Source organism: Pleuronectes platessa, chromosome 4 (assembly GCF_947347685.1).
Source record: "Pleuronectes platessa chromosome 4, fPlePla1.1, whole genome shotgun sequence".
In the NCBI taxonomy this organism is placed as follows: domain Eukaryota; kingdom Metazoa; phylum Chordata; class Actinopteri; order Pleuronectiformes; family Pleuronectidae; genus Pleuronectes; species Pleuronectes platessa.
Window position 1 is genome coordinate 14,185,987 of NC_070629.1, and position 72,089 is coordinate 14,258,075.

The window sequence follows — 72,089 nt, forward strand, 5'->3', positions numbered from 1 at the left end:
GCAGTTTCCTCCTCGTCCTTGATGCCAAGACTTTCACCGAGCTGGGCAGAGCCGAGGTCCCCGTCAATATCCCATACGGGACCCATGGCGTGTTTAACGAGTTGGGCTAGAGAAGATACTGTTTGCAACTCTGGGGCAAATTGCTGAAACTGAGGCAGTGACCGACCACTTTATCCACAGAATAGAAAATATCTCTGTTGAAGCCACTGCCTGTAAAAAACCCCTGAACTGTAAAAAGCAGAAAAGAGCTGGGAAGGAAAAAAACTGCAGATTCATGCTACTTGTTTGTGCCTCCCTGATAGGACGAGCTGCATGATCCTCACTGTGCTGCCATTACAGTTGGCAATCTTCTGGAGACTAACAAGCCAGAAAGTCCAGCATGGCATCTACAGTCATCTTACGTGTACGATTTTGGAACAGCCTTTAGACGATGGCCAGAGACCCAAATGGTGCTTCAAAGGACCAGTGCTTAATGTGGAAAACATTTAGAGAAACATGAAAAATCAATACACACATTAAAATAAAACCCATTTCTCTCTTTCTTTCCTCTTTAAACCCAAAGTGTTTTTGCATCATCACGCCGCTGGAAACGCTATACTCCCAGCGAGGACAGAGCAGCACTTAGGATACATAAAAATGCATCAGAGGAAATTCAATTTCTGTCAAAGTAATGTGATAGAAATGGGCAACGTCTGTAATGCCTGGAAAACAAATGGATCTGCTGGTCGATAGCCACCAGCAAGTCTGGCAGAGGTCACATCAGAAATGTGGTGTTGTGTTTTTTTTTTGTGTGAATCCGCTCAAAACAACCCAAAACAAAGTGGACACACACACATAAGTAATGACACATCGGAGCTGGTCTGTGAAGGGGAACAACTTGTTTCTTTGTGTTTAAAGTGTGAGCTAAAACAGAGCAGTGCTGAATATGACACACAGGCCTCACCCAGAATGCGGAGTGGCCTCCAGCTGCACTTGTCACCCCATCGCCTCCACAATTGACTTCATCGATGCTTTTCTAATCGGCTGATTTCCTTCTCACATTGGATTTTTACTGATTCTGAGCCCTGCCCCTGATACACACACTAAAGCTCTGAGGTTTCCAATATATTATGATCCATATACTTCCTTGCCCCTCTTCAATGATTAAAATTTGACTTTTAAACAAGAGTTACAGTGAGGGAAAGTTTTGCAGATGTTTCGCAGACTCCCAGCCTTAAATAATTTATGAGACACAGGCCGGGGTTTTATCATTAGCTCCTCTTATTAGGCTGAACTGAATTAACAAGGAGGTAATGGAGCTCTCCTAGTGTACAGTTTACATTAATCTTATACCGGGAATTAGCAACACTTGTGTTTTTGTCATGTTCTCTGCTCATCTGAGGCTGTGTGTCTTATTAAGCATGCTGCACAGGTCTCCCAAGATACACATTAATTAGCCCATAATTCCTAATCTAATCATTCACGCTTAACCTCTCTGTGAGTGTGTGTGGTTTTATGTCTCTGCATGCAAATATTGTATGTGCAAGTTCATTAGCACATTCTCGAACGGGCATGACCAGCAGAGAAAGATCCAGCGACCTTTGCCCTCAAGAAAATCTCGTGATAAATTGTATGTTTGCAGAGCAGAGGCTTATCAGTGTTGGCCTGCTCCCTTTTAAATCCAAAGTGCTCCTGGAAGCATTAGGATCAAGGTGCTTCCTCAGATAGTTCCCACTCTGGTGACTCGTATTCCTGCATTCACCTGAGACGAGTTTGACTGATGGCCAAACCCAGTAGCTGCAGGAATCTATCTGTACACACTGTAACACAAATAAACTTGAGTGCGTCACAGCATTTGTATGCGGGTTTGTCTGCCCTGCTTTCAAGGTGACAGTTTCAGACAGTCTCCGCTCTTATTCGACACCTGAGAGTAAGCATGAGCTCACTTTCCAACCCCCCCGCTGGCTTAATAAGAACAAGTTATTGTGCCGAGCCTTAACTCTGACTGTTGTATCATTATTTCATATCCCATGAATTCATAATGATATCATCTATATTCACCATATTAGACACACTTCTAAGAGGCAAGCGCTGATTTCCCTCAATAGTGGGAACAATGTCTCTCATACCCAGATTTGTCACTCCCTATCTTCACGGTCTTGAGCCATCTTGTGGGAGCACAGTTATCTGACATACAGATTATGTGCATCTGCATGAGCGTGTCCGCGAGCGCTTCCCCCTCCCCTGTGCACATAAGTATATGTTGATTTATGTGAGCAGTGTGTGAGTGGGGAGCCGTGCCCGTGCGTTCAGCTCTCTGTGGGCCTCTCTCTTAATTGTACATGCAAAACACTGCAAATGCTTCATGAAGTCAGAATGGAGCAATTAAAAGACCCTTGGAGGGGGTGAATCGTGCAATGTCAACAAGAATAAACTCCCACCGTGGACCACACAGCCGGGCTCAAGCTAAACTAATGCCAAGAGAGGATTTACCCACAATGCGCTATTAGAGCTAGAAAAAAAAATCACAATGCAAATTTAGCTGCTTTATTATCCGAATTTGAAGCTTCTGTTTCTGTCTTGATTTAATTCCTTCTGGTGTTATTACAAATTCCTTCCTCCTGAGCCTGCTGCTCAGGTGGTTGTAAAACACATAAAGTTTATGCAACAGCTCTTCAGTGAATGATTACTTTGAATCCCTTAACGCCTTCATTGTTACGTCCTAAAATAAAAGAAGAAAATTAGTCTGGTATTGAAAATGATTGCTTGAAAAGGCAAAAGGATGTAATTCTGCGTCGGAATACGCACTTGTGTTTAAAGACTGGGATGTATCTGCCACTGCCGCATTAATGCTGGACAAATACATTCGCGGTGGATGATGCATTTCCGTGTCCTTATAATGACAGAGGCTTCAAACTCTGGGGGGAGACGAGAATAAGCCCGGGCCAATATAGGCAGAATGAGGCTGATTTTTGCCATTATAAGAGCGAGCGCTTCTCCCTCTTGGATGGAAGCCTGGGCTGACAGTCAAACATCATTATGAGCCAGTGGACTCGCAGTTTGTCACTGTCACAGCCTCTAAATAGAGACTTTGTTTTCAAGATTTGTGAAGATTTATGACATTCCGGGCCCTTTTTAAGCAGCGATGCACAACAAAGTCATTTTGTTTAATGTGAAGCCACTTTGAAAAATGGCAGATTCTGTGGGTTGTGGGCCGATTTCCTGCAAACGCAAATATAATGTGAGACATTGTGTCCATTTCTTTTTCTTTTTTTTTAATCTTTCTTTCAATCAGAGGAAACAGATGTGGTGTGAGGCGGCTGGGATATCGCTGAAATGAACGATGACATTTTCCTCATCATTGTTGAGGCCACCTTTGAACCCTGCCCCTTTAAAAAACACATTTCTATGGGTTGTTGGAATGAAGTCAGCCAAAAATGAATTGGTCCAGGGGCCTTTCAAAAATACTTGATGAGAGGATCCATTATTTGCTGGATGACTGGATATTCATGCGACGAGTGCAAGTAGCCAACACACTTATTATTTCTTCTCGTGCCGTGTTGAGTTTGTGGCATGCTCGTTCCTACACGTGCATTCTGAGGCAGACCACCTTATGAAAGAAGGAGTGATGATGTGTGGAGGATATATTCAACATGAAGCACAGAAATTGTTTAGGCTTTCACGCGAAGGCCTACTTAGCAATGGAAGGAGGAAATAAAGGTCACCACAATTTCATTCCTCAGCACCACAGGTTCCCTCCCTGTCCCCCAACAGGGAAATGACATGTCTATGGAGGTAATCTCTATACAGCAGCATTTATCATAGAGCCATGGCTCTCCAATGAGAAGCCCCCACCTGCAGCAGCGCCCTCTGCTGGCTCCCACAAACTCCTCTTTATAAAGTGCTGCGATGCCTCGACACGCTTGCAGTCAGTGCGTAAGAAGCGTTCACTCCCTCCAGAAAGGAGCGCACCGCACAGCTTCTTCTTTCTCCGTCTTTGAGGGAGCCAGAGCGAAGAGTCCGTGGGTTTTTCGCACTTCCAGATGAGTTCCTCCAGATTCCTGCGTCGCTGAGACACCGTTTCGCGCCAGTTCGAGGGATGTTTTACGCACAGATCGTCTCCACAGGGCAGCCGGAGCGCGCAGATGATGCGGAGAGATCAAGTCTCAGTAGTTTGGCGTAATGACCGGAGCGCAGACGGACCCCGAGAAGCTGCTCTCATGGATTGATTGGCTGTAGATTGATAGATCCCCCCCCACCCCCCGCGTCAAAACCAGCAGGATTTTGTGTGCGTCGTGTTACTAAAAAAAGAAAAAGAAAAAAAATAATTGTGGATTATTATTATTATTGGAGGAGGCGAGGATTTTTTTTTCTGGAGGTCTTTAATTTGAAGTTGCACGAGGATACTGTTTCTCCCCCCCTCCCATTTAATCCTACATTCGGGTGAAGGAGCTGAAGAGTGGAATTAACCTTCTCACAAGGTGGAAATATTTGTCTGCCATATTTGGAGCCCAACTCCTCTTTGCTGCCGATATGAAGTCTGTCCCTGTGTGGATGTGCGTCTACATCTCCCTGCTGCTCTTAGGTGAGAAGTGAGAATTAACACGTCGCTTATACAACCGCGTGCAATTCTGTGGCTCATAGATCTCAATTCTAGCAGCAGTAATTATTCCCAGGGAGCATTTTTGTGGTGTGTTTGCACTTGTCAAGCTGGAGTTGTTTGAGGACACAAGGTTATTCCGTGTGTCGTTTAGAAAAAAAAGAAAAGAAGAGTCTTTTACGCGCAGAAAAATGCTGATGGGTGTTCATGTTATCCTCGGATGGTTTAATTAGATTATGAGTAATTGTCACCCATAGCTGCACCCTGAACTTGGTCTGTGTGATCACTTCTGCTGGATCTGTTAAAACAGTCACAGTTTACATAACAGAAATAGTCTTTTTTTTTTATCTAAAAAAACAGCATAGAACAGCTTTAAATAAATGGAAAATATCTTTGGAATTTTAATTTAGACAGTTGTGATTGAATATAAGAAAAACCATCATCGCCATTATCACCATCATCGCGATTATCAGGATCAATTTCCTCCTTCACGAACGCCAGCCCTCCCATAATAAATCACCTGACTGATAAAATAAATCCGCTGTTAACTTCATGTCACTCTTCTCTCACTCGTTGCTGTCAGATACTGATGCAGTATCGCCTCCTCTCCTCCGAGCTCAATGCTAAACATCACCACGAGGGGTCTCTCTTGTCATTCCACCAGAGCCCTCTGTACTTAGGTGTTTTTTTTTTTTGCAAAGGTGCGTTTTGAATCTTGACTCGTGTCAAACACCAGCATCCGTGTCTGTGCTCTGTGGATCCCTGTCTGCTCGGTGTGAATTAAGGGTCTTTAGATAATGACTGAATCCTTCTCATACCAATGTGCAAGGTGCAGTGTAATCGGATCAGAGGCTTTAAAGTGAGTAGGTTACAGGTAGACACAGGTCAGTCACTGAATATAACATAGACAAGATATAACAAGAACCCACGTTGAGGTTTCTAAGACTAATGGGAATCTGCAAGAATGTAACTGGATGTCAGAGACGCTCGGGCATGCACAGGCCATCAAACCTATTTAAAGGCCCCTCATCCAACCTGTTTTATGAATGAAATCAAGTTCATGATATAGGATATGTTACAGTGAATCACCCAAAATCCCTCTCGCATTCATTTCCAGATTCTGAGCCCCCTTTCTCTTGTCCCCCCTGCTTTTCTCTCCCTGTCTCCACCTAGACGAGGCGGCGAGTTCGTGGGAAGGCCCCTCAGCTCTGTCCGTGTCCCTGGGCACCAGTGCTCCAGGGTCTGCAGGCCCCGGCTCTGGGCCCGGCGCTCAGCCAGAATGGGTGGACTGCATCCAGGCCAGTGACATGTGCAACCAGAACCCATACTGCAGCTCCCGCTATCGGGTGATGCGCCAGTGCCTCGTGGGCAAGGAGAAGGAAGCCATGCTGGACAACAACAGGGAGTGCCAGGCCGCCTTGGAAGTGCTGCTGGTCAGTCCTCTGTACGACTGCCGCTGCAAAAGGGGCATGAAGAAGGAGCTGCAGTGTCTGCAGAACTACTGGACCATCCACATGGGACTCACCGAAGGTAGGAGGACTTTGCGATTCTGTGTGCCTCACAAAATTCACACCACAATGAGCTGTGTGGAAATGCCAGGGCCTGTTTTATAACGACACCTCTTTCAAGTGACAGGATTTCTTCTTTTCTGTATTCATATGAAATTAGCAGCTGCTTATTCAACTCTTTTTTTTTTTTTTTCTTTTACCAGACAGCTGATTGTGAAGGCTGCAGGTCTTTGGTGTCGTTTCCATTAAAGTGCGTTCCCTCTTTGTGAATTCAGCTCACGTCACGTTCACTGGTGTTATAACTGCGTATGCATTGCAGAGCCCTACCTGAGCCTCATGGTCACGTACAACATGACGTGTGCGATGAGAGGCGTGTTCACTGGTGCAGGAAATGTTATGTGGCTGTACAAGTGCAACACACCTCCGTTGATATTAATGGCTCAATCTGCCACGTTATAGAAATCTATTCTAAAGGACTCCTCTAATCTCAAGTACCAGAGCACATACGGAGCATAGACGAGAAAGACACACGCACAACACCCACTGGTGAGGACTTATTCCCTGATGCCTTCTTATAGTGATGCCCAGAAGCCCCTGATGAAAAATATATGCTTTCCCACTTTGCTCAGCCTCTTGAAGGTAATGGAGCTATAATGGGATTACATTAGGTAGACCTGTTATGGTAGACTTATTGGTTTTCACCTAAAGTGTTCCATATTACCATGTAATTAGGTTATAATCGTATAGCTCAGTGCCCTTTATGTGTCCACTTACACAGGACATAAAATAGCACTCTTGTTGTAACGTTGGAACCTTCTGGTTTTTACGCGGCGCTACCTTCAGAAAGCATAAAGCGGCCGGCTGGACCGCCATTACTTTTGTTCGCATCCTTAAGGGTGAAAAGCAACACAGTGTTTCGTGTTAAGACAAATCTTACCGGATCAGAGCTCTCGGAGATGCTGCGCCCTTTGAGATCAGGTTAAAAGAGGGACCTTAACCCCAGAGCGACGTTTCTCAATGCCGGCCAAACCCTCCGTGACTCCGGTGTCACGCCGTGTAAACATGGAGGACATAATGTACTCAGCTGTTTTGACACGTGGGGCGGTGGTGGGAGCGTTGCAAAGTCTCTGAGCTCTGAGCGTTCTGGGCTTTTGTGTTGTGATCCATGAAGTGATTTGCCGGGCCGACTGCTCATAGCACCAGCTACGCTTCATCAGACTGATGGCAGCAGAGGGTCCCTGACATGAGTTCAAGGGAGATGTAATGACATGGATGCTCCGCGGGCCTGGCGTCTCCCCTCCTGTCTTCCTCTCCTTTACTGACTTTCTTCCTTTGTAATGATCCGTCTGTTCTCCGTCTAAGCCTCTCCCTCACCTTTCCTTCTCACATCGCCGCATCACTCTCTGTGTTTTCTTTATTTGGATTTGTCGTGTTAGTTGTCCGGCCATTAAGGATGGAGACCTCCGGTGCCTGCAGTGTGCCCTTCACAGAGCTTGTGTTACGTTGCAAAGAATGCATCTCAGCAGTGTCCCGTATTTGGCTCTGTCACCCTCAGAGATAAAACCCACTTTAACACAAACGAAAAGCTCTTACAGTGCAGCTTTAATCTAATCACGATCCATTGTGCAGTCAAGCAGGCTTTTGTTAACTGGAAACAATCTATGTACAACATCCATCTCGGGAAACAAACACAGGGGGCTGACTCCCAGCAGACCCTCTCGAAACGGTGCTAAACCACTTTGAAAATCATTTGTTGACAAAACAGGAAGGTCTCTATGTAGTTGTTAAGTTGTAACGTAACTTGAGAGTTTCATTTTACTGACGTTAGTGAGGATAGATGAAGGACGCAGGTTTGTGCGATGGAGAAATATGAAAACTGCTACAAGCCTGTAGACTTTGTGATTCCTATATGTGTCTGGAGTGGGTTCTGTGGGCCTGATGGCTGAAGACAAACATATTCAGTCACTTTGCACATATCGCTGCAACCTAAGACCAATATAAAGCCAAGAGGGAAATTTCAACCCGGCTCGAACTTGGTATGTTCCCTGTGACCCTTGTTGGCCAGGGGCAGGGAGTTGGCCGGCAAGCTCGAGGGCTAAACCGCCGCGTCTGTGAGGTGAAAGCTGATGCCGATCAGAGGTGGACTGGGATTGAAACAATGCCCTGCTCCCAGACCAGCCCTGCACTAACCGCACACTGATACACTGCCTCAGGCAAGGTTATTACAATATCTTAGTTAGTGGGTATATTCACATCTTTTATAAGTTAATGTTCTGGCTGAGGTTGAGTAAATGTTTTATCTTTGAAGGTGGAGTAAGAAATTCCGCAGTGTATATATGAAATCAACTGCAGAGCAAACACACCCATGTATTCAGTGCTTCCTCAGATGCTCTGACCCCAAAACTCATGAATGTGCATTGCAGTGACACATTGGAGGAAACTAGGGCATCTTCCACACTGGGAAAGAGGCTTCTTGCAATCTCACAGCTTATCATGTAAAAATTCCATTCACACAAACACATCTGTCGAAACAAACCAGAGTAAAAATTGGCAAGAATCAGTTGCTTTTACAAAACTGTTTGGACAGAAGACGGGAGGAGGGCTCGACTGATATGTTTATTTCATGTAATTTTTCTTAGTAATCAAGGCGACTGTTAACCAATTTTTGGAACGGATATGTTTATATTCCAAATGTAAGTGCTGGCGTAAAAATGTGGAATAAAATATACTCCATTTACATACAATCTATGGACACCTGCTGTGGTGTCCAGGTGTCCCTGTTCACTTGTCCCCCGCCCCCCCCCCCCCCCCCCATTTGTATCGACGAGAGACGGCTGAATACGCATCATGTGTTCGTGCTGCTGGATCTAACAGCTGTCTAAAACAGCTTTTAATAAAAGGTGAACATTTTCAGTGTGAGCTGACATTCAAACTGGGTACATGCATTCAAATACCAATACAAAAATGCCTGGTAACCTAAATATGTTCTTCAATTTACATTAATATGTTTATCATATATTATTTTTATTATCACCATATAATATTCCTGTCCCCCTTTTTGAAAATATTGTATTTTAAGATTTACAATTTTTTGTAAATCAGTCATTTCACTTACTCAAGTCATTTCACTTACTCAAAAAGATGTGAGAAACTCTTCATGGACATGTGTTGCGAATCGTCTCATTTACAGTTTCTGGTTTCTGCTGGTTGTGTGTTTTGTTGCTTCAGGTCGACTCACTGTGTTGGGCCAACAAATGACTTGTAAATAACCTTGTGTTGTTTATTGCAACTTTACTGCAAATGCTTCCCTCTGTGCCTTTCTGTGTACACAGTAGCTTTCAGTGTCGATACGGCTATCACTTACTCTGTGTCCCCACTCAGATTGTGTCATGGGCAGGACGTTGCTTTTAAACCGAATAAGATATAAAGGGAAATATGAATAATAAAAATGTATTCAGGCTCAGCGTTAATAAGTGTCAAATTAGACTTTTAATAATTAGGAAAACACATTATTTAAAGTGTGAGTCGAAGCGGGGACACTTCCAGAACATCACACAAAGCCTGAGACATTTGCACTTGAAACTTAATTTCTTTTTAAATGTGAACATTATTGCACATTTAATCTTAAAGGTCTTTATTCTTTAGATATAAAAGACTTTGTGAACTAAATGACAATACATCAGAAGTATTCACCAGGTGATTTTTGGTTTTAAATGCTTTCATTGATGTGAATAAAATCACATTCAAAGTGACCTTGGCATTTTCAAATACTTTGCTGCTTCTTTATTACAATTACAAGGTAACACAATTGAAGAAAGCCACATTAGTTATTATGACCTTTATTTATGTAATTTGTGATTTGAGAAATAAAATAATTGATGTACTTCAAATCCACTTTTATCGTATTTAACATCAGGTGAGTGGCCTACTTAGACATTAGACTATAGCACATACCAAGGCAGTCCTTTATAAAAACACATATAAATTCACTAAATCTGGATTTTTATTCGGGTCGGCAACAAAACCATGAAATACATAATAAAAAATAAATCCTGAATGGCAAAGCTTAAGAAAATAAAAATTAAATGAAATATCTCCTGGACCTGCCCCAAAAATGTTTGAGTTTTTTCTTGGTCCACAACCAACAGTTTTGTGGAAATCGATTGAGCAGTTTTTGCATAATCTTGCCGACAAAACCAACAAACAAACAAACAAACAAAAAACAACCCAAAAACAAAACATTGGACTGAGTTACAAACAAAAAATCGAATGAAAAAGTTTTTCCTCCTTAAGTTATTTTTTATTAAGTTTCATTTAATTTAGCAACAGAAAAGAATGCAACTTTTTTAAATGACATTTTTAAATGTTTCTATTTAAAAAAATAGTGTTTGTAAAACAATTTAACATCAATAGGAACATTTGGACATCAAACAAAGGGTCAAAATGATGAAGGATAAAAGATGTGTGTAGATCAATGCTGCAACACAACAACCAAGCATCATCACTTCTCTGCGGTGTAGCCCCTGTCGGTGTTGTGATGTCGACGACTGGTGTCATTTTGTATTGCTTTGAACTTCAGAGTCACACAGTAAATAACGATCATGTATTGGCTTCCAACCTCTGGGCTAAACTCTCCTACATGCACAACTCTCGTGGAAGTTCACTGCTCCTTCGGACTTCATAACTTGAAATGTCACTGCTATTAGAAAATAAACTGTGGAGTCCATCTGGAGACCGAAAACTTAATCGTTCAACCTTTAGCCAAGTCGGACCAGAAACCCCATAAGATGCTCTGACGGAGAGGCCCTTGAATCTCTGAGAGGTGCAGCGTCGACTACATCAGTGCTGGACCCGTGTCCTGCTGCTGAGGGCAACGTTTGATACAACGCAGCGCTTCAGTGTGACCACAACATGACTCAGCGGCGTCATCAAGTGTTGCTTGATGTGTCTTTTCGAAATATCAGCTGAAGAGCATTTTCACACATTTCTGCAGGTGGTGGCAGCTTCGTCTCCGAAGCCTTTTAAATTTCAAAACACATTATTTTTATTGAGTGTGAATCTGCCTCACGCCTTGAAGGTACATGATGCAGGGTCAAATTCCCTCCTTTTACCGTTTAACGTTGCGCCTTGCCTCCAGGCTATTACCTGCCCTGTTTAGCTTAAAATCCCCAATAAAGGGTGTTTTAATTCCATTCTGTCAGCTATCAGTAATGCTACTAATGGTGACCTGTGAATTATGTTTTCTAACAGAAAATGGCAGCTGAATACAAAGCCTCAATTCAGCCGTTCTTGATGGATGATGGGTGGTATCTGAATAGGCCTCTGTCAGTGTGAGGCAATAACGTCAAGCAGTTTGAATCTATAAAAGAACTAATTACTAAGAAAGAGACGTTGGCTGCTGCACGGCTCTCTCACGATTGGGCCCCAGGCATCATGTGGCTGTAGCCAGCAGGTTCGCAGCAGAATTGGCAATTTAAACGATAACTTCCACACCTACCTCATACATTATTTCATGTCCCCAGCTTTGAAACCGCAGCCCCCGGTCGCAAAGTAGGAATCGAAGATCTTTTGTGAGGACCTTTCAAAGCAGTTTAATTAGCCGAGACAACTTTGAATGTGGAGAGAAGGAAGAAGGCGAGCTCCACCAGTGGACCACACCAGCTTATTGTGAGAGGAGACATAACGATGTAGGGGAACGCCGGAAAACTTGGTGGAATGGTTTATTTACTCCATTTTCACGAATGTCTGCATTACAAAGGTCGACCTCTCAATACTGCCTCATGCTAATGCCACAAGTTGGCCCTATATGGGACATTACACATATATCAGACAGTGAGTAAGATTGCCGCGCACATCATGAAGACACTTGGGCAGCGGAGAGGGGAAATTGAGAGGAGACGGGAGGTGGGGACAGGCCGGCGGACGGATGATGAAGGGGGCAGAAAATTTAAGAGAGACACAGAGAAACCAAAGATTGAGAGAGCGAGAGGGAGAAAGAGAGAGTCACGGGGAGAGAATTCAGCGAGGTGGAGGGAGGGGGGAGGGGGGGGTACCAAGGTACACAGTATTCCTGGGTGAAACCATCATTACTATGAGCAATAGTAGCAGTCACTGGTCATTACCTTAGCCATCCACTGTCATAAGCAGAATATTTTTCCTGCCTGCCCTGCATGTCAGAGGAGGCGGGAGGCAGGCTCCTTCCTGCATGCTGAATGCGTCCTCCCTGCTCTCTCCCTCCCTGCTCTCTCTCCCTCCCTGCTCTCTCTCCCTCCCTGCGCTGGAGACCCGGGTCCCCCGCTCGCTAGGTGGCTACTTCATCACCAGAGGAAGGGACCTGCCAATAGCTCCTGGACGGGATCAATAAGGTCTCTCAGCTCTTTCGTCCTCTTCATCCCTCTCTCTCCCCTTTCATCCCTCATCCCAAAATGTGGAAATATGACGACAAAAACGGGAGCTGTTTGTCCTCGTAAATCTGTCTAATGATTTTCTATACTGTAAGGGGAACTGCCCGAGATGACTCCCATTCACCGCGCGGCTCGTATGCAGTGTGTCAGTGAAGGGGGGGCAGGTAGCGGCGAGGCGAGTTTAGATTGGCCTTTTATAGTCGAGTGAGTTCTCAGGTTCTCTATCAGAGGGGGGCAGTGAGTGACGGGCCATTCTGCTCAGTGAATACTGTCATGATGTGGGCATTAAGACTCACCCCTGGCAGAAAGGTTCACGGCGATGCTGAGTGAAAGTGCATCGCAGGAGTCAAACTGCCAGGCCGTGGCAGCTGTGTCCACAGAATGGCGTCCATCTTCCCCCCCCCCCTCTCATTCGCTCTCTGCATCATTAATTGAAATCACTGCTTGTTGAAATAAGACAGCCACGTCCCCTTCCGTCCATATGAAGGAATTCAAAGCACATTTAGATTATTTACACCGCAGCACTAATCATGTTTACAGTAAATAATTAAGTTGCTAAATATTGGATGTGTAAGCTGTGACTTTATGAGGTTTTCTATTAACCCTTGCCCACCTGAAAAGGAAGATGGTGAAGAAAGGCCGATATATTGGTTTGTGCTGCTGCTGCCTGTTTTAATGCTCTCCCCCAATATGCTGCGATGCCATAAAGATGATAGCAGTTTTTACTGAAAGTTTTCCAGGATTTACACTGTATTCAACATTTAGTACCTGACACCAGGTATTAAAATGCTGATTTAAGGGTGGCGAGTGTCTAACTATTTTAACATTACATTCGAACATCGCCAAAGGGAAGGCAGGAAACTTCAGCTCTCATTTTCTCTGCTGTGTTTGCCCAGACTGGATTGGAATTGTGACTTCAAATATTATTCCGGGCTAAACCAATATTCTATTTGTATGGTTTGAAATTGAGTTTAAAATGTCAATATCACTTCAAAAGCGGAATCGTTAACTGAATTTATGCTTTGACTTGTGTTCTGTTAAGCACAATTCCGAGAGAGATGCATTTTTGGTATTGTTAAAATCTTTGCGACTGTGATTCTGGAAAATGGAAAATGAAAAATTAAGTATGAGGCATTGATTTAACTTATATTTTATATAATATTCTCATGTTAAAGCCAATGAATGATAAATCAATGTAATAACACAAGTTAGATGATAATCCTGAAATTCTTTTGAGCACAAATGCTGTAATTGATGCTTGGTTGGCTTTGCAACAGGTAATAGTTTTTTTTATTAAGTCATGTTCCTGAAAAATGTTTTACAAACAATATTAAGATCTATTTCTCCATTAACACAAGGCACATGCAGCATTAATGTTGTTAGGTTAAATGCGATTAAGCAGCACAGCACCGCAAGACGGCAAGAATAATGATATTAATAAACTTAATTTATCGAGCACTTTTGAAAACAAAGTAGAAAGCAATTTAAATGTCAAGCAATTATTAATCAAAAGAAGCCAAATATAAGAAAGAAAGAAGTGGGATGAGAACTTTAACATAAACTAATTTCTCGTTTCTCATTTCATTGTAGAGGCAGGTTTGTAAAGCAGAGAAAGTTTGAAACTACTTAGCAATTAATTATATTATCAGTAATATATAACAAATCATTAATAATTAAACATATTATAACATTGTTAGTATAATAACAATTACAGATTACTGATTAATTTAGTTTAAGGTCTAGTGATGCTTTGGTATTTCAGATTAAATGGAAGGGATTAACCAATCAGAGCCAGGTCTGATTGCTCTTCTTCAATGATGTACGTGTCTGTAAACTGAAACTGGAACAACTGAATGTGGAAGTATACAGAGAGAGAGAGAGAATCAAATACAGTTTTAAAGCAAATTAATTATATTTTCATAATATCATATGTGTATCAGAATTAATTTCCAGAAAAATGAATTAAATTTCAAATTATGCTATTCAAATTAATTTCTTTAGTCAATTGTTGAAATTCGAACCTAAATGATTAAAATTCAGTTTCCAGTGACACGTACTTCTGCTCATCTGAGCTGCAGAGGCTCATTCACCTTTTGTCTGGCGCAGAGTTCATGCAACAAACAGCGGGGCTCTGCGGAGGACCTCCGGCTGAGCCCCAGGCTGCTCAGGCTGTGCTAAGCTCTCTTTGTGTGTAATTAATATAAAACAGAATTAGCATTGTAATAAATTGATGTTATTTGAAAAAGAAGTAATATATAACAGGGGTATTTGGTCTTCTTCCAGCCTGGCCTACAGCAAAGAATAGGGAGCTATACACAATCAATATTAAACACGAGCACAATCAGCGCAGGGCACCTTTAAAAAACACAACGAGGTGAATGACAGTTATTAAAATTGACTTTGCTTCCAGCCATAAACGGTTTGCCAAGAATGTCCCTAACAAAAATCCATAGGACAGTTTCCATCACCTCAGGAGTTTAGCTCATTGATAATGGATATGAAAAGGATGAGTGATGGCAACTAACGACTTCATAAAACCCCTCATGGCAAAGGAGAGGACTGCGAATCCACTTAAAAGCATTATTCTTCTCATGCTTGAACCAGGGGAGAGGCCTGATTGTCTGTCTGAGCCGTGCCGGTCATGCTCCACACTGTCAGAGCAAATGAAGTCAAACGAAGGCTTAATTACAGCGATAAGTTGTTGCCCTGCAGCTAAAAACATCTTATCACTAAACAGCTGGGAAGAATTTTCTATTACTTGATGGATGCATAATTGGGTTCGGGGTGACTGTCAAAGATCAGGTTTTTTTTCTTAAAGTACAACAAGGGCCCCTGCTGTGTGTTTGTTGTTGTTGTTGTTGTTGTTTTACCTCCCTTAGGTGGGTGGGATTACAGTGGCTCTTTTTAAATTTTACGTCATTTTACCACACAGCTTGTAACATCCATGCAAGTACGCTTTTAAAGAATTCATCAACCACAGCTTCTGTCGGAGTTTGACATTATAGTTTTACCGGGTGACCACAGTGCACGCTGTACGGTACGGACCTATGAAATTGAAAGTGTTTCATCCCTGCTTGGTTCCCGGCAGATTTTACAGAGAGTCTTTGCTACACTGACCATTATAGCGGGAAACCTAATAACAAGTTGTTGTGCCTTAAGCATCCTTTATTCAGTGTTGTTCTCTGCCGTACAGCATCCGTATTTGGGAACCCGGCGAAGCTTGACACTGTCCTGTAGAATACTGTTTCTGCCTCTTCCATCTTCTAATTCCACAAGGCTCTGCCTGTCTGTATGTGACTCACGCATCTGGAGAACCGTTCAGCTTATCAGCTTCACACTTGACTTGTGTATTGATAAGGGCCCAAGGAAGTGCAGTGTCGAATTTAGTGCGGTTTGGCAACGCAATGTTTTCCATATTAATAGACAAGCAAACAGTGCATTGTAGTCAGTGGGGGCGGGGCTTAAGACTCCATCTGTGAAGCAAGTTGAGCATGTCTTCTCAGTCGACAAAAGTATATGGCCGACCAGGTCATTTAGATTTTTTCCCACATCAGATTGACACAAACATCCAGGGTTCCATGGGTGTCGATCTCCATCATATGATCCCTTCCTCTTTAGCATTTGTCTAAAAAGTAAAAGCACAACATTCATTTTGCTTTTATTTTGAAGAGATGTGAATTTGGGTGTGAAGATCGCGTCGGTTACTCAACAGACCTCTGAAATAGTCGACGTACAATGTATGAAAAAATGCAGAGTGATTAAGCGAATTCAGTTTCATTTTATGAAAGACATAGAATCATCCGATCAATCCTGTTGATCACGGACACACAACGTTGCAGATAAAATAAGAAACAACCACCATTACCACGGCCCCAGCAGGTTTACACCCGGCACTGCACTCGTTTTTAAAAATACACTAAAGCGGAGGTTGCTGCTCAATAAAGACATGGAAGGAAGGTAAAGGTGATTGTTTGCTGTGTAAGTGGTACTGTTGAACCCTCTCTTAAAGCTTTTAGAAGGTAATTGTGGTAATTAGATATACTGGGAGATCTCGAGTCCAGGAACCTTTCTCTCGGCAGAACCTTAAAGAACGTGAATAGAGATGTGGGCGATTCGAAGAAAACTGAAAAAAACAAAACAGAAAATGTGCCTGCAAATCCTTCAACATGCAAACAAGAAAAGACAAAGAAAGAAAAGTGCTCGCACTCGTAACTTGGAGGATTTAGGTCATTTTCTCCGTCGCCTCGCTTCTCGCTCCTCTTCTCTCGGTTTTCATTCTCTGTTATTTTCTTTTTCTCCCTCTGTGCCTCTCTTTTTCCCATCTCAAACACACGTACAATCCCCGACCACGGAAGATGTCAACAGCTATATGTGCTCAGAGAATGGCCGGTCGTGCTGCTCCGTCTTGTTATAGATGTCAATATTGATAGTGAATGCAGATGGAGAAGTACACATGAAGTATTGACTCGGCACATGTTCACAAATCTGAGGCGGTTATATTTATTCAGTGGACAAATTACGATGAGAGGATCCCTCCAGTAATTCCCTGTCTGAGTTTAGTCATGCCTTCTCACCGTGTGCCAGTGAACATATATAGATATATACGCTTTGCTTTGGACTAGATTTAATGAATTAATTCAACTTGTGTAACTCGCTAGTAGTTAATTATTTTTACATATCCGATGTTATAGTGTCTTTTTATTTCAGATTTTCGACTCTTGTTTGATGATATGTCCACAGGAGACATGAACAGCACTGTACTGCACGAGCCAGTGAACAGAGGCACACACACACACACACACACACACACACACACACACACACACACACACACACAAACAAACACAAAAACATCCCATCCTATTATCACCGCAGCATGAAGACAGCGTTTTATCAGCTTGCATAATCTTTGCCAAAGAACCCGAGCAGCGTGTTGATAAACAGAACGTAGTGTATCTATCGATTGGATCTACTGATTGGTTGTCCAGGCAGCGCCGTTTTGTGCCAACAGGTTTCAGATTTTCTCATTTATGGGAGCGGGCCTCCAACCTCCTTCCTCCCTACACCCTCCCTGTTGTTTCTGTTGGGATCAGAATGTGAAGCTATTACACACTGGAGGGTTTGTCTCAATCACACAGACTGGCTATGAATTTTAAATGCAGGATTAGGGGCCTACAGAGGAGCAGGCGCATGGGGGGGACTCAGTCAGTTGAGTGCTAATTTGATTTTTTTTTTTTTTATATATATTTCTTTCTTTCAAACAGCTCTGGCAACACAATGTGTGCAGGGAAGATGCAGTGTGCATGTTTTAGTCCGTCAACTGTTCCCCCAAATCAAACCGCAGGCGGAACAAACACTCGCTCCAGAAGTAAATGATGTGACAGTGTCGAACATCAAGTTTTCCACAAGAAGAAAAACCCCACCGCTCTCACGTTAGTTGGTAAGCTTATACCTAATACTGTGAAATTACCTACATACAAGATAAAACTACCAAGACACCCATTCAGCTTTAAATCGAGTGAAAGATAAAATGCTCAATGTGTACGTTTTGAAAATTCAAGGCCAAAAAAAGAATCCATCTGTCCATTATCTATACCGCTTACACTTTGATGGTGTCGAGGGGAACGGTTTCCAATCCCAGCTGACAGCGAGAGGCGGGATACACCCTGGAGAGGACGTCAGGGCCGACATTCAGAGACTCATCCACACTCGTACGTAATCTTCATGTCGTTGGACTGTGGGAGAAAACCCACACAGACACGCGAAAAACATGCACACACAAGCTGGGTTTCCAATTGGAAACCGTCGTGCCTCGAGGCGACAGTGCTAACCACCGCACCTTGATAAACCAATCATGGACTGAATTTCCTTTCTGTATTTGCTGCGTGACAATAAATCATTTCCTATCACTCTCTCTGTTTCAGGTGGAGACACGGAAGACTCATCTCCGTATGAACCTGTGGCAGCAAACCGACACCCCGACGCGTTCCGCTTGGCCTCCATCTCATCAGGTATGGCCGGTTTGCTCTTCACTGAAAACGAGGTGGTTCATCACACGAGGGGAAGAATGATGCAAATATTCATCTTAGATTAAATGAAGGTTCCTTTGGGATAAAAATAAAAACAATGCATTTGTCTGAAGTGTTGATCTCGGTGGCACAAACCACCAGCCAACCATCCCTGTCCCGCTACGTATAATGGTCGCTGTGGGCTTGTGAGGAAAAACATATTCAGTCTCAGTGTATTACATCAAATTTTTTATCCCAACGTATTGATTTTGCTTTCAGTTAGATTTCCTCTTCGGTTTACTAATCACACAGCCTAGCACTCAGCAGGGGAGCTATAGACCGCTCCTTCATTTACTGGTTATTACCATCATAGTATCACTAATCAATGCAGATCTTATTATAGGCCACAGCTACAATGTTTAATGCGGTCCGGAGAAGCAAATCCTACAAAAGGTGTGATTGGACACAGGGATGAAGCTCGTCCATTGCCAGAGCCACAGGCTACAGTCACCTGAAGATTCAATAGTTTTCTTTCATCCTGCCGAAACAGAAATTTCCACAGGATGTTCTCTACCACTTTTATTTGCTCTTTTCAGTCCAAAGCAATCCACGAACACTCAAGACAGCACAGTTTCCTTCTCTCTTGGCTGATGTATCTTGTTTTGTCTTATAACTGCGAGGTTCAAGGAAGACACTCTTTTTGCATAATCCCCTTGGCTCCACTTGTTTTTGGAAATGCGCTTGTGTGATATGTTGAAAGGAGAAGAGGGTACCAGAATAAATATGATAGTGTGCAGGCTTTGAGTACTTTGAAATTCTTTGAGCGATGATGGCAATCTGCAATTTTGTCGTTTAAAGTGCATGTTTGGACAGGGAGCGCATACGTCTGCCAGGGCTTCCCAATCAGCAAAAATGTGTTGTATTAAAGATAGAGAATGTTTACAAGTTGCATCCGGATTTGTGATCTGCACCAAAATATTTGAAGTAGGCGATTACGCTGATTTATGGTTATATCTTATTAGGGCTTTGTGCAAAGATAAACTTTCAAGTGTTGGAGGCTCATGATCACTGAGTTGTGGCCATTTATCAAATGAATTAAAGTAATACAAATCACTCAGAGTTGACTTGTACCGGTCAACAGTTATGGCAGTTAATATCAATAGAGCTTCAAGAAATCTGCAACTAGTCACAAGAAAACTAGAATGTCACACAGTAGAGCACATCTCTCCAACAGTCCCCTTATTACATTACATTACATGACATTACATTCAGCTGGCGCTTTTATCCAAAGTGAATTACAATAAGTGCATTCATCCATGAGGGAACAAACCCAGAACAACAAGAACAATTTTCTTCAAGAAAGCCAGTGCCATATGTAGGCGACATATAAGTGCTACTCAGTAAATATATATATCGTTTATTTTTATTTTTTATTCAAGGCATAGTCAGAAGAGATGTGCTTTAGTCTGCGGCAGAAGATGTGTCGACTCTCTGCTGTCCTCATGTCATTCGGGAACTCGCTCCACCATCGAGGAGCCAGGACAGTAAAGAGTCGTGATTATGTTGAGTGGTTAGCTCCCAGTGAGGGAGCAGCAAGCCGATTGGCAGATGAGAGCGGCGTGGACGGGCTGGGGTGAAATCACATTTAAATTCACCACATCCCGATTTTTTGGAGATATGCACCAAATTTCAAACACTCATGAATGTAAATCCCCTAAACATGTCTGTTTTTTATTAATACATTTTTTTTAATTAATGAAAACGTTGAAAAACACCACATTAAAGACCTTACATTGTTAAATAAAGTTAGGGAAAAAAGATCCTGCATTCGCCCCCCTATCAGATCGGCCCTTCTTCCACTGTGTTCTGTGATAATCTGTTTTTTTGCATTATCCTGCTAACTAACAGACAAACGCAGACAACATGACCTCCTTTATGTAGGTAATTATAAGCAAAACCATTTATTGGACAAAAGCTCCCCCCTGGTGGCCACAGTTTCCAAAATGTTATTGACATCTCTTTAGTTGTTTTGAGATGTAATTATGTAGTTATAATCAAGTAATAATAATCAAAAGTGAAAAAAGTAATTATTATCAAAAATTGCAGATGCTCACGTTCAGCCTACCAGTGTACGAGTACTTGAGCCTCGCTTAAACAAGGAGAGCAGTATAGTCCACCTACATATTAAGATATAACAGGGGAGTCATTATTGTATCAATTTTTCCTCAACTGTTTCCTCACGTCTCTCCAAGGTGAAATATTGAATTTGCACTCTGAAATCTGTTTAGCCGCAAGCTTTCCTCATTATTTATCATTTCTGAGGTCTGAGTAATTGATTGTGGCGCTGAGAGGAAACCGCAGGCAAACAGATAAGTAATTACGCAGTTGTTTCATGGAAATACTTCTCACTTCATTTACTTAACCATTTAAAAGTATTCATAATCACGTCTATAAAAGTATAAACTGTATAGAGACCCGGGGAGTATATGATATCTGGTTGGTTGATGAGGACAGGGGAATGTATACTCTCCAAGAGCAAAGGTAGGAAATTGAAAAATAATCTCTCCTATTTTTAAAAGTTTTTGTCTGGGAGGAAGATAAGGGACAGCAGTTGTGATAGAACTGAAAAAAGAACTCTATTCCTCTATAAGCACTCACACTCTGAAGTCAAAATGAAACAGAGCATATGGAGTCTGTGTTTCCGCCTTGTCCCAAGTGATACCTGCAAAACCATCTCAAACAGGCCTCTCTAATGGGTAGTTTTAGCCGCACAGTGCTGGCAGAACTTCAGACTGAAAATTTGCATGCACTCCACACAGACACACACAAACAGAAAATGAGCAGATTTAACCCCCCCTGGGATCCGTCCCTTAAATAAAGGGCAATGTCATATCTTCTCTTCCTCCTCTTTTCTTCTGCAACACTGATGACAGTAAGGCTAAGGAAGCTTCGTTAGAAACACCGGGAGGAGGAGTTCTGCTCTTCTCGCCCTGGCTCGGCCGGCACTGTGCACCTGCATCAGCAGTGTTTCATCACCTCAGTGCTCAGCACCGTTGCATCGGGAGCTGACTACAGTGTCCTCGATGACAGCAGTGGGCTCTTTTTTCCCCAGCAATTTCTCTGCCGTGATGGCAGTGTGGTGGCTCTCTCCCGAACCCCCTGTTCCCTTTCTTCCGTGTGCCACACCTCTCACCACTGAAGGGTGATGGTGGGTTAGTTTGTTTTGTGCTGGGGAGACAGCCTGCAGAGGCACAAAAGCAACATGGTCTTATTATTATTTAATTGGAAAGCAGCAAGTTGAAGAAGCCAGCAGGAAGTTCTGGTTTTAATAAAACGATTTTGAAGACCGATGATGGCACAGGCTCTTTTGCAATGTATTTGGGCTTCATTATATGTGATGATGCAATGGAAAATATTATTTTGTTAACATTTAATGTGTTTTATATGTATGCAAATCCACCTTGATCGCAGGAGAGCCCACGCTGTTGTCCATCTTCAAAATCTCTGAAAGCTCTTAGGGCCTGCAGCAGAGATGAAGGTAACGCAACCACCTGCCCTGTGATTGGACTCTGCTTTGTGATTAGATTTTCCAGCGTCCAATCAGATACAGGAGTAAAAACAGGTTCAATCATCCAATGTAACACAGTGTGAAATGTTTGAGCACTGAGTTTCATATGTGTACAGGTTTTCCTCCTTGTGCCTGTACACAGATCCCTGTCCAAATTCCTGTCCCTTGGCCCTAACCCCTAGATATGAAGTGCCCTTTGCTGGGAGTGTCCCGCTAGGGACAGGGCTAGAAAATCCTCCCCTAGGAATTGGAGCACCACTCGCTGCGTCATTAGCAGCCATCAAGCAGTTATTACCGTCACAGTATAAACCAACATTATTATATTAACAGCAGTTACATCTGACAACTGCAGGACAGAGACAGATCGATCTATTGATCTTTGACTGATCGAATAGCGATTTTCTTGTAACAGCGATTCAGTTAAGTTTTCATTTAATACTGGATTAAAATAAAATATCCCCTGGATTAAAAAAAAGATTATGAGCATTTTACCCGCAGTACATTCTGGGTTGATTTGCTCCGTCCATTCGTAAAGAATTCAGGAATTTCTGTCTACCCCTTGGTTTTTAGGGGGGTCCTGCAGATTCAACGGATGAAGAGGTGCTTGAAGGGCTAGATGGCCAGTACCCCTACATCACATAGAGACATGGGTCGCCCCTACCCCTTCACAGCCACACGCAATTGCAATTACATTTCCTCATACACATGCAGAAGTCAGATAATCGCTGTGTGCTGTTCGGTCCTGTAACCTGTAACAAGCTATTACCATGTCACCCTGTCAGTGTCAGGGCAGAGAGTACGGTTATCAGATAGATGATGGAGATGACAGAGGAGAGAGAGCAGAGGCTACACAGGGTAAACATGTGAACAGGACAGCACTGACAGCTGACTGGAAATGGAAGCGATCCTATGTCTATGAAAAACAACCAAGAAGTGAATGGAAGTTGAACGATTTAATAATAACCACAAAAATAAACCTCTCAGCAACTGAGCCAGTGGCTCAGTGCGATGGAGACATATTCGAAATCTTTGTCCGTTATAATCAGTATCTGAGCTGTTACACCGTCGGAATGAAAAAAACACTATTGCAGCAAAATAAAAGATGCATTAATCGAACTTCACATGGCTGTTTAGCAGCACTAAATCCACAATGTCAGAACTGTTTAAAAACATGAGCAGCATAGCACCGTTCTTTTTACAATCCTGCTGATGCATATTCTTGGTTTTTCAATAGGTCCAGTCCAGTGCATTATGGCTGAATCAACTTAACATAAATAAATAAATAGCAGTAAGGTATCTACTCCTAGTCCTGCAGTTGGTTTTTACTTGCAACCAGCATCACCACAGTACAAACAGCCCATTCCAAACAGGCAGGCTTACAACGAGCACTGCACTAGTCTTATCCAAAAGAAAGTTACAATAATTATGTATTTTAGCCTGCTCCTGTTTATCCATGTGTAAAATATCTGGGCCAAAGTAAAAACTGATACCACCAGCACAATTTCCCTTAAGTCAAATTGTAACGTTAACGGCGTTAAGCTCAGGTACAAGGGGAACATTTAGGCTTGTGAAAAGAAAAACACATGCAGGTAATTTGTTTTTTTTTGTCACTGGAAGAATCTTAATCATCAAACGGTGCCGAATTGTGCTGAGTGAGTCTTTCCCAGAGGAAATCTGTTGACAATCAGCTCTCTACACAGAACCCCTTTAGTTGCTGTAAAAGCTGAGCACAATACGCAATAATGCATAGCTTCCCTGTTCTAATCAATTTGGAGCAAACACTAGTGGGAATCTAACAAAATCAAACAAAAGATGAAGTGTGGTAGGGTGCTGCAGGAGGGCACATTTGTCTTGTTTACAGTCCCACACCCTGCGATGACAGGCACCTCCCTGCTCCACCAAGTTTGGTTAGATTTTGAAAATTAATCACCTTTGCTGCTTGATGTGGTGCAAGTTTGTTTGATGCGGGCAAGGCTGCAATTATTACATTAACCTGCTCATTATTTCCTCAGTTATCAATTAATGAATCACTGGGTCCAGGAACATATCTGAAAATGGAGGAAAAGCCCATCCATACTCCTCAGAGTGCAATTTGACTTTGCAAACCAACAATTCACGAGTAAAAGAAGTATTCTTAACCTGCGTGCAGGACCTCGGAGCGCTCTGGCTGTGTTCGTGGAGATGCTGTTACAATGCATCACCATTATCTTCTCTGTCTCGGGACAGAGCGGCTGTACGAGTCAATAGCCCTCGGCTCAAATCAATAAGACATCATGTATGAAGAATGTGGGTGAGAATCCAACCTTCACATTGCACCTAAACCCTTATCAAAGCCCGGACGACTGACGTACAAGGGTGGGCTTGAAAAGATATGCCTGACTGTAATTGTTAATATGCTCCAAGTGAAATGTATTCTGTTCTCCTGACCCAGCGCTGAGCTAATTAACTTATTAGGAGCAGAGGGCAGCGTATAGAGTCCCTCATTCAGGGGTCCCTGCAGGAATTAAGTGTAACGTTCCTTAGTTAGACCTTCTAACTCTCCGCACTAAGCCGCTCACCTCTCAGCTCATTGTGCCCACCATCCAATTAAATCCAGAAAGCTCTTTCCTCTGCTGGGGGGGAAAGGACCAGTGCAAGAGCCGTGCTCAGCATGCTGCTGAACAGTTTGACATTTTCACATTGTCCTCATAATAATTACTATTACTTAGGCAAACACCACCTTTTTTCTTTGAATGCATACAGTAGCTTTCTTTGCTTATTTGGAGCCTGGCTGTATCTATGCATGTGCTCGTTTGCACAATATTGTTTTTGTGGATATGTCAGTGATTGTGCCTGCTTGTATTTGTCTTACTTTGTTTATGTGCTTCATTATTCAGTGCGAATTTTCTGATCAGTTTAGTCGTGCCATAGATTGTCTTTCTGTGGGTCAGTAATGAGAGCGGTTGTTTACGGCTCACTTAACAGCCTCTCTTTGTGATAGTCAGCATTTTTCGAACAAGTTTGAATTATACAGCAGTGAATAACGGTTCTTGTACTAGGTTGTTAGCACGGTCAGCTTCCTGCATGCTGGTCATGATCAGGGGGCAGGTTATTTTAGAACAGAGGACAAGATGGTGAATATCACTACAGATGAAAGTTGTCCGCACTACTTTGACAATAAGTTGACAACCATCAGCAGATCACCATCCATTGTTAAGGACATTTTTCAGTTGTGTACCTCAGTGTCATCGGGTGCTCCTGCCCTTTAGAATACAAGACCCCCTCTGCTAAGGCAGGCCCACCAGGCCTGCCTTAGCAGAGGGGGTCTTGTATTCTGATCAGACCTGGGTGTGTGTTCCTATCAACTTGGGGCCCAGTTGGGGTCTTTCCTCCTGATCCAGGGCAATTGGCGGCAGCATTCTGCAGCCTGTGATGTTTCTTTTATGGTCGAGCACAGGTTTTTGAAAGCAGTTTAGTTATTAATACATTTTGTAAGTTAGGGTAGATTATATCTCAATATGCTGTGCATTATTGCCTGTGACGGCTGAAGGAGATGGACAGGGTGCATGAGGGGGGAAAACTGCAGATGCTCAGGTTTTGAATTTCACCAGAGGAATCAAAAATTGAAGGGCGGATGCTCTCAAACAGCTAAGGCGTGTCTTCACAGCAGTGTAAGGGTTAGTCTTTCTCACAGTGCTTTTCGCACCTTTACTCTCACATACAAATATTTAGTCGTCTCTCGTCATGTCAATCTCCCCTTTGTTCTCTCTCATCTGCATGCCGGCTCATTTTTCCAGCGATTATTCCAAAATTCCGCTGATCCCCGAGAACAGAAGACTTTGTGAACTGTGCCGGTCCTCCTCTCTGAAGAGGCCCACATCTGACTTACTCAGTCAGACTCGGGGAGAGGATGCTGTAGATCCTGAGCACTCCCCTCTTCGCCTCTGGAAGCCTTGCTGCGACACAGAGTACAGAGCTAATGACTGATGAGCCCTTTGACACGGGAATGCTTGACATGCTCCTCAGGGTCCAGACTAAAGACTTCCCTAACAAGCTCTCGCACACTCACCCAGGGCCGTATTAAATCCAAACTCTGGCACCTTTCCTAATTACTGAGAACATACCGGCAGCCAAGAACCTCTTCCTAACCTGGACTGAACTCCCCTCTGCAGCGACAAGTCCCTCGAGTATGGGATGATATATGAAATGCAGAATTCAAATTAGGCTGACGGAGAGCAATTACAGGGGAAATATAGGATCCCTTACTCTTTGGGAAAAAAGAGCATCAAAATCAAGATACGGTGTACGTGAACGTTTTATCCACTTCCCCTCATTCATACGTGCTTTGTCCACTTCCCTCACCTCTCCCTCTCTCTTTTTATTATTCCTCTCCATTATTGCTGTGTTTTCTCTCACGAGAACACAGGTCTTAGGAAACTCTCTGTTTCTCTCCATCTGTCTCACTATAGGCGTCTCCTATCTCACATCTTACCCCTTCTGCTTCCCTCTCGCTTCTTTCTCTTCATTTCCTTCCGTCCCTCTGTCTTCCCCCCGTGCGTGCTATGAGTGCGGAAAGAATAGATGGTTATATCCACTACATTGCTATCAGTGGGGTCTAATTTATGGCGGCCATAAAGCAGAGAGCCCTATTAAAAGCCTATTTACAGTCAAGCGGCAGGATCACCGAAAGCAACGACAGTGCTTCAACTGTTGTGAACATCAGCTAAATGTTATGAGACCACTTTTAACTGTGCACACGCAGGCAGTTGTGAGTAAACAACATGAGACGATTTAATTCTCCGATGTGAATTTATTTGTTGGGTGACTTGATTAACTTAATGGAAAGTCACGTTGCACACAGAAAAAAACCTGTCTGCAAACATTTATTCTGCGGCCACCAGAGAAAAAAAGCATGATTTGTGATTTTTCATGCACCTAACGACTCTGATTATTCCGTGTTTATAGAATCCATTAATCAATCAATGCACCCACTCGTCTATCTGTCCATTCAGTCGGTCGATACCTCACTTGCTCATTGGCACAACAGCCAGCAAGGTAAGTTAATAGATATGTGCAGACGCTTGTGATGCCGAGAGCTGTTGATTGCGTTGCTGATGGGCTGGGTTAATTATTCCGAAGCAAGAGCCGCACATCTTTCCTGAATTAGTCTGGATTAATTGAAAGCTCTACAGCATGTCCCTGTAAGTGTCTGCTCAATCTGTTAGTCTGTGTCCTTTCATGCCATCTCTCTATCTGCCATGATCAGCCGCTGCAATCAACTAGCCTCCGCGCCCCTCTTAAAGCCTTATCCATTTTTATAGGTCTAATATCATTAGCTTATCAACCCCTCTCTCCTCGCATTATAGCGGAATATGTTTGCTGAAAACCTCCATTGTAATGCACTTGGAAAATCAATTAGAACTCTGTAACGCAGTGCTGCACATTTCTCCACCCATCTCCACCTCTTTGCTTCCTCCCTCCTCTCCTCCATGCTCTCGCTATCATCCCGCTTGTGTGCAAGCACGTCGGAGCCATCAAGCGGGCTTTGTGTCTTATGTACGCCCCAGGACATCTTTTTGGGTTGAGCACCAAATTCAATCTCAGCTCCCCAATCAGAAGTAGTAAAAACCCATCCTCCGCTGCAGCCAAAAAAAAAAATGGCTTCAGCCCTGCTTGCTCGGATAAATCTTAGTAGCTCATCCTACTCCTATTTTCTTTCCATCCTGGACCCCCCAGTGGCCCATATTAGAGCCTGCAGATGGCCAGGGGAGATTTAGGAACTGCAATCCATCAATGTAATGTAGCCTGAACTACTGGACAACCGCCCTGCTAACCTCTCCTCCAGCTGGACTGCACCGCCCCTGCTTTCAGGCCCGTTGCAGCCAAGCTTGGCCCACTTCATTTAAAACTTTGGCCCTGCAGCGGCCTCTTCATGCCCGGTCCCAAAGTCACTACTCTTTTTTATCTTCGCTGTAATCACAGATCAACCAAGCTGCTCCTGTACTTGACAAAGTTGGCTAATTGTCTGTAAGGTTTGTCGTCTGTTGCTGTCGCGTACATTTTCACTTACTAACATTAACGGGACTGAGGATGCAACGCTCCCATCTGTTATGGACTGTTTGTACCCTCCCGTTTCATTTGATAAAACAACTTATAAAAGTTGCAAGTTCATTAAATTCTCTTAAGGTTTGAATAAACAGGGGTAATGGTGCACCTACATCTTGTCTTTCAACACCCTGCTGGTTTATCAGAGCGCCTGCTACATTTAACCTTGATATAGCTTAACGAAAGCCTTCTGGAGAGCTAGATTAAGTGTGCTCTCTTCCCTCTATGATGAATTCTTGATGCTCTACTTCTGCCATTGTTCAGTGGCAGTGAGTTTCGTTTTATCCGGCGTGATCTCAAACCACAAAATCATCGATTTGGGGAGTTTGCTTGTTATTGTCCCCCTCTGTTGCAATGTGTTTCAAGCGTGGCCATTTCTACGATTGATAAGAGGCAATGCACCATTTGGAAACAGTACAGCATCTCTAGCGGACCCTCAACCCCTTAAAATAAATCGTCCCCTTCTTGTTTCAGGCTGTCTGATAGACACTGAGTGAGATTGGTTCCGTTGAATAAGAGATGAATCTCGCAGCGTGTCACCATGCCGCTACGACCTCTGAAATATCATTATCTACAGGGTAGGGAGGTTAACTTCGCTAATATAGCCTGAATACAAGAGAGGAGTACCACAACTGAACATGATCCTGCTTTATTGCCGACACATCTCTGGAAAAGGTGCCAGTTTTTTTCCCCTGCTGCTGCTATATGCAGTATCTCAGGACAACAAAACACACAATCAGATTTCCACAAACATGATGTGCAGCCTAAGGGATAATTGCAATGTCTCAGTTTGTGATTACACAAAAAAAATGTGACAACTTAATCTTGTACTTGAAGTACAGCGTGGACTCTTGCTAAATCCGTCGGCTTAACATGTTTTGGGCAGATGATACAGTATTTAGTTTTGTTTTCCACTGTCCAGTATTCACATCAATGTGCTGTCTCATCAGTATTTCCCTGCAGTACTGTACATTATGTCCATTAGACTAATCAAAATATCTTGTTTAGTTCATTGAAAGTCAAATCACAAATACCTTAGATTAAATCTAATGTGTATTTTATCTATGTAAAATTGAACACATTGGATGACCACTTGTAAATGTACTAATATTATGATAATCACATCATAATATCACCTGGAAATGAATCATGTATTAACATCCAATTTGGAATCACGGCCTAATTCATTCATATTTCACTCATGCTCTGAAATGGACTGAATCAATTATTCAGTTAGAGTGGATTTGAACTAGCTGCAGGCGTCTCTCCAGTGGCTCACTGTTGGTCGGAGAAACACAGAAGCACAGATGATATTGAAAAGTCTCCTTCATTGTTCAACTTTAACATTTGCAATGAATTCCCAGGACGGCAGACGAGGCACAGGGATTTATTTTCTATTTGTTGATCACACTGCAGCTGAGCCCACTGTAAGCTACATAAGGTTGGTGATGTTGAGCGTCAATGAAAAGATTTTTATCCCTGTCTTGTAATTGATCCAGGTTGTGTTTGCTTAAATACTAACTCTGAAATCCACCGGACTATAAGATAGTGATACCTAACCCTTAACCCTCGTATTTCACTGAAGTTACTGAGTTGTCTTCTCTGTATCCAATGTCAGGCATGCTCACAGTGGCACCGAAAGGTTTCCACTGTCCCGACGCCGAGAGAAACTGCAACCACTGTCTGGATGCGGCCAAGGCCTGCAACCTCAACAACAGCTGCAAGAAGCAACGCTCCTCCTACATCGCGACCTGCAGCAAGGAGGACCCCAACAAGGGCGAAACCTGCAGCAAGAAGCGCTGCCACAAAGCGCTGAGGATGTTCCTGGACCGCGTGCCAGCCGAGTTCAGCCACCGTCTGCTCTTCTGCCCCTGCCAGACCGTGGGCTGCGCTGAGCGACGCAGGCAGACCATCGTGCCCGATTGCTCCTACAAAGACAAGGAGAAGCCCAACTGCCTGGAGCTACGCAGGGTCTGCCGCCAGGACTCCCTCTGCAGGTGAGGTACAGGGTGTTAAGGGCAGAGAAAGAGAAAGTGTGCTGTGTGTGGGGGGCGGCGGGCAAACATTCATTTTATGTGTGTTCATGTCAGTTTGGTCGGCTTGATTGACAGAGTTTTGTGCTGCCGCCGAACACATCTTGAGATTTATTATCATCTTAAATTCTTGGAAATATTAGAGGAAGAAAATTGTATTTGTGCATTATAGAGAGTCCCTGTTTTGATGGAAATTGCGCTGCTCCCATGGCATCCAAAAGTTTTTATTTCTCTGCTGTAACTTTGCCAGCAAAGTAATTAGAGTTTCAGGGAAGCTGCTGCTATTAGACGCAGGATGAAGATGTGAGGCTAAGTTGAAGGGACAACGCTCAATTAAGCCGAACAAAACATTAGTGGATCACTTTGGCTGCATGGGGCCTCTATTGGATTCGAGCGGCCAGATTCAATTCACACCTAGCCAGCCGTGACATGTTTCTTTGTGTGAGTGCCGCCCAGAGCAGGTGAAACACAGCAGTTGCAGTGTCAGCCTGATCAGCTGTCATGATCTTTTTACCCCTGGAACCATGTGCTGCGTCTGGTCCTCGATAGGAAACACATCCAAGCAGTCTGGGGAGAAACGCACTGTGTTCATTAGTCTAACGGCACACAAATGTGAGACATTTGAATTAATTCTAAGCATTTAAAAGCTCATTTATGAGCCTAATGGTGTTCGACCAAGTGTTAGACCCTCGGAAGCCGTCTGCTAAAAATAATACTCATGATGTGAGACTTATCAGCAGGGTAAACTTTTGGCTACTTTTTCCATTTCCCAGTGTAACAGATGATTAGGCAGCTGATACAAGTCAGTGACAATCAGAGACGGGACAGAGTTTGTGGGTTTTAAACATTTAGCAGCTGTTGCTATGGCAGACAAGAAAAACCAATACAATACATCAACTCAGTTCTCGTGCACTGATATTAATAATGTGTTGCACAATGTGATTAATATCCAGACAAAGGATTCATGTAAGTGTGAAAACATTTTGTACCAATTGTTCTGTTGGAGGTAGCATGATTGACACCAGTTCAAATCAGGCTAAATAACTATGCACACATTTCCTTGTGACTGGTATTTTTACATTACATGTAATTTGACTGACGCTTTTGTCCAAAGCGACTTACAATTATTACACTCAACATTTATGAGGGGCCATTTAGGGGTTCAGTATCTAGCCAAGGACACTTCGGCATGCAGATGGGGAGTGGGATTTGAACCGGCAATCTTCTTGTTGAAGAACCACCACTCTACCACCTAGGCCACACCGCCCACCAATATTTCAGTGGTACATCCCATTCCTCCTGTTTCTAGGAGGTGAGCAGCTTCTGAGGCTGAGCATAATGGTGAAAACCCAATTCCTCTCCACCGACACTAAATCCAACCTCTGCGCTGCTAAAGTAGGGAAACTATTGCCTCTCCTCCGATTTATGGTTGTCTTGATAATTACCTGCTTGCCTGCACTGTGTAATCTGTTTTCAGGCTGAGCTGCTTTCTTTGACCTTTAGACCCTCAGGTGTCTGCTGTGCTCCTCCTGATGAAATAGAACGTTGAAGCTCATTATCTGTGGCTCTGTAATGCCCCACTGAGGTCAACAGCTCGATGAGCGCATGCACTGGTACAGTACGGACACTCGCTGGCCAGAGCAACAACAGGCCAAAAACCATTAAGCAGTCACACGTGCAAACGCACAATCGCTCTACACACAACCACAACGAGCTTGAACGTGACTCTAATAACCCGGTGTTTCAGAGCTGCACTCGCCCCCGGTGAATAAGTGCCACCATGCAAGCGAATGCCGCTACAACTTAATTAAAGTCAGTGCTGGACTGAGGCTGCTCTCTGACAGGTGATGTTATCCTGCCCAGAGGTGTCTGCAATCACCGCCATCACCATGTGACATATTCCTTCTTGTCCTCTATCTGGCCCTGGAAGAAGCACTGATTGTCCAATTCATTTGATTGGATAATTTATGAGATATCGCAGTAACCAGCACACTTGTTCTCTTAATTTACTCTGCACCTTCAGTGTGTTATAAAAGCAAATTGAATTTAAAGCTCATTTGTCATGCTAATGGAGACAAAGTCCACAGATTAGGGTTTTGTTTTGTGCAATCTCTGTGATAAACACAATTGAACAGCTCGACAAAGAGCCCTCCCCCAACTTTTTAAACACGCAAGTCACAGCACCGCTCAAGTACAACACCAGGAAAAACTTTCCCTGGCTCTGTTCTCCGAGATGCATTGATAAAAGCAGGAGGAGATCATTCGACGACAGGTCTCAGTGCCCTGGGGATGCTTGTCTGACTCTTACTCCAACAGGGAATACCCAGCTTGCATGAACCCCCTTTTAATTTCAACACATGGGACGGGAAAGAGAGAGAGAGAGAGAGAGAGAGAGAGAGAGGAAGAGGAAGAGAAGGAGGGAGAGATAATGAGACATGGAGCGAGAGGGAGGGGAGCGAGGGATGGTCACACAATCGATGTGGGCCGTAAAGCTACTGCAGCAGGTTGGAGGTCAGTGGTTCGGTCACACAGTTATGGATCAGCAGACTCTGCTGGCCATCTCAAACACAAGCTTTCCTCCCTGCAACACATTCTGATGAATAACGGGTCAGGGATCCAAACACGGCCTAGTCAAAACGGATTTAAAAATGTACAGTCGCCTATTTCATTTTTTATTTCAGACCTCAAAAGGCCAGCAGTTCGTTGCTTTTCAATGTAAAACTGCCTTGAATTTACTTTTCGGACTGACACTGTGAGCACGCTGGATGCCAGATTGGCTGTGGATTCACCTTTAGAGACTGTGTATATTTATCCAGGTGGAGTCCAGAGCTCAATCAAAGAAAAACTAAATATTTGAAAGGATTTCAAATATATAATTTTGGCTTGGGCTTAGGTGGCATATTGCACTGGAAGATTTCATTATCTTTTTAGTCTGCGTGCAGGTAATTGTTGACATGCTCTGGAGATCTAGGGACTGTGGTTGGACAGAAAACAAGTGTTAAATGGAGCAACTCTTCTTCCTTACACCTGGTAGTTCTTCTGCTGAAGTTATTATATTTGTTCTTTCTGTAATAATGTCATCACTTCCTCTCCTCTCCTCTCCTCTCCCGTCCTCTCCTCTCCTCTCCACTTCCTATCCTCTCCTCTAATCTCCTGTCCTCTTCCTCTTGTCTCCACTCGTCTCCCTCTTCTCCCTTCCTCTCTCTGTCATCTCCTCTCATCATCCTCTCTGCTTCTCCACTCCTCTGTTCTCACCATCTTTTCAATGGATCCAACATCTATTCATTAGGGACTGCTGAGTCCAAACTGTGACAATAGGCTATATTTAGATCTGCCGTTTTTGTGTTAGTATAGTTTGAGTATGTGTGTGTCCATGTATAAAAATGCAAGCAGAGAAAGTCCCTATACATCTCCATGTCAGTTCGTGCAGCACAAGCCCTGTGCAGCCGAACCCAGAGAGCATTGAGTAATATACATGTACTGTATTGATTGTCCGTGGGGTCAATGCAGCATTTCTATCTTTGATTTATATCTCCTGGTCTCTGGGTTCACTGGGTGCTTTTTGATTGAGTTCTTTGGCCACTGGTTTTCAAAGTTGGGTGCTGAGAGACAATCGATCAATGTACAGGTTTAACCTGACCCAGTTAAGGAGATGTAGCCTACCAGGCCGCCTTTGCTTACAGAAAACTCAGAGTATTGCACTCTCTCTCTCAGCAGATCCACACACACACACACACACACACACACACACACACACACACACACACACACCTGAGAAATCAAAACTTCACTAAGGGGGAACAGTATAAGGAGAATAAGTGCCCAGATGGCATCACCCTGTGGCCTCTCAGACAAAGCTTATAGAAATCCGGATGATATTTCACTTTTGTCATCAGTTTTTCTCACTTTCACTTTCACTCTCACATGCACACTTGCAATTTCGCAGTCCTGCGAACATGAGGCCTCTTAATGTATTCCTTGGTCTCTAATTCCTCCCTAACCACCTGTTCACACATATGGTCAGTTCTCTGTGGTAAGCCAAAACTTTAATGAGCAACCCAGACTAAGATAAGGAAAAAAAGCTGCTTCGGAATATATTGCTCAATATGTTTAGAGTGATTAGAAAATAAGATCATAATGCGTATGTAACAATGGAAATTCAACCTCCTATATTAAATATGTATATGTGAACGAGGTGTCAACAATCTCTGTCTCCCGTCACCAACACACTGACCGTCTGTCAGCCTGACCATCAGCAGCACCGGGAGAAATCCTACCCAGTTTGGTGGCCGGTAAAACATCCATAAAGATTTTACAACGTCTTCGGCAGGCTTGCAGGTAGACGTACCTCTTTCGCTGTGCTCATTCACAAAACATGCATACAATTCTCGACTGCAAGGGTGTCATCGCCAACTAGGGGCGGTGTGGCCAAGGGGGTAGAGCGGCCGCTCTCCAACATGAAGGTTGCCAGTTCAATCCCCAGTCTTCCCCATCTGCATGCCGAAGTGTCCTTGGCAAGATACTGAACCCCTAAATGGCCCCTCATGAATGTTGAGTGTACTTCAAATGTTAGTCGCTTTGGACAAAAAGCGTCATCTAAATGATATGTAATGTAATGTAATGTAACCGAGCTGGATATGTGTGTTGTGTGTTGCTGACCAACCCGCCTGGTAAAAATTAAGTGTATCACATGTTAACTGACAACTGGAAAATGCAGGTGAATCACCTACTGCCGAGGAATAAATCTTAAAACAGCATGCAGATGAAGCAAGGCCTGATCAAATGACTGATCATCTCGTGTTAACAAAATGGCCCTTACATGACGGAAGCATAAAGTCCCACACACATAAAACAGCTGCGGCTACTAAAAGTTTCTGTCTCCCTGCTTTTCATACAACCCGTCAAACTGAAGTGTCTTCTCTGGTCGCGTTAATCTCTGGTTTTGCAAGCAAAGCATGTGTCAGTCCGTGACCTTTTTCCTCGCACATATGTTACGTGCGTTGGCTTTGTTGGAGATTTGCTGGGCTCACTGGGCATACTTGTGAGCAGCAAATGGGGTGAGAGAAGAGCAAGAGAGATGGGAAGAGACGTTTTGAGAGGAACTGAAACTAAAGAGTTGTGCGTTTAATTCCAAGGCATGGATTAGTGTATGCCCATTTACTTTCCTAACTGTAATCTCTAAGGGAACATGGTACAGCGGAAAGCTGCAGTCATTACCGACTCGACCCCATCCTTTCCTCCAATGGTACTGAATCTATTATTAATGCACACATTATCAATACGGCTTCAGACGTATCTACAGAATGGTCGATGTGTGGTTTCGAATGTGTCAGTTAGGACCTGTCCGTTCACTCTTCATCATTCTCACTCTGAACTACTCTTTGTACTTAAGGAGTCAAAGTGAGTCAAAGCTGCAGCGTGTACCTTCCTTTAAAGCTTCCCCGCAGAACAGTTTGGTATAGGACTAATAGCTATATAATTACTGGTAATAACTGTTTTGCAGCCTGCTGCTAACTCTGTCATTTATTCAGGGACCGTCCATCCATTTGTTTGACGTGTACACTTTGTCTGGGGGACGGCTGTTTGCCTTGCTCAGAGTATTTAGGGAGTTCAGATAACCTTGAATAATCTGCTCAGCCATTACCAAACAGACAGTACTGGGTTATGTGCGCGGCACACTTGATTTAGCATTCATCCCAGTGACATAACATTCAGTAGGGGGCGTATGTAAGACATCTGCAGTGGGTGGTGCAGACAGGAAAAAAAAGCAATGAGTAAGAGAAACAATGGATTACGAGCCAATTTTCTGGTCACCAAACAACGAACAGTGCAGTCATCTATAAGTAAGTGTTTCAAAATGAAACAAAATGTGGGCAGATTAGATCAAAATGCGAGTTTAGGTTGTTGATTGTTTTTGAGTTGGACCAACCAGAATCCAGAGATCCGTCCCCAGATGTTTGTGACTGAAGCAGCTTTCAGACATGAACCAAACTCTGGATAGTTTCATGACATGCTCGAGAGAGGCGCTATGTGAGAACGAAAATGCCTAATAAAAACTCAGAATGATAATGTCTGAATGAGCCCATGTGAAGAAATAGCAGGAGATCCTCTGGAGGATTCATCGCAAGTGAGTGGGCATGTTGATGATGTTTCTGACACGCAGATAGATGCAAAACTGATAACAAAATACAAACATCTCAGGATTTAAAGCTGCATGACAAACGTGGGAGATGCCGACAAAGAGCCTTTGGTGATATGTCATGTACTGAGCTGCGTTGCGTGCTGTTAACATTTCTAGCAGAATTTTGATGACGTCGTGCCTCCTGCTGTGCCACCCCCCACCTGAACGCACCAGATTTCTTTGCTTCAGCATTTTTATATGTGAAAGGCAAACTCAATGGAGTTCATTCAACGGAGCCTGGAGTGACTGACCAAGTTTTGGGCGTTTCCCCATTGGTCATTGCTTTTTCTTAAGGAACTGGCGAGAACTACCTTTCCTCAGGAGGTCGCACGATTTATTGACTTTTCAGATCCCTTTAGTGAGTTATTTTCTAAAAGAAAAACAAATCTAGCAACTTTTTGGACAAACCTCAGTAAACAGCCAGCAGTACTACTCTGCAATGGAGAGGGACGTCTCCTCTCTTCAGTTAGTGGCAGAGAGAGAGAGAGAGATGGAGGCTGTGCGTTGAGTGAAAGACAAATTATGCTTTGACAAGTTACCCTGTGGAGCTTTATTAGTGAGCACAAATGTCCTAATCAGATGAACTGGACTATAAAGGGACTATAGCCCGCCAGCTCCCCTGTAAAAAGTCCATGTAATGTCTGAGTGAGCCGATGTACAAACAGATAAAGGACTGAAACCCGACACCTGGCAGAATGTAAATTGAACGCAATCGCTTCATGAATATGATAATCGGCTTATTGTGGGTCCACAATATTTTTCAGCTACATCCTCAATTTCATCCACTCACCCTCCACGTTCCAGCCACATTCTGGGTTTTGACCCTATACTTGTAACTTTGGATTTTCTGCTAAATAATGCAGAGGTTCTGTCAGCTGACATTTTTTTGGTCTCGGTTTCAATTCTCTGCTGAGTAAGCGGGCGAAAGGTTGTGTCATGTGACAGCAAAGCTAAACTGCCTTGTGTTTTGACTGAATGCCATCTGTCCACATTGCCCTTTTACAGTATTGACTGGGAATCCCAATGAGTACAATGCTGCCAATGAGGCAGGCCACAGTCAAGGGACAGTGAGGAGAAAATAGCTGAGGGTTAAATGCGCAATCACCTCCGACTAAGGGGGCAACACAGACACGTCTCAGGGTCAAGAGCAGACATTTCGATGGGAAGGCAGAGCAGATTGCCATCATAGCTGAACAATTTGTGAGAAAATAAAAAGGTGTATTTTAGTCGGTAGAAAAACATTTCTTTGGCAGACGTTATAACCTTTTATTAGAATATATTCATAGCGCTCCACTGACAAGGTCAGCGCTGTTATTGGGCTTTTCATACAAATTGTCATGATGTAATGAGCCGTGCTGCACAATGCAGTGTCAAAAGAGAGTAATGTTAAAATATCAGCTTTGCCAAGGCACATTGTTTGCTGTGGCAGCCAAAGTCAACACCTAATGACAAAAAGGACACACAAGGCTGTCGAGTCCTATTGATCCAACCAGGGTCAAATTCCCTCACCATGAGTTTGCAAATCAACACTTGAGGCTGCAATGAAAATCAGTTTGTACGAGAGTGACAGGAGGACAGTAATAGGAGGGGACAGGGGAGGAGGGGACAGAGGAGAGGACAGAAGAGGACAGAGGAGAGGAGAGGACAGACGAGGAGAGATAAGGTCAGACCTAAACACAACAGACACAAAAGAAAGGCGCGAGAGGTAAAAGCGTTGCGGGGCAGAGCGGAGGGAAACATCTTTTGTTTTCCTCATTTGCTTCATGTAACTTCCATTATGTCGGCAGCTATTGTGTCATGCTTATTGTAATGCTTTCTGCAGATGAACGAGAGATATGGTTTTCTAAAGCCTCTCTAGATGGAAGACTGAGGCAAGCGATAAGAGAGAAGAGCCGTAATTTCACATTTAACAGAAATTATCATGCGTAGAAGTCATATTTGTAGACGGAGCACAGAGGGGAAGTCACTAAACCAGATAGGACTCTCAATAGACTGCGGTTTTAATGTAGAGAGGAAGCTCTTAGAGGACTCGGGAGTCTGATAACCATTTTTTCCCCCTGCTGCCTCTCCTCCTTCATAAGGAAATGGTTTCCAAGACTGACACTCATCTGATTTGAGTCACATTGTTTGTCATGGGCATCAAGTGATAGGAATAAGAATCCATATAAAAAGCCATTAGTTTTCTATTACTGCCAAGCTGGATGGACAGGCACTCAGCGCTCAGCCAAATCACTGTGTTTAAAGTGTCAGGTTGGATGAAAGAAGTCTACCTCTGTGGGGGCTCCCGTGCCACTTCCCTGGGGGCTGAGTGGCTGAAATGACCATAAAACTCTGTTGAGCTAGACAGCCTGTAATTTCAGCAGCGAGTGGCGCTTCGCCGAGGTATAATGGAAAGCCCTTGGACGCCATGAAATGTGCTGCATCCTGGTTTTGGAACACCATTGTCTGAACACTCAGGACACCTCTCTAAACTTTAAATTACTGTTTTTAAGCCGTCATTGTCTGAAAAAGCTCTGCTTCTGAAAAAAGAAATACCGTTCTTGTTCGGTTTCTTAAAAATGTTCCGTGGTCTTGGCCTTTCTTGCAGAACTCTAAAGCTCAGATTCTTTGTTAGCATCAAAGTAAAGGAGCCTTTGGCCCTAAGAAGATAGAAAAATGGAAAATGTGTCTCTAAAGGTTGCTTTGTATAGGTGCAATAGAGTTGCTCTCTCCACCCTGCCTGTTGTATCTTTTTTGTATCATATGTGAATGTTGGACAAAAGTGCCTTCTTTCTCTGTGAACACACTGAAGGTGGATGAGTGCGAGCTGTGAGTGAGGAGGACAGTGTGTGTTTGTGTTTTTCTTTTGTGAATTAACATCAGGCCCTTTATTGATATTTGTGTGTACATGTGTTTGCGTACTTGTGTACTCGCTCTATCAGTCGCTCCAGCCATGCTGGAGCAAGCTTATGTCCCGTTTTCGGAAGCGAGGCTTTCGATGTGTTAGTAGCGTGTCACGTCGAGAGTCTCTCTGGGTGATTTGATAGGAGGGCGGATGGAGATGGAGTTGGAGTAATGAAGTGAGTCTGAGTGGGGTTTGCTGCTGGAGGCCCAAGCTCATCACACTACACTGGCCACCATGGGGAAAGAGAGAGACGGACCGACAGGAGATTGTTACCTCATCACACCACATTACCCCTGAGCTGATTCTGCTTGCCTTCTTATTCACAGAGTCAGGATGCAGCAGAACAGTTTCGGAGGCCAACTCATCCCAACAACACTCTGTTTCTGATAGACTTCTAGCATGACTCGATATGTTTCATGCACCCTCCTCTCTGAGTTTCCTGAGAGACAAAGTCGTTGAAAGCAATAGACTCATGCAGATATGGGCTCAGTGTCATTACAATGCATCTCATCTAATCCAATTAGGCACAAAGTGATGAGTAAGAGATCAAGCATCACCTCTGTCGAACATATAATAAGCAACACAGCTGCAATGCATATTTAAAGACAAGGCACTATTTAAATTTATGTGACAACAACATTCCACCTATTTAGGCTGTTGTGTCAGCTCTGTGCAGCTGTCAGCACTTTTTTAATTATGAATATCTTAGTTAGTGCATTAATGCAACGCTGTAGATGTATCCAACAAACTTTCTCACTTAGGTGTCGAGATAAACAGACAAGAAGTCACAATGAATCTCTTTTGAAAAAATGTATTCGTTAAAAAAGATATTTAAAGATGCTGCATCTGTGTAGTGTTTTAAAATGAGATGGTTATCATATCAAGTTTGAGACACTAGAATAATTACTTATCTGAAAATTGCCTTCAACAGGTAAAGATATTGTTTTTCCTTTTGTGAACTGCAGTTTTTGTCATGGAAGAAATCAGAATATACCACAATGGCACTCAGCAGAGCGCACACCTCGGCCAAGGACCAACAGTCACCTTATGAAACTTAATTGAAATTCCCGATTTCTATTTGGATCTGCACCTCATTGCACACACTCATAGTTGTATCAGTTCCCTTCATTAAGATCTATGAATTATCCTGATAAATCAAGGAAAATGTTGCAGAACGCCCAATCTCACAATGTTGAAAAAAAGAGTATTTATTTAAATGATCCTGCTTACAACAAAGAAACTCAACACAGACAAAAACATAACCTCCTGATTGGAGGCATTAAATATTCTATTGGACGGTAAAAATCACCTGATTCGGGAAAGTGAAAGACATAACGTCTGAGTTTGGCCTCGAGACAAAAAATGTGGTTGACATAATGCTTTAAAGGACATCTTTGAAAATGTCTGTATTCACTTTCACATTGATAATTACAAGAGAATATTGATACCATTCTCCTGTGTGTTACATTAATCTACAGACAAGATAGATTTCTTGGCTCACAAATGGAGATTGGAAGCTTAATTATACTCGTATTCTGTCCAGAATACCAACATTATCTACATTCACAGTCTTGATGCTAAAAACTATCTATTGTACATGATGGTATTTCTCCCAAATATTAAGATATCCCAGGATACAGGCAGTGGCCTCCTGACATCACTGGCTTAGATAAATCCTCGCACTCTGGCTGGCATCTGGATGGCGCTTCAATTATTTATGGCAGTGTCACAATTAATCAGATAATGATGTATTGCTATTAAAATTCACCCTCACGTCACTTTGTAAAAAAGACAGTGAAACAAATGACTCTTTGAGAGACTGAGAAAAAAGGAGCGGGCCATCAGAGCAGCTGTCATCAATGAGTCAACTCAAACTCAAGCTGCTGTTTATCAGGTAGCACAAGTTGCCCAAAAAATTCAGTCGTGTGTGTGTGTGTGTGTGTGTGTGTGTGTGTGTGTGTGTGTGTGTGTGTGTGTGTGTGTGTGTGTGTGTGTGTGTGTGTGTGTGTGTGTGTGTGTGTGTGTGTGTGTGTGTGTGTGTGTGTGTGTGTGTGTGTGTGTGTGTGTGTGTCTATATGTGTGAGCGCACATATGAGTGTGTGTGTGTGTCCGGCATGCTTGTTTGTGTTCCAAAAGGACACTGCTGCCCGAGGTGCGTTTGAGTACCTTTGAACTTAAGGCTGAAAAAATTGGTCAGACCAGGTCAGAGTGAATGAGTCATGACAGAGGGAGAGGGAGAAAGCGAGCCACTGAAGGAAGGAGAAGAGAGGGAGAAATGTGCAATGGATTGTGATTCACTTAGTGGGCAGCTGTGATGTGAACAGTACAGACAGTCCAACTTTGCACACGCTACTCCCAATAAACCTACTTAAGTGGATTAGCAATGCCACCCTGGGGGCCTCCGCAGACTTAAAGCTCTTATCACAAACACACACCGAAACAAAAACATACTATCTTTATCAGCTCCCTGGCTTTGTGGGGGGAAAGTGTGTTTGGGTGACAGTCAAGATGTCTGGGATATGCAGAGGAGACACATGATATTATGCTCATCCTTACATAAATGCCTTTCCTGTGGGTTTTATGTCGCATGCTGTGAAAATAGTCAACATCAGGAGACGTGAATGAGACCTGGTTGCTATTTAGGACACCTGTTGTAACGTCCGTGAAACAGATGTTGCATATACTGTCCCAGTTTGAGGCTAGTCGCAATTGGCAGCTGCGCCCGGCTAAACAGCGTGCCAAAAAATTAGGTCTGGCGCTTTGAATATGTGGAATATGTACGTGATCATCTGTCGTGCGCTTTGAGTTTCCGACCCCGCCTCTCATCCTCTGTCTGTGCTGTCCTCTGCTGTTTGCTGTTGCAGGTCTCGGCTGGCTGATTATCTGGTGAACTGCTGGACGACGGCGCACACAGGGACCACCTGTCCCAACCAAGACAACCATCAGGCCTGCTTGGCCTCCTACGCGAGGCTCATCGGTCAGTGCAGCCGCGGGTGTGGGGGTGACACTGTGATGGAGTGGGGGGTGGCAGGGAGTGAATGAAGTGGCAGGAGACAAACAGACGCACTCTCTTATCCCCACATGTCACAGTCATTTTCTAAAACTTCAGATACACGTTGAGCTAAAGAGTGATGGTTACAGGGAGCGGGAGACGGTGTGACAGCAGCCTGTTGTACCTTCATTTTTATCATGGCGGGCAGGCGGCGCCCTGCGACTCCGTCTTCTTCCCTCCTGGCCTGATAGTTCCCCCCAGTGCACTGGACATCAGTTCACTACTAGAAGTAATTAGGCAGTGGAGGCACAGAGAGTGTGTTTACTTAATTAAAACACTTGATGACCATCTGTTTGCTCACAGTCGATGTTGCTCAAACAATGTGCACAGACTAGCTCGTGCATATTTTCCAATCCCAGCCAACTGTTCGATAACAGCACCGCGGTCATGTTGCGGCAGCAGTTTGCAGTGTTTTCGAAATGCAAATGTGGATGAAATAAAAAATAAGTACAGTGGTTGCTGAAGTGTCCATATTTCAGGTCAGTGGCTCCCCACCATGTGTCATAAATTGTGCAGTATGAAGTGATAATATGTAATAGTGTTTCCCGGATTTCTCTGGAAAATGTTACACAAAGTGCATCTAACACCCCTGACTCCACCTGAAAGCATCAACACGGAAAAAGTAAAATGTTTTAGTACAGCAGGACTATATTCAAACAGTACACACACACACAAACACACACACACACACACACACTTCCTAAAGCACCCACTTTGAAAATATTCATAATATAATGGCCTCTTTACATCTAAAATTAAGCATAACAGAATGCTTCACCACCTTCCCATAAATTCAAACAGCACAAACTAATTCCTATGACTAACGTCTTGTTGTCCATTTTATATACTATTTGCAATGGATGTAGTCCATTATTGTCCATTAGTGACCCATAACTGTTTGTCCTAATGTCTCTCTCTCTCTCTCTCTGTGATTGTGTGTGTGATTGTGTGTGTGTGTGTGTGTGTGGATGCATAGGGACCGAAATGACTCCCAACTATGTCGACAGCAGCTTCTCCAACTGGACCATATCCCCGTGGTGCACCTGTAAGGGCAGCGGAAACCATGAGGAGGACTGTATGGACTTCCTGCGCTACTTCACGGAAAACACATGCCTAAGTGAGCCATCTCGACACACGGATACTCTGCATGCAGTGCAAATGTGTTTTGTAACTGATAGGGCTCCAGCAGTCATGCAATATTGATAAGAGCACGAGCGTGTGATGCGGTAGTTACTCTTGCTGCCATGTAAGAGTAGACTGAGCCATGAGCATCGATCTAATGCAACTTTAATAGTTTCATGTCAGATTCTGTTTTGAAATGTTTTGGAGCTCCCCCATGAGATGGATGTGGATGTGATGGTGGAGACTGAATGTGGAAAAAATGAGTGGAGGGGCAGTAGGTGGGCATTACCAGCTACTTTAGACCTCCAAAGGCCCTCTGATCCAAGTGCACGGTGCAAGTTGCCTCTGGGATTCGTCCTAACCCACTCAATTCAACGGCAGAAAAAAGAGGGCTGCGGCAGGCAGATCGTTCAAAAGGTCTCATAATTAATCATGTGGTCATGTGGTCAGGTGGCGTTGTGGCTTGTAATAGCCAATAAAGTAATCAGTGTGACATTCCTTTTGAAAGCCAGTTGTGTTTGCACATTGGTGTATTGCCGGTATGATCGTGGACGTGTCAGTCCAGAAGAAAAAGCACAGCTCTGCAGAAGAAACAGTTCTACCGGTCCGCAGAGAGAAAGAGCTTAAGCAGACCATCTAGCGTAACAGCAGGATTCCGCTAAAGCTCCCTGAGGTGAAGCAGGCGTGAGAGGAGGCGGAATGTATGCGCATTGTGCAACCGCCTATGAAGGTGCATAATACTTTCTTGATAAACTACTGTGCCACTGACTTCAGAGAAGGGTTTTTGTTGGTCAATCACACAATCGCCGTCTGCTAGATAGCAACGTGCCAACAATGTGCCTGACCACATCTCATTGTCAGGCCGACAAGCCCATGGGCGCAAGTGTATTTGCTATTTTAACAACGTAGGCAGTGGATAAGACGATGGCATCTAAGTGGGACAGAACCAGGAGACTGGCCCCTGGTATTACATTTTCAAAAGAAAATGAACTTTTAATTTATTCATTTCATTTAAATTGAACGTGAAATAATTTATAATTTACTTGAGTTGGTTATTACAAAGGAGGAAATAAAGCTGCAGGGATTAAGAGAAAAATATTTATGGATGAATGGACGATAGATGGATATGTGGGTTGAAGGATGGATGGATGGACGGGCGGAGGGAGGGATGAATGGACGATAGATGGATGAGTGGGTTGAAGGATGGACGGATGGATGGATTTCTCTGCTTCACAGTTTCAGCTTATCCACGGACAACCCTTTGCCCAGTGATTAAGTTGAAATTAAATGTTCTTAGTTCTTCAGACAGGAGTTATTTCTTATCAGTCCTCGTCCCTCCTCCGGGCGAGATCTGCCCAGACTTTAATACAAAAGAAACCATTTGCATGTCATTTTCACATTCAATCCGAGAGCGTTTAAGGGCTTATTCCTTTCTGGAGAAGAGTTTTATGAAAAGGAACAGATCTTGCACAAATGAAATAATAGGTTAAGCTAAAATACATAACATCTGTACATCTAATGCCTAACGCGCGGAGTGCAGCATGACAGAGAGCGCTTACCTCAAACATCCCTGTGATTTTTTTCTTTCACTGTGGAGTAAAAATACAGACAGCTCCTTCCTTGCTATGCCGGAGCGAGCAGTGTCATCAGCGCTACAAGACACCATTGCCTTTAACATGTTCCATTGTGTGGATAATGCTTTCAGACCATTTCAATAGATTGCTGGGGTACCGTTTTAGCTGAGTGTGCGGGATGAGGGATGAGGCTGGGAGCTGAGGAGGCGTCTTGAAAAATAACACAAAATGCTGCATCTCCTCTCTGCAGTCAAGCAATAAACTTCTACACAACAGAGAGAATAAAGTATATATACATGTGTATGTAGATACGTACACTTATACGTATCCATATGTATGTATATACTGAATATATAGGTGTGTGTTATACTGTATATATACATGTGCGAACAGTTTGTGTGTGTGTGTGTGTGTGTGTGTGTGTGTGTGTGTGTGTGTGTGTGTGTGTGTGTGTGTGTGTGTGTGTGTGTGTGTGTGTGTGTGTGTGTGTGTGTGTGTGTGTGTGTGTGTGCGTGAATATACGTGTTTGTTGTACTGTTTATGTAAATAAAAGGATGTGAATGTATACGTGTGTGAGTGTGTGTGTGTGTGTGTGTTTGTGTCTGTGTGTGTGTGTGTGTGTGTGTCTGTCTGTCTGTGTGAGTGGCAAATTATCCTTCAGCTCCCCATATCCCGCATCTTTTTTCCATTAATCCACAAACCAAATCACACACTGAAATAAAAACCATGTTGTTCATGTTCTCATGTTAACTTACAACTTCAATTGTCGTAAAAGAAAAAAATTAATTTAGAATAGATGGTTGATTAAAATATGTGAGGAATCCAGAAGATATTACTCATACTTATAATCCAAACATAGTCTGATGCTTGATTCCTCGATCCCTTCCCCTCCTCATCTTGTTCTTTCCTCCCCTATCTCTTATTCCATCTGCCCCTTCAGGTAGGGCAATGCAGGCTATGCCCACGGGTTAAATGAAAAAACTTACCCAGAGTCATTAAAAAAATGAATTGCCACTGGCAATGAGCTTAATCACTCAGCGGAACATTTGGGCACAGTAAAACATTCTTTGTGGAGGCCCTCGAGCCAACTGCTTTGATTTATGACTTTATTCCCCCATCTTACAGCATCTGTAGAGGGATAGCTAGCCATAGCCAACGCTGATAAACAGATGCATAACTTCCCATGTCTCAGCACTACTTCACCAGCTCTTCACCACTCTCTGTGCTTTTATTCTCCAGCAGCAGCCGAAACGCCAGTGTTGCTGAGTAGAATGCGAAACCTGAAGGGTTCTTTTGTTTGTGCAAAGTGTGCAAGTGTGTGTGTGTGTGGTTCGCTGTATAGTATGCCTTACAACACTGTGTAGGTGGACAGAGATGTGAAAGCTATGTGGCCATGCATTGGGATTACTAAAGTGTGTGTGTGTGTGTGTGTGTGTGTGTGTGTGTGTGTGTGTGTGTGTGTGTGTGTGTGTGTGTGTGTGTGTGTGTGTGTGTGTGTGTGTGTGTGTGTGTGTGTGTGTGTGTGTGTGTGTGTGTGTGTGTGTGTGTGTGTGTGTGTGTGTGTGCCCCCGTCCATCCCATTTTGCATGTGTATTCCATAACTATCCTATCTTCCCTTTGTGTGGTGGTGGGAAAATGCCATTTGTCCTTTGTTTGGGAATGTTTTGAATTTGATCAGTAACATAAATCTATTCAAAGTAATCTCTGCATGCTGACCTTATAATGGAGGTGGTTGCCAAGCAATTACATGCCTTGCCTTCTCTCCGGCTGAACAAAGAGAAACAAGCCTCATGTTTTAAACGGATGAGCAGTGAAAAGGTGCTCAGCCCCTGTTTTACCATATCTAGCTGAAAAGCTGACTGAACAGGGATTTATCACATTTTTGCAGAGACTCACACATGCACCTTGACACACAAAATGACACGCATGCGTATACACTACATCTGCAGGCGCACACACCAGCACTCTCTTCTGTTTGAGCTGATTGATTTGCTACTCATAAGAGATTCATTTGTACATAAGTGTACAACTGTCGGCAAACAAATTGGGGTTCATCATCTCAAGAGCATACATTTTGCCCCACTGTTCAGTCAGCCTGTTTCAATTTGACATCAATTGTTGCAACATGATTTTTTTTAACTGGGCCATGGAACAAAGTCTTGTGTATTCAGTTAATGTGTGACCGCAAGATTAATTTATAGAAGGATAATTAGTGGATAATAAACATGTTAGACATTCTCTTACTAATTTCACAAACGTCTGTCTGCGTGTGGAGTGCATATCTTAATTTGTCTTCAAAGTAAAGGCACAATGTTTATTTTGTAGATGTAATGCTTTTATTTTGAAAAGTTGTGAACTTGGGTCTGAATATTGTGATGATTGCCAAACAGAGCTCTGAAATATCAGTTATGTAATTTATGAAAAAATAACAGCAGTTGAGTCCATCTTTCAAACTTATATTCAAGCCACACACATGAAACGTAAAAAAGCAGATTCTGTTTTATTTTTTATGAAAAACACTGACCATCAATTTTTGATAAGTTTTCTAACTTCACTCCGCACCATAGACTGTTTATAAAAAGCTCTGCACACTAAGCCCAGCACGGTGTATGTGAATGTATATTGTAGAACTGTTTGAGGAGAACTTACTACTGACAAGGAATAATTCTGAACGAGCTCCAGAGCATTAACATGGGGCAAGAGAACATCCCATTCAAAACAAACAGGTTTAGAATGGCACCGCACCAGTTCCTCAAAGCTTGAGCAGCAGTGACAGATTTCACAAGTAGGCATTTGATTGCTGTTTTTGATTAGTTTGACGAACGACTCTCAGGCTTACTGACAAAGCAAAAAAAACAGAAAGAGTTCCTCTCCTTCCTCTTCTTTTTCTACTTCATTCCTCAATCCCTCTTTGCCCTCCCTCGTTCCCTCGTGGCCAAAGATTGGGCAGGAGACCAAGAAGTTGACTTAGAGCTGTCTGTCTGTTTGCTGGCTTTTTCGCAGGGATGGCAAGTTGAAAAACAAATGACTTTATATCTCTGTCCCTGCAGGAAGTGCCATCCAGGCCTATGGTTACGGGATAGATAACATGCAGAACAAAAGCGCGCCGGTCCCAGGCCCCTCGGCGGTGACGAAGACGGGATGGGACTGGTCAACGGGCACCTCAGAACCTCCATTCGTCGCCATCTCAAAGGTAATAGGTTTGCACTGATTGTTGCATTGCAATTTATATGCAAAGTGTAACGCAGATTCATTATTTCCTGCCCGCTCGACAATCAGGTAGGCTTTTTGAATTAAGGGTGTTAAATCCTGAAGTCTGTCATTTTATAGGTCGACCCACTGTTTAAAATTTTAACCGATATGATTTGCGGTGGCACAGATACACCCCCTACATTTTCAGCAGTTTCTATCAAGTTCTTTGCATAAATTTGTTCAAATTGACCCATTACAAGACGGACCACAAAAACACTCCTCCACTCTCCTTCCGTGACAGGAGGATTTTGTACAGTGGCAAAACCATAACGCTCAACTCTCTGCGCCATTCATATTCACATCACATTCAATCTCTTTGATTGTTAAAGCAATTGGCACATCAGAACATACACTTTATGATAAGAGAGTTCATGCTACACCCAAGATGATGACATTTGGTTGAAATAGTATATTTCTCTCGCACACAATGACGCATTGAAAGGAATTGGGGGTGGGGGGTTTAATCTGGATTAGAGGTTCTAAAATACTGGCCCAGGGCCTGTTCTCTGCTGAATGCTGTCTACTCTGAAGACTGCAGTCAACTCTGCCATAACTGGGTTCACCGCCTGGATCAGGAAAAAAACACACCACTCTTTGCTGTGCTGCAACAATGCATGTTCATTTTCTCTTCAGACAAAATGTGAAAAAGACAGAAGCGTATTGTCCGTCACAAAGACTACCTATCTCTGTCTCTCATGAACAGGACAAAAATATTTCACACGGCACTTTGGGCCAAGGAGGGGTTCTTCTTTATTTCTTTTCCTTTTGTCCAGCTGTTGAGTGGGATTACTTTTCACAGTGAAATATTGTACTGCTTTACAGATGTATTTTAGATGTGCCATGCAGCCTTCTGCAGTAAGACTGATGATGTTTTTCACCTTTGCAGGAGACCCAGTTTCCAAGCTTGGCTGAATTAGACACTGTAGTATGAAAGTGTACTTTGTAAAATCTTTAACTGCTGCTGCCACCACTGCGGCTGCTGTTGATGGCATTGTTAACGTAATTTTCCAGTGACTATTGCTGATATACACAAACTCCAAGCAGCGTGAAATGTTTATGTTAGTAGATTTGTGTACTGAAGGAGTGACTTCCATTGAGTCATCTATTTTGAGTAACTCCAGGGGCTTACACAGCCATTAAATGGTCGCTCTGCACCGGACTCATGCAGTGTTGTCCTTGATGCAGAGGCCCTTATTGTTGTGTAGACAGCGAATTAAAATCTTAAAAATGTTGCAAAGAGGAAAATGAATGAACAGACATCAGTGATAACAATTGCAGTGTGTATGTCGCGGAAAGGTATTGGAGGGAGAGACAGAGGGAGAGAGAGGGGATAGCAGGGAGGGAATGGACGGTGGAAGTGCTTTCTCCGAGTGTGTGTGTGTCAGTATTGATGCACCGCTCCGCGCCTGTCTCACCGCGGCGTGGTGTTTAATTTATTGTAAAAATGGTAATTAGGAAACAATAAGACGTGTGATTACTCAAGCAGGAAGTTTATAATTAGAGAGGGAGCTGGTAGGGACATTTTGGGCGGCCCTACGTTCTCAGACAACTATGCCTGGCAATTAAAACTTGTCAAACTTCCATGGCAGATAAATTGGGGGAGTGTTGTTATGGTATGAGTCCTCCTGGCAGAAGATTGACTGTCCGGGGCGGTAAATCTCACGGCGGCCGACGTCGTAGCACACACACGCACACACACTCACACGCACACACACACACTGAAAGGTGTGGGCACATGTGTACAAACAGCCTGGGTAAGTATGTGATGCATGGAAGGATAGATGGTTTTGGGTTTACTCCCAAAGTCCTAAAACATGTAAATTAGGGTTAGGTTAATTTGAGACTCCAAATTGAGCGTAAGTATGCGCACCCCGCCTCTCGCCCAATGTCAGCTGGGATTAGCTCCAGCTCCCCCTGCAACCCTCAAAGGATAAGGTATAGATAATGGATGGATGGATGGATGGATTAATGTTTCTAGGCAGTTAGGCAACTGGATAATGAATGTGTTGGCCTTCCTTCCAAACCTATGATTAGAACTCTGCAATAACTGGATGGATGGATAGATGTAAAAACATATTCAGAGAGGACTGAATAAAGGAGAATCTACAGTCTATGAATAAGCATAGTCACATTAGTCGCACTGCTGATGTCTTACAGGCTAAAGCCCTATGAGATGAATTGTAATTTGTGAATATGGGCTATACAAATAAAATTTGATTGATTGATTGATTGATATAGAGAATATTCAGCCAATTAAGATGCATAATTATTCAAAATGTCACTGTCAGTGGTTGTGTGCTTTAGCCCGTCCTCAGTAAATAAACATATGGGCTGCAGCTTGATTATTCAAACATTGTAAGTCAATGGAGTCACCATCACAAATCCTGCTTTACATTTGCTGTACATTTTCAAAACACTGATACTATATGTGTCTCATGGTAGTTAGCATGATTTAAATTGTAATGCCCTCACTTGACACAAAATAGTTCAAATCTCTTTTTGTTTCATCTGGAGTTGTGTTTGCGAAGGGATCTGTACAACCCCCCCTAACCTCCTATCCATTGAGAAGCCGGTGGTCTCTGTGTTCTCATGCTACACTGTCATGTGTTGATTTTCAGCTCAATTTCATCGAATTGACTGTGGACTGTAACTGCGCAACTCTGGGCTATTGGATGAGTATAGCCTTGGGAAATGCAGCCGTAGCGCACTGTCAATTTGACATTGCTGATCGATAATAAAAACACATGCTCTCTACATGTGTAGTTACCTGAGTAAGCTCATTGGCTAATGTGATATACTCTTATAAACAGTTCAAACGAATAATGGTGGATGTTTTCCATCCTCTCTTTCTTTCTGTGTATGAGTTAAAGCCTGAATAAATGACTGAATAAATGCCTGTTTTGACATTTTCTATATTCAGTCAACGGTGCATGCTTGTGCTTTTAGCCACTTGTTTTTGTGCATGTGTACCTTCACCAGTCTAAGTGTGTGTGTGGATATTGGCTGCAGTCAGAGATCTGGACTCATGTCAACAGGCTGCTGCCACACATCACTGCCCTTGCTAATTAATTGGCTTTTAGTCGCGGATGTGTTTGGTACATTGTCAAGCTACCCGTAGTTGTTTCCCCTAATTTTGGCAACTGTCACTTAACCATTTCATTGCATTGCAGCATGTTGCTACACAAGCACAGATACTGCGATAACCGGGGGTATTTTAGACACCCCTTCTTTCTCCACCTCACTCTATTTCTTTTTTTTGCTTCTCTCCTATAGGTAAAATACGTCTTGTTAATATAGTTCAGCACAATTTTCTTGTTACATTATTTATTTCTCCTTTATGTGTTTCCTTGCTTGGCTGGAAGATGAGGTGCTGGTAGATAACATCTGAGTAGATGCTTTTTTTTTCTATGTACAGCAAAATTGTCTAAAGTGCAATCTCTGCAGAGGTGGCATTGGTGAAAGTAAGGTTAGGTGATGATGGTGGAGGAGCAGGAAATGTTCCATGTTCCTCATGATGTGCCTCTGTGTGTGTTGATGGAAGCTGGAAATGGGGCCTCTGTAAATCAGGCGAGACTATTTTAACTTGGAGGCAAATGGTATACAAAAAAATATTCAACATCCCAAAAACTGTATGTAGGTGCATAATGAGTCTGATAACTTTAGTGTGGATATAACTAGGAACTCTGAAGGGCATTGGGTTTAAGATCTGGACTGAGAATAAACATAAAGAAGACAAATTGAAACATTGTGGATAGTTTTCTTTGGCCAACACTTTTTTACTAATTAAGACCTTACAATCTAACAAAAGCTAACCTCACTTACCAAGGTTTGTATGCAACAGACTCCTAGTGTCTGGATCTTTATGGCTGCAAATTCTGACTCTGGCTAATATATTTGATGTGCACTGATGTCAGCCCTGCACGAGAAATGGTGGTGGGCATTGCATGCTTTTTATCCATCCATCCATTAGCAAACAGCTTATTCTATTGAGGGTTGCAGGGGAGGCCTATCCCAGCTGACACTGGGCGACTGTCTAGTTAAATACCCCCACTCTGCATGTTTTTGGACGATATGAAATGATGTCATAGTGCCCACAAAAACCTACTTCGACGTGGGGAGAACATGCAAAACTCCACACAGAAAAAACCTGTCCAATATTTGTGTAGCTTAAGATGTTTAAGTTGGTCTTTTCAGATCCAGATCACTTTTTCCAAGCCAGTTTAGTCTCACCAAACCCCTAACCCTATAAGATAACTTGGCTGTGGCCCTGACACGCCTGACTCAAATTCTGAGGTGAAATAACCACATGATAGGCTGTGATAACCACATGATGGGCTGTGATAGGAGTGGCCACCAGCTTCAGTTATACGCTTGACAAAGTGTTCTTTTACACTGTCTTTTTAGCAGTCTCCTTCTTATAACTCACATTGGGCCTTATACAGGGCCTCTGTCGTGTCCCTCTCCTGAGAGACTTGTCCCTCTTTCAGTTGGACTCTCCTGTAGCGTCTTTTTCTTATGTTCATTGACGAGGATCCTTTCACATTGTCCACTTGAGCCAGAAGGGACTCTGGACTTCCCTATCTCTTCCTGGTGGGAGGTTTTCTCCTGCTTCCATTGGAGACAGTCTTTATCTTGCTTTTCTTCAGCTTACCTTGGTGCTGCGCTGAGGTCGTTGTTCTTTTGTTTTAGCTTGTTATGCTGAGCCACTGTGGAGGCTCTGGATTTCTCCAGTTCATCCAGCAGGCAGGATTTCTGCTGCCTCCACTGGAGAGGTTCACTTAGCATCGCTGTTTTTTCCTTTTTCTCTCAGATCAGCCATCAGGTTATTTTTCTCAACTCTCTCTCATTGTCCACTTGAGCCAGACAGGAGGATCTGGATTTCTCCATTTCATCCCATAGGGAGGTTTTCTCCCGCTGCATGGGGAGATGCTCAGTCTCCAGCAGGTCTTCCACCCTATTTAAGGGCAGTTTTGATCTTGTTGGTCTTTGCTCTGTGTACCTCCAGCTGGGCATGATGGGAAGCCTGGGATTTAGGATATTTGCCCTCATTATTCAGCCTTTGAGGGAGCATCAAACTCTGCAGTGTCTTTGTCAGCCTCATCCAGCATGCAGGGATTCTTCCTCCAATTGTTGTCCTCTTTCTGTTCATGGGGCTGTGCATCTAATTCTGTAAATCCTCTCACATATCTCTCTGGACTCTCCTCTCAGATTTGTTTAGAATGCAGAGGCTTCTCTTGCTGTTCTTTATCTCACATCTTATTTGTTCTTCCAGGTAACTAATGTAGCATTTCTTACTTTTTCAAGGTTTTTTCCTTGTCTGCCTTCTTTGGTTATTTTTATTCTCTGCCCCTATTCTTTCTTTATGTATCTGTTCACTGCACTTGTGTGTTGTCCATCTGTCTGTGTGTGCATCTGGTTCTCCTTTTAGTTTCTCGGCTGACGTCAAGGTAGTTCTGAAGAGCCAAGAAAGGGCAGAGTCGATCGTAAAGTATTGTAGATGAAAGTTTCTCAAACTACCAACCATAGCAATATCTTCACTATTTATTTTAAATTGCACTTTCTGTGATATCATTGATGATGCAGCAATTGTCCATCGGGTAGACCGGAAGACAGACAGACAGATGTGGAATCATCAGTTGGATTGAGGGTTAAGGTTAAAGTCTTGACAACCACAAGTGTAACAGTTACTCTGGTCCTTAGCGACACACGCCAAGCTTGAACTTGATCAGAGGAACATATTACTCACAATACATTTAATATACGCTTAATTATTCTATAATAAATGCTTGTTCAAAATGTGCCGTTCGGTGTGTCCCATTGTTATGTGAAATATAGTCTGAGGGCGATAGATGCTTTACACGACACAGAGTGTGACGTAAAGATGCACGACGTATCTCCATTTCCTCCCGCTATCCAGAAATGATGGCAAAATATCTCATACACAAACACTGCCACGTTGTGCATTTGGAGTCAGATGATGTAATTGCAGCAGCTGATCCACACTCGAACAGGCATGAGCCGGTCTCGGCTGTTAGTCATGACATTTCATCCACAAATGAACACTTGAACAAACTTTATGTGATGTGATCATTCACTTTTTAGTTTGGTCTGTCCATTAACAGGGAGGAGGCGGGGCATTATAACCTGTACTGCAGGCAGCCAGCAGGAGGCCATCCAGACCCTTTGGCTTCACTTTTTAGGAGCAGTCATGTTGTCTCTCTTCATACACAGACTATAGTTGTGAGCCATTCATGAAAGTCATTGAAGATGTAACAACTGTAACACCCAAATCCCTTCACAGTAGACACTTCACTTCCCAGAGTCCTCAGCAACGAAACTGCCAAGTCGATCAAATGAGCGGGGAAATCAAGAAACAGACTAACAGATGTAGAGAAAGAGATTTCTGGAATTATTAGTCAGAGTCGTTACTATGCTTTTGCCCTGTTGGTGAGTAAATATTGAAAGAAAACAACAGCAGCTGCTGGCGTCTGTAGTGTGTGTTTGACTTCACAGTGGGTTGTTTGCTGTAACATAAGCTTTAAAAACTGTTTAAAGACTGTCTGGCGTAACCTAAAAGAGTTTTTAAAAAAAAGGGAAAAATCCTCCAAGAAGCCGTTCCTCCGTTGCCAAGTTGTTTAAGAGGCAGAGAGCATACCAAACAGCAGAGCCCTTGAAATACACTTCACATGTCAAAACATTTGGTGGATCAAACACTTCATGCTCATGCCAAACAGGGTATGCCATGGATACATGTATATCCCACTTTTTCTTTTTCCCTGTCTCCTCAGCTCTGACCCTGTCCTGCCTCACTTCCCTGCCATGTCTTCCGCTCCCTCTTCAAATGCCAGAACAGGAAAAGCAGCAAGAGTGTATGAGTCATGACTAACCTTTGCTCGTATCTCTCTCTGTGTGTCCCTCTATCTTGCCCAGTATCCTGGACGGTGGCCTGAGCAAGACCCGAGCCTGAGCAAGACCCAGGGCCTGCTAGAGGATCACGCCACCTCCATCTGTGCCAACGTCTGGGCTTTGCTCCCCGGCCTAGCGTTGGCTCTGGTCCTGGCCCAGCATGCCTTATAGAAGTGCAAGGAGGAGAGAAAAAAAAAAGAGGTCATCCACCCACAAGCTGATCCCAAGAGCAGGAGGTGTTATTTCTGAGACTGATATTAAGAAGACTGAATCACGGGGGAAGTTGACGTACATGGCATTTATGAAAGAGAGAAAAACAAAAAGGAGGAAAGAGGTGAATGTTGAAGTTTTACGACTGTGAATTTGTTGTTGATTTGGTGTGTTGTTAGGGCGAACCACAATTTTGATAGAGTACATGGCTTTGAAAAAGGCCCCTTGGTAGCAGAGGCCACGGAGGCCACTCTCTGAGAACGACCCTCGCTCTGACCGAGGCACCAAAACCTGGAGGACTGGAAGCTGATCACGTCAAAGACTTCTGTACTTTTCTCACCTAAGGACGGAGCGGGGGAAGGAACAACATAATTAAAAGAAGACGACACTGACAGAAAAGAAATTGTTACGAAAAAGGAATGAGCATGGAGTAAATGGGGTAGAGTGAGAGCGAAAAAGAGAGAGAGAGAGAGACATATTCCTGCTATCAGTCACACTTTCTTTTGTCCTGAATTGGTTCTCGACTTAATCTTCTCCTGGATGAACAGACCAGAAATTTCGGGGCAGGGATGGGGGATGATTACATTCTGTCTGTTCAACACCAGTTTAAACTCTAAATTGTAAAGCCTACTCAGTGTTTCTAAGTGTTGGTATAGTATCTGTGACCATAATCAATCTACCATACAGCTCTTTCATTTGGGAGACGCTTTTTCAGGCGAAAAAGGAACTGAAGATGCCGACGTTAACAGTTAATGGTTCTTTGGTCATTTGAGATTGTTGTTGTTGATGACTGTGGGTGTTCGTCATACGTACACCTGCACATGTGTATATTTCTGTCTTTATGTATATAAAAGGATCTCCTTTCATTCAGCCTAATGATATCAACAGTACCTTGAGTGGACATTACTGTATGCTAAGATGGCTCTGTATTGAGTATTAATTCTAACTGAAGACCTTCATTATCTGCGTTTATATTTGTCTATAGAGCTTCGATCACAAAGAATGTACGTATACAGGGACGAGATTAAATGAGCTCAAACTGCTTGGAAAGCCATAACCTTTTGTCTGAGTATCACACTGTGTTCACTGAGTGCGAATGCACAATTACTGCGCTGTGTGCGAGTCTGTGTTTACATGCGGGAGGAAAGGGGCTCATAAGGTGCAGCTCAAATTGCCAGTGTTGGGGTTCCTACTCCCCCTCAGAGAGCACAGGTTATGATGCATTGTTTAATTTCAAGGTTTTTGAGAGCGAGGACAACCACCAGAGTGTTTGAATGTGTATCCTTTTTTTTTTTTATTATTTCAATACATTAATAAACTGTCAAAATAAATGCATTTTATTTGTCTAAATCTAGGTTAATTGCACGTTTACATGCTTTAATTCTTCATTAAAAAATATAAAGTGTAAAAAAGAGATTTATCTTATTAAAGAAGGCCAACTGCAACACTATAATCACTGTGAAATTTTGCAAGAATTGCCCAAAAGGAAGTCTTGCATTAACATTATGCTTGGCTTTAAGAACCAAACCATATGCCTGTAGCAGCGTTTTGAAATATTTCCCAACAGTAATGAGAAATTACACCACCATTGAACAAACAAATTCTTCTGTTCAGCGTATTTATAAGAACTCATTTGCAAAGGCTTTATTTGTATTTATTTTTAAAGCTAATAAAACAAATCTCTTAAATGTTTTTGCTGTGGAAACAACAGCTACTCAAATACTACAGTATGTTTGTCATAACATGATATATATTAAAACTAGAGCTGTGAAAAATAACGCGTTAATGCGTTATGATTAAATTACAGGATTAATTTGTTGTTTTTTTTTAACGCATTTTAACGCATGCGCAGAAGGACCTTCCAATTCCACCGCCTCTGCACTAGTCGCCGCTCTAATGCAGTCACGCCGGGTTCACACTGGACGCGGAAGCGACGCCGAAGCGAGGCGTGAGCGCTAATCCCTAGCGCGCCAGCGCTTGGCGGTTCACACCGGGCGCGGTAGCGACGCCAAAGCGCCGCTGTTATCAGCCTGCGGTAAAAACGGCTTCAATTATTATTTTAATCCATGTTGACGAACTTCTCCGCTGTTTGCCCCGTTAAATGTCGGGTGTCGAGGGTAAATTACGTATTCTCCACTCAAGCCTATGTGGAGAATACGTAGCCCCCCACCCCCCCTCCCCCTCTCTCTCTCTCTCTCTCTCTTTATCTTTGACTGCTTGTGTGGCTGTAGTGGGCAGAGGGGGACATTTAATAATGTGGTCGGTAAAAGTGGTAAAATTAAAAGTCCAAGACAACAGAACGTGAATACAAAGTATGGGATGCATATTTGATCATTTACATCATATAAAATATGTCATCTATATCGTTTAAAATCATTTTTCAGTGTGTTTCCTGTCGCGATACGCTCGCGTCAAGCGGAAAAAATAGACTCGACGCCGAAACGATCGCTTCACGGCGCTAGGCAGTCGCGGCACAACTCTACGCTTCAGCCTCCGGTGTGTTCAGCGCTGCGGTTTAACATGGGAGTGGATGGGAGCCAGAGGATTGGCGCCTCGCTTCGGCGTCGCTTCGGCGTCGCTTCCGCGTCCAGTGTGAACCCGGCGTCAGACATTCAAACAAACAAGCAACATGGATAATTCTGATGAACCTGAGGACCTTCTGGACGGGAAGATCGTGTTCCAAAAAAACAAAGATCGAACATTCAGTAAAACCAAGGTGATATGCACACTCTGCGAGAAGACGTTATCGTTTCACCGTAGCAATACCCGCCTAACCACCGCAACGCGAAGCATGTGTTGGTCGGCGAGGGGCGTTCAAGTGGAATGCGCCAAACCAGACTCACTCGCAGGACACATTGTGCAAAAGAAGCGGTCAGCTTTACTGTCAGAGAATTTGAACAAGTTAGTTTGCCTCACCAACTGGCTAAAGACCGAGTAGCTAAGAGGGCCTTTAGAGGCATTAGATTGTATCATGGTGTGGTTAATGGTTGTGTGACAAAAAATATAAAAAATGTCAACCATCCTATGGCTAAGAAGCTCAAATAATTTCTGTTTAATTTAAAAAAAAAAAGTTTTATTCAACCACACAATGGCTAAGGAACCCGAATTCTGTTTAGGATGAAGATTATATTAATGTTCCATATGGAAAAGCAATGATAACTGCTGAAGAACTGCTGAGTTGCAGCACAAAAGAAAAGTTAAATGTCATAAATCTTGTTTTCACAAAAATATTCCGAAAAAATCGGTAATGTGATTAATCATGATTAATCCATAGAAACCTGTGATTAATTTGATTAAAAATTTTAATCATTTCACAGCCCTAATTAAAACTTAATATCATTGCATTTGAAATATAAACATAGACAAAGGATGTTATCTATATTTTCCCAAAAATGTAGCATTCTTATAAAATTGAACTAACATGGTAAAAGAGGTAAATTAAAGTTTGATCAAGTGATTGGTCCGTTATCCTGTCCCTCTCCTTGAGTTTCCCGGTCGTTTTTCCCACCTTGGGTTTTCATTTTGTTCCTAGATTGTCTGTGTGTGTGTGTGTGTGTGTGTGTGTGTGTGTGTGTGTGTGTGTGTGTGTGTGTGTGTGTGTGTGTGTGTGTGTGTGTGTGTGTGTGTGTGTGTGTGTGTGTGTGTGTGTGTGTGTGTGTGTGTGTGTGTGGGGCTTGGACACTTGACCTCCTCCCGCTGCTTCACCTGCTGACTTCTAATCGATCAGCTAATCAACGGCTCAAACCTCTGCAGAACAGATACCCGGCTCGTTCGTCCGGACTTTGCAGGATGGTTAAGTCAACAATGCAGTAGTCTAACACATGTCAAGGCCAACTTCTCTAATTTCTCTAGTTTCTTCTAAATACTTCCCTTTGCTAATTTTTGCTCTCCCTGTTCCTCAGGTCCACAACGACAATTCCACCTCTTGCCAGACACAGTCAGACTGGTCCTCGGTTGCTGTTCACTGCCAGTGTGTGGCTCAGCCTCCTGTCCCGCTCAGCCGTTCATTTCCTGTCTCTTGGTTGTTGTTTGCATTTCGCTGCCAAATATGGGATTTAAAAACTATATATAAGTCTCTGTGGTTCAGTTTGTCTTGTTCCTAAGACTTGTACTTTTCTGACTTCACCTGTGTCCTAGTGCTTCTCTGCAAGTTGAGTTGTTGGACTTCTGATTTTTGGACCATCCCTCTGTAACCTTTGCTCACCTGTGTATAGACATTTTCTGCATTAAAGGACATTTCTGATTATTTCACCTAAGCCTGGCTCCTGTGTTTCGCTCCTCCTGTTCTCTTCTTCGTAACAAGTTTTAGTGATTAATTTTAGACATTTCAGTTGTGAGCCTCAACAAAAGGTTATTTCTCCAGTGAATGGGTTTGACGTTTGTGCTCGACATTCAAGAAACCCCAAGAATAATTCGTGACTCGTATTCCTGCAAATCGTTGCTGCCTAATTATTTTTATCCCAACAAACGATCGGTAATTTTCAAAATTCTCTCTTTTAGTTTAGTATTTTTTGCAAAGTGATGATTCTGTGTAGTGCATCTATAATTCTGTGACATTTATAAGTTTTTTTACCCTGAGCTTGATAAATATAGTTTTGAAGTAGTGAAATACCAAATTTTTCTTATATATTATAAAAATATTTTCCCCCGGATAAGGATTACTTTAATTTATATAAGATTAGACTTTTAATGGGTAAGAGCTAACACTTACTCCACAACGATTTTCATACTAGGTTTGGGAACAATGGGTTATTTCTGGGGATTTTTTTTTAAGGATGGTTTCAGATTTCCTTAAGTCATGATGTCAAGTTATAGAGTACTCACAGGCCTGTGTGTGCATTAATTGCACTCAATTATTTATTTTCAATAAATCATGAAGAGTCTCATATATAGTTTGCACTGTATGCTTATAAACAGACGGACTGAATGATACACGGTAAATCACTGTATTTGTGCACAAAGAATACGATTTCCCCATGAAACATTGCCTCTTTTTGAATAAATATAAACATGAAAATGTTATTTGGCAGGTTTATGGATAAAAGATGCGTTTCTGTACGTTTACGTGTCATCTTTTTACTTGAATGAACTGAATGCTGCCTGTTAGCTCTCAATCAGTATTTCCACTGAAATGTTTATGTCTTCAGGCGGCACATCAAGTTTAGTGTTGCGCCACATAAATGCATGCTACTGAACCCAACAGCTTTATGTTACCAGATGATTTTGAAAAAGGTTTACAAGCCGTCAACGGGGAGAGATGTAAAATGAAACCCTGCTCACACTGTTATTGCTAACTGTGGTTGAATCGTATACAGAGTGTTCAGGGCAGAGAGAAATTACAATGATTTCCTAAACTGGTGATTTTACATTTCTGGGCCTCTGAGAACAACAGAGTGTCACACACCTCTATACAAATGTAATTTTTCCTTGTCAGCTTCACATTCAACACGTTTGAACACTGCACGGTGTTTGATCGTTTTTCTTGTTCTGACTTGTTATTGTTTTGTTTGTCAAAAGATAGAGTGACTATATACAGGCTGTTCCATTTTAGGGTTTTTCTCACAGGTCTCATAACAAATAACGGCAGTTGTAAAATCAGTCAACATTTCAAACTAACAAAGCATTTTAAAAGATTAAATTATACAGAACACAGCAGCAATTTGTGCCCGCTGTCAGAAGTAAGTCAACAACCCACATATCATAAGCATCTCTCCTTTCTATCGGGTATTGTCCCTGGCAATGCTGCAGTTCTTTTGAATTATAATGTGCCTCTGGAAAGCTGCAATCTGTTGTAAATTACTGTCAACACATGGAATAGTACGTGCTTTAGAGACATGGGTGTTTAAATGAGGGAAACTGAAAAACGTTGTGGTGTGCAAAACGGTTCAATTTAACGGTTCTATGCAATCTTTTGCTATTGCTTTGTAGGAAACAGCGTGTGTTTTTTTCGCCGCTGATTTCTTGCTGGGACTGGGAGGCGGTGGTAGTAATATTTGCTAAGCAAGTACTTCAGCTAGACATGTTCGCAAGACAAGATCTGAGCTACTTCAACCCGTCATGTTGGACTGTGACTGGATGCCCACAAAATGGTAATTCGTAGAGGGGATGACTTGGGGTTAGCTGTTAGCAGGCTAATCAAAATAGGTTAGCCCAGCTTTTGACAGCTGGAGACAGCTCTTTGAGTTAAATGTAGAACTGTATCGCAAAATTTCTTATAAGTAAACATCTTTTGAAGCTAACTACAGACTGTATATAAAGATAAACCACACTCTCACTATAAAAAAAGGAAGACAAAACATCTCTCATATGAATGCTGCCATCTTGAGTCGAAGACATCATTTGTAGCCAAAGTCTGAGAGATATAAATCTGTTCTTTACTAAAATAACCCGGCGAACTGAACTGCAGAAGCCTCTTGGATGATGAAACGTTTCACTCAATCACATGATGTAGATTTTATAATGAGCTTTAGTTTGACACACGCTGTCTGCACTGACTCTGAATAAGGCCACACTGTAATGAAAATGTGTGCAATTAATAGTCAATAAAAACATATCGACCTATTTTGTGCTCTACAGTGCCGGGAACATGACTGTGTGCATTAGGTTCTGTTGTGACAGGATTTAGGTGCATCTGGAAGCATGGAGAGATTGAGATGTAGTGAGTTTATAAGCAGCAGAGATTGAATTTACCAACCAGACATTTCTTTATATTTCTCTTATCCTTCCTTTGCACAATAGTGTAGTTGTTCATTCGCATGCATCACCTGACCACCGGGAAAGTGTTTAAATATCTTCACAGTAAAGATGGAGAAAATCAGATCCATGACTGCCAGCAGCCAACCCCATATACTGGCTGCCCCTGACCCTAGGCCCGTTTACATGCGACCCCTTAGCTCATTTCACCACTGACTCTCAATGATATGGTGAGAGAAGCCATCGACGTTCCCACCAGACTACTGAAGGAGACTTTGCCTTCATTCTAGCAATTATAAATAGCTCCTTGATTTCTGGTGTCGTCCCTGTTAAATTCAAAACTGCTCTAGTTGAACCACTCCTCAAAAATCCAACCCGGACCCCTCCACTCGCAATTATTTGGCACCTGACAATAACTTATTTGAAACATCCCAATCCGGTTTTCGGTCCCTCCACTCTACAGAAACTGCTTTTCTGAGAGTCTGCAATTACCTTCTGTTGACTGAAGATGCTGGTCAATCCTCCATCCTTATTCTTTTGGATCTCAGCGCTGCTTTCCACACTGTAGACTGCCACATACCCAATGATGACTGGAGAAGTGGGCAGAAATCCCTCACATGCCATTCAGCTGATTCAGGTCATACCTTTGTCCAACCAAAGATTCCGGCTGAGTCTCATCCCCCCCAAACGTGTGGTATGGTGTACCACAGGGTTCAATCCTAGATCCAATTCTTTTTTCTATCCATATGCTGCCCCTTGTCAACATCCTCCACAAACACAATATCCATTTTCACTGCTACACTGATGGCACACAACTCTACATTACACTCAGTTCTAATGACCAATCAAACATTGCAATTATGTGCACCATCTACATTTATTCCAGCATTATGCTTGTATTTTAACACAATTAAAAAAATATAACCATATCCCCCTTTTTTGACATCCTAACACTGGCTGCCTTTTTATTTTAGTATTGATTTTATAATTATTTGAATTACTTTTAAAGCCAGGCGTGGGCTAGCCCCACCCTTTATTTAAGACCTTGTATCTCCTGACGAGCCAGGCGTCTGACATCCTCTGTTGAGGCGTTTCTAGCCATTCCAAATCTCGGCTGAAAGCCAAATGAGATAGAGCCTTTACCGTGATGGCCCCTACAATTTGGAACAATCTGCCAGAAGAGATTATAGCAGAACTGGTTACCTATTACATTTCTCTTCTTAAGACACAGCTCTGTAAAAAAGCTTTTATCGCATGATGTCTATGACTTTTATTATATGTATCTTTATTTATGTATTTCTTCTGGTTTTGTATTTCATATTGTTAGTCGTAAAGCACTTTGTTACTTTTATTGAAAAGTGCTAAAAATAAAGTTATTATAATTAGTGTCATTTTGGGGAGGGCTTACTGCGTAAGTCTCAGAGAGAGAGAGAGAGAGAGAGGAGGAAGAAAGAGGGGCTGTCAATAGATATGTGTGTAAACTGTCTATCTCCTGTTACAAAAATAAAATAAAATCATAGAATAAACCTACTTAAAGGGAAGGGCAAAAGTAATAAGACGATGTCTGGTTATCCTGCCTCCAACACCACCCCATACATCTCTCCCAGTTTTCAGATGCACCAGACACATCCTGTCACCAAACTGCCAAATACACAACGATCCCTTCACACTTGACATTTAACTGCACTCTGCATGGTGTGCTTTTGCACAAAAAGTTTGACTCCATCTGGCCTTGAAGCGCCTGGCTGCAGTGCCTGTTGCAGGACTGCACAAGATTCTCTTTGTTTCTCGTTTACATTTTAGAGAATGTAATAATATTTTACACATTAATGATGTATGATGCCTACCCCCCCCCCCCCCCCCCCCCGAACACATCCACTATTAATCATAAATGTAAATTTTTCCGACCCTAACCACCGACCCGTTGATAAACGTTTGACCACAGGTATAACTGCAAACCTTGCATCACTATGATGTAGCAATAACAAAAACTTTCTACAAGCAGCACCTTTAAATAAGACTTAGTAATAATCCATCTTAAACAACATTCACAGTAAATGTAAGACTTTGTGTCTGACAATCAGAAACCAAGAGTTTTCTCTTATCTTATACAAATGTTGAACACTTTCGGATAAATTTGATTAGAGATGAAGCAGAGCCACCACTTCTTTAGCATGAACAGTCTCAATGTTGCACCGTGCACTACAGCCGTTATATAGGCCAGACCACATCGCACAACCCAGCAACACAGTGCACACGATTATTTCTCAATCAGAGAAACTGATTTTGTTGCATTAAAAAAATTAATTTTCCTAAAATCAACATACATAAGTATATATATATATGTTTATATAGTTAATAGTAAATAAGTGTGTGTATGTACATGTACTTATCTTACCAAGACATGTAGTTGTCCGGTTTTCATTTTCAAGCACTCACATACACTTCTATGTATTTTACATTGAGCCTGAATAATTTACAGCTAAGTAGAGTCTACAGCAGGATTATTACTGGGAGAAGATCAAATGCAAACAGACTCTGCATTTGTACCGGGATGATAACAAGAATCTGGTGATGTTTTTGGGTTACATTCTATGAGACTGACACTTTATTTTCAACCCATTTGACAACATAAAAGGTTTGGTTTTTTGGCTCTCAATCGTGGAATGGAATGGGGTACTTCATGCCTGCACAGCGTGCCATAAATATAAATAACTGCATTAGCCTGTTAGCTGTATATTGTGTTTTATAAATGTAACATGAAAGTGAACTTCAGGCCTGCTGCGCATGTTTTACAACTCGCTCAATCGGATAATTTACAGCAAAAAAGCTCTCTGGTCTTCTTGTTTATGCAGCTGCCACTGGAACAATAATGTCTATACCTCCCTGCCTATTAATCAAGCTGTGATTTGGTCAGTTTGTTGCTTACTTCTCAGAAAAATTGATGACGCACAGTGAGTGATTATACAGTACAGTCAGCCTCCCATAGAGGCGATCACAACTGGCAGATAAATTAAGGGTTTTGACATGTAGGAGATGCAAATAAACTTATCAAAATTCAAACCTCCCCTCTCTCCACAACCCCCTCCCTGGAGTGGGTCTGAGTTGTGGGTGAAAAAGACAGTCGATCAGCATTTCTTACACAGCTTCAGAAAATGTATATGCAGGAGACCCACACAGCACAATTTAGAAAGTAACAGGAATTTTTGTGGCAGATATTATCGGAGCAGGAGCGCAGATGTGGGACAGCTGGAAAAGAGTCAGAAAAAGTGCTTTCATAGGTGAAAAGAAGTGAACTGTGGCAGCTGGCTTTGGCTGTTAGATGTAAAGCCCAAATGATATGTTTATCTGTCGCCGTGAGCACGATTTACGCTACCAAGATAGCAAGGCAAAGAACAGGTGTCAGTGTTTGTAGAATATGAAGTGCCCTGCTGCACAAATTTAAAGTGCACAACCATTTGCTAAGTTGCGGCTGCTGCTTTTGTCCCAGAGTCCTTGCGTACCCGTATTTAAAAACAGTGTGTGTTTGCCCTCGTTTACGTTTCGGGGATGCATGTCTACACAAGGTTGTATGCATATGGATACGATTGGGACGCAGTGTAACATCTCGAAATTCGCTTTGGAAAGCTAATTTATTTTTCCTTGTGGAGTCCAGTTTGTGTCTCCTCTTAACAGACGAGCAGAAGAGGAGAAGCGGAGGAGGAAGGTAGAACAGGGGTTTTTGGGGGCACGGGAATAAGAAAGCGGCAGGTAGCTGTACATTTCACAGTTGATTAATGAGTCAGTGGGATGATGTCTCTTATCAACACCGCACACATGGCGGAGAGAGAAGAAAGGTTTACTGGGGATAGGGATGCTCCAATCACTGACGGCTCCCATTGCCATCCCATCGTTCCTTTCTGTGTTCACCCACCTGTTTTTTCTGGGTCTCCCTTCTTCTCTTCTCCACAGAAGTTTGTAGCTGATGCAATTGGATCCTTCATTCTGTGTTGGGTAAGGTGCCAGTGAGTTTTTTCGCAGATAAAGTATGTGATACAGCTGCTACAGTTGGAGTTCAAAGTGTGTATCACGGCCTTTGTTTGAAGATTAGCACAGGAACTGATGTAAAAGCTTGTAATGAGTCGTAAATGTGGCTTATGTCATGACGCAGGGAGGGAAAAGAAGATCTGCCAGCACAATATTTGTTGGGAGATACAGATGTGCTTGAAAACAACTTTTTCATGCTTGACAGCACAAGATGTTTGATATAAACTCCTGTTTATCAAATTTGATACGCAGCCTGGACGTGCTGATTCCTGATAAATATGTATGGCATGCTCTAATGGTTCTCAAAAGCGCCGCGATATGAGCTGCGAATGAGAGTTCTTTTGATGCCCGGACAGAAAATTCCCATCCACAGCATGTATCCTCAGCATTGTAATGCACAATGAATATAATAACATAAATCGCGGGGGGGGGGGGGGGAGAAGACAGCGCAGCAGAGAAATAAATTCAGAGTAATGTACTATTCACAGTCCTGTGTTCTATACAGCAAATCCTTGTGAGATTAAATATTACCACAATGCCACCAAAATGCCAGCAGATGTTTTTTTGTTTTGTTTGGTCAGACAGATAATTTTCTCTGGGCTTCCGTTTGTTCCACTGAAGGTGTTAATATTTTACTATAATGGGAGAAATCCTCACTGGTTGATCGATCGGCAATACGATATTAATGGCAGGTGAAGGGAGTCAGAGTGATTAGAGAGAGACAAATGCAATATAGCCGAGAGTCCGGCTTCCTCTGAATGGACCGCACTGCCCACCTGTTGGGAGGAAGACATTAAATCAGAGATGACAAACGAAAGATGGATGCGAAAGCAGAAGAGTTGAGTCCAAACCAGGAGTGTCACAGTAGCCTGGTGGGGTGGGGGTCCTCAGAATGGCTGATTATTAGGTAAGTCCTCAGTCGAGACAATTATGTGAGAACCAACTCCTGAATTCTTAAACATACAGGAGACTACAAAGACACCCAGCCGAGGTCCCCCTGCCACAAGCTTTCTGCCACAACGTAATCGTAGAGGTTTGCTTGAAGACTAGAACGTCTAAATGTCTGTGTATCATGGTGATGGGGGGGGTTTGCACTTAAATTTGACTAGTTATGCAGAGTATGCACTGTGTTTATAGGTTTGACAATAAAAGAACCATTTATGGCACCACAGTGTTACAGTGGTTAGCACTGTCGCCTCACTGCAAGACGGTTCCCCAATGTCCACAGTCCAAAGACATGCAGACTGGGGTTGGGTTAATTGGAGACTCTAAATTTACTGTAATGAGTGGAAAAGGTTGTTTGTCTCTAAATGTTGGCTCTGCGATTCACTGGCGAAAGGTTCAGAGTGTTCCCCACCTCTCGCTCAATGTCAACTGGGATTGGCTCCAGCCCCCCTGAGACCCTCAAAGGATAAGCGGTGTAGATAATGGAAAGATAGATGGAAAACCTGTGAGGGAAAAAAAAGGAATCATGATACCTGATACCACAAATGAAATAAAAACAACTAATCCACTGAGACTTAATCAGGAAACATTAGATGCTCTTATCATTTTCACTTTGCGATTCTAGCTGCTAGTAGAGGTGTTTTTTTGAAATACTAAATCTTGCTTATAAGAAAATTCATGATGCATTTTGCACTTTAGGAATGTGTTTCCATCAAATGTATTTTATTTCTTAAATAAAAACAGATGGCAGTTTAATACCCTGCATCATCATGCAACCAAAGCACAATATCTCCTTATTCACTATTGGGTCTCTTACATGATGAAACACATTTGATCTTTATATCTTAACATTAAATAATAACAAGCATGACAAAAAACCTGTGTATGTGAAATATTGCCATGTGATGTACACCCTGTGCATGTCCGTCCTGAGAAATATTCTGAGTAGTGTCTAAATAAATTGTGCCTGTAGTTGAAGGTCATTAACGATGTGAATAGTATGATCTGATGAAAAGAGCTGCTTCGTGCAGTCTGGGTTTGAGGGTCAATAGCCATCTTCAGGTGTTCAGCAGGGCTTTTGAAACTACATCTTTTCTTCTGAAAGAAAAAGCTGGAATCCTTCACATATTTCACTGTGAAAGAGCAAATGTGTGATTCATTTGAAAAAAAGGGAATTGAATGAGTTCTTCAGACTTTTCTATTATTTCAACTGAAACAAAAAAAACGTTCGATTGGCACGACAAGTCTTCCTGCCAGACCCTGCCAGACATCCTCCTTGTTCTACGAAGTGGGTTTTACTTTTGCACACATGAGCTCAAGTAGATGATATTTGAACAGATTTGTATTATTAAGAAGCGAGCGAAATGAGTCTTGTATACAGTAAAGAGCTCATAAGGGATTTATCTTCTTTTATGGTGACACACAGGAAACGAGAACACATGCATATAGATTTTTTTCTAAACCTGGCATTCTTTTTCCATTAAATGTTGTTGTTCTTCTAATTTACTGTTAGCTGTTCCTGTAGTTTCTACATAAGGAATGGTGGTACTTATGACGCCCCAATTTGAGAAGGGAAAATTGTTTCAGTGAAGAGGAGAGATGCATGGAGACGCAGAGAGAGGGAGTGTAATTGAAAATCAAAACAAGGGCCATATATTTTTTTCCTCAAGCAAACATCTTCGTTGTCTGGTGGAGGAGAGTGGACAGCGGTATTGAACCAGACCACTTGACGGGTAATTCCTTGCTCCATTGAAGATAGACTGGACATTTCTATTGTCAAGATGGAAAAAAAAAACTGAAGGTGAAAGAAAGAGAAGGGGGACGGACAGAATAAAAGAGAGGCATCAGCAAGAACAAAGAGGCGTCGGAGGGAGAAGAGGACTCGAGCCAGTGGAACTGTGAAACAATCCGTTATAGATTCTGCCATGGCTGCGCGACTTTGACTGCGTCATGCTCAGTCCTCTGCCTCTCACATGTGGGGCGGTTATTGATGGAGCCGTCATATCCAGGCTGAACATCTGTAATGAAATTCTACTCCTCTTATTGGATTTGGCGATGGGATCTCTGTCTCTCTCACAGCTGTAGTCTGGCTTTTTATTGCACAGCCATCGTCGTCCTGTGGAGGGCACATACATATATATATATATATATATATATATATATATACACACACACACATAATACACAGCCCTGTATGGAGTGCTGCGTTCAGGGATTATACTGCTGCTGGCCACTGTAAGCTGTTGTTTACTCTCTCTGGGTTGGTCTGTCAACAGTGTGTGTTCTCTGGGTTTTATTACTGCTTCTCCTCAACAGAGGGAGAATGATGGGAATCAAATCAGGGGGCACGTTTTTGTTCAGTCAGTCTTGCAAAAGGTAGAAGAGCACAATGAGAACACAATGGACGTGTGCTCTCTGAGAGGAAACACAGGAGTGGAAAGGAGAGCTCGCATCAGCGCTGACTGCAGGTTGTATGCAACAAGAAGTGACTGTAGGAAAAGATCTCCGGATGGTTTCATGAGAGGAGAGCAGGGAAACGGGGGAATTAAATAAATTAGAAAATGAATGGAAGGTGTGGTAGATTGTTTCGGCCTATTTCTATAGCATTAAATAACTGATTGAAACCAAACTTACCAGAGACGTGAGCATGTGAAACCTTAAATGACCGAAATCATCTTTGAGAAAATGTATTTGACGTGACTTTTTAGTTTGGTCCATGTCCCATCCGCTAACATGTAGGAGGTGGGGTTTATGACCTGAACCGCAGCCAGCCACCAGGGAGCGATCAAATCGCTTTGGCTTCACTTTTGGGAAGTTGTCATTTTGTCCATCTTTATATACAGTGATGCTAACATTGACTCTGTAGTAATGACAAAAACCTGCGACAAATAGCACGTTTTAATCAATACAAGTAATCACGTTTCTTAAATATCTTCAACATTAAATCAGAAGGGCCTTTATCTTGTATCAATATTAATGCAACAATAAGTGATTGGTTAAAGTGTTCCAATGACATAATTTAACATAAAAGAATAGGGGCAGTATAATGCAAAGCAAATCCATTTATTTATCAGCCCTAGAATGAAATCTAAATATTGCAGCGGACTGTCCATGAAGAGCCACGGAAGAAGCTTTCATCCGAATTTCCCAAAACGAAAGGCAAGAGAGCGAGAAAGAGGGACAGCACAAACAGAGCGAGGAGACAGAGTATAAAATTCACATGACAGGTCTGGTTATCTTGAATGCAAATGCCGGCTGTGTGTTTGCTGGAGTGACACATTGGTTCTTTTATTGATAAATTGAGGGCCGCTATGCTATAATGCTACCAATATACTCTGCTAGGGCCCGGGTAAAGGACCCACTCTAAAGGCATCGATGATGACAGACTGTTTAGACTGCCTCTCATTACTCTTGCACCTCTCGGCCCAGCGCGTTTACATGTTTATGACGTACACATGGTGAAAGATTCATTATTCCTGCTGCCCGTGTGGGTGGATTTTGGGGGATTTCGGGAGCGCTTAAAAAAAATAAGCCTTGTTTTTTTCTCTTACTGGTGGAATATATGAATTTAGATGCAGATGACCCATCAAGAGACATCCTGCGGTTGAAATAAAGCACCGCCACCGATGATTTCTTTCGATTGCATTCAGCCTTTTCAATCTGCTCTTTTCAGAGTTTGATTACATGATTACCTTTCTCAAATGAGGTGGGAGGGAGGAATCATTCGACAATCAATCCTCATGAAATTCTATTCAATATATCGTCCACACCCCTTTGGTGATTTTTTTTCTTCCATCGTATAAAATGTCTACATATTCTTCATTTAATCTCACAACTTCAAACATCGGACTGAATTTATACAAGACACCGTAAGGTATGGAAATGAATTATGGAAATGTATTCAATCCATACCTCTGTGTTGAAGGGGCCAATATAGGAGCTTCTTTGTACATTCTCTCTATGGACTTGCAAACATTGGATATAACCTGATGCGAGTGTCTTCCAGGCTTGTAATCATGTTTACACAGACTGTACATATTCCAGCACGATTGCTGTATGAAACCCGGCCACTAGGGAAGGAATATGAAGGCCAACCTCAGTAAAACATCACGGTTATAAATCGAGGAAGGGCACGGAGAGCAGTCCGACAGCATGCATCAGTCAACAAGTATTCAGAAAATAATGATTTTCGTTAGAAATTCCGAGACACAGTTCATGCTGCATATCTCGAGGAGGCTCACAATTCATTGCATTCTTTCCTCTTTCCCTCGCTGAGTGTGCTGCAGGGCTGCACAACAACTTCGACCAATTAGAAAATTACTCAGCACATGAAATACTGTACAGCAGTGCTTCATCAATTACCGTAAAACGGTATATTTAGCTGCTCCAGTAAATCTGCCGCAACTGTGGCGGTAGTCTTATTTATTTCTCGATGTCAACAGTCATGCCATATCCAACTCCAAATAATATTAATGAATTATAAATATTTAAGTGTGTTGCACAACCAGAAGCTGGAGGGAAATGTGTCTGTGTGGACTAGCTGGGGGACATCTCATCATGACTTTGATGACGTCAGAACATTGTTAAAAAAAACTTTGTTATAATGAACAATTCCTTTGTCTATATGAGCAACTAATACAGTCAGAAATTCCAAATAGCGATGCGGTGTTTACATATGGAGAAAAAAAGGGGAAGAAAAGAAAAAAGATAATTTTTAATAGATCTGAAACACCTTTATGTCTGAACTTACTAAAAGTAGAGTTCAGATGATAAACTACAAAAAAGTGAGAACAGATTTACTTAGTGGAAAAAAAGTCTGGGGGAAGGTGAACATCACACAGGACTCGGTGCAATGGTAGAGAGCAGCTCTGGGAATCTCAGTGTGATATCTGTGTGTGTGTGTGTGTGTGTGTGTGTGTGTGTGTGTGTGTGTGTGTGTGTGTGTGTGTGTGTGTGTGTGTGTGTGTGTGCGTGCGTGTGTGCGTGCGTGCGTGCGTGCGTGCGTGCGTGTGTGTGTGAGAGTGTGTGTGTTAGTGTGTGTGTGTGTGTTAGTGTGTGTG

At 42.7% G+C, this 72,089-nt stretch overlaps 2 protein-coding genes across 2 annotated transcripts in view; both read left to right on the forward strand.

Annotated features, from left to right (window-relative positions):
• bco2l (beta-carotene 15, 15-dioxygenase 2, like) overlaps nt 1-555 on the forward strand; it is a 9,733-nt gene extending 9,178 nt beyond the window's left edge. Inside the window, exon 12 of the mRNA XM_053421499.1 lies at nt 1-555. This exon is cut by the window's left edge and continues 7 nt beyond it. Coding sequence (XP_053277474.1) covers nt 1-110 — 110 coding nt within the window. The 3' untranslated portion in view covers nt 111-555.
• Nucleotides 556-3,986: 3,431 nt separating this feature from the next.
• On the forward strand, nt 3,987-56,422 carry LOC128438327 (GDNF family receptor alpha-2). The gene is made up of 8 exons (XM_053420855.1): nt 3,987-4,564; nt 5,753-6,109; nt 18,416-18,502; nt 29,770-30,148; nt 42,114-42,226; nt 43,278-43,418; nt 48,048-48,190; nt 55,180-56,422. Exons 1-8 carry the CDS (start codon nt 4,513-4,515, stop codon nt 55,324-55,326), a joined length of 1,419 nt encoding a protein of 472 aa, XP_053276830.1. The 5' UTR covers nt 3,987-4,512; the 3' UTR covers nt 55,327-56,422.
• The last annotated feature ends 15,667 nt before the right edge of the window (nt 56,423-72,089 follow it).

What these genes read in the sequence shown, in the direction of transcription:
- LOC128438327 (XM_053420855.1), top strand. Translation starts at nt 4,513, where the DNA reads ATGAAGTCTGTCCCTGTGTGGATGTGCGTCTACATCTCCCTGCTGCTC. An exon ending in CTCCTACGCGAGGCTCATCG is followed by an intron (nt 42,227 to 43,277) that starts GTCAGTGCAGCC and finishes GTGGATGCATAG; the next exon opens with GGACCGAAATGACTCCCAAC. An exon ending in CACGGAAAACACATGCCTAA is followed by an intron (nt 43,419 to 48,047) that starts GTGAGCCATCTC and finishes CTGTCCCTGCAG; the next exon opens with GAAGTGCCATCCAGGCCTAT.